This window comes from Cebidichthys violaceus, unplaced genomic scaffold, assembly GCF_023349555.1.
Source record: "Cebidichthys violaceus isolate CVI_PGR_0920_01 unplaced genomic scaffold, fCebVio1.0.p SCAF_17, whole genome shotgun sequence".
Lineage (NCBI taxonomy): Eukaryota > Metazoa > Chordata > Actinopteri > Perciformes > Stichaeidae > Cebidichthys > Cebidichthys violaceus.
The window spans coordinates 4,105,997-4,174,765 of record NW_027176340.1 but is presented as its reverse complement, the minus strand read 5'-3'; the positions used below and the strand labels follow the sequence as shown (position 1 = coordinate 4,174,765).

At 40.7% G+C, this 68,769-nt stretch overlaps 7 protein-coding genes across 15 annotated transcripts; 4 read left to right on the top strand and 3 right to left on the bottom strand.

The window, feature by feature from the left end:
• Window positions 1–1,956: 1,956 nt before the first annotated feature.
• Window positions 1,957–6,972, bottom strand: cunh3orf18 (chromosome unknown C3orf18 homolog). 2 transcript variants are annotated; one of them, XM_068712215.1, is made up of 6 exons: window positions 6,506–6,972; window positions 5,097–5,538; window positions 4,598–4,623; window positions 3,810–3,939; window positions 3,370–3,404; window positions 2,490–2,579 (listed from the first exon to the last, which is right to left on the bottom strand). In XM_068712215.1, exons 2-5 carry the CDS (start codon window positions 5,358–5,360, stop codon window positions 3,399–3,401), a joined length of 426 nt encoding a protein of 141 aa, XP_068568316.1. In that variant the 5' UTR covers window positions 5,361–5,538; window positions 6,506–6,972; the 3' UTR covers window positions 2,490–2,579; window positions 3,370–3,398. The 2 variants fall into 2 exon arrangements, with proteins under 2 accessions (XP_068568315.1, XP_068568316.1); XM_068712214.1 differs by lacking the exon at window positions 3,370–3,404 and having other exon boundaries at window positions 1,957–2,579; window positions 6,506–6,959.
• A 4,121-nt stretch (window positions 6,973–11,093) lies between these two features.
• gnb1b (guanine nucleotide binding protein (G protein), beta polypeptide 1b) lies at window positions 11,094–24,043 on the top strand. 2 transcript variants are annotated; one of them, XM_068712213.1, is made up of 11 exons: window positions 11,094–11,205; window positions 16,362–16,470; window positions 16,618–16,656; window positions 16,739–16,845; window positions 17,106–17,169; window positions 19,212–19,374; window positions 19,473–19,539; window positions 19,650–19,851; window positions 19,968–20,184; window positions 20,329–20,444; window positions 22,279–24,043. In XM_068712213.1, exons 2-10 carry the CDS (start codon window positions 16,414–16,416, stop codon window positions 20,433–20,435), a joined length of 1,023 nt encoding a protein of 340 aa, XP_068568314.1. In that variant the 5' UTR covers window positions 11,094–11,205; window positions 16,362–16,413; the 3' UTR covers window positions 20,436–20,444; window positions 22,279–24,043. The 2 variants fall into 2 exon arrangements, with proteins under 2 accessions (XP_068568314.1, XP_068568313.1); XM_068712212.1 differs by lacking the exon at window positions 11,094–11,205 and adding an exon at window positions 11,228–11,498.
• Window positions 24,044–26,929: 2,886 nt separating this feature from the next.
• On the top strand, window positions 26,930–32,487 carry tardbpb (TAR DNA binding protein b). 5 transcript variants are annotated; one of them, XR_011103254.1, is made up of 6 exons: window positions 26,930–27,697; window positions 28,637–28,800; window positions 28,897–29,046; window positions 29,145–29,315; window positions 29,424–30,496; window positions 31,187–32,487. XR_011103254.1 is itself a non-coding variant. In XM_068712208.1 (5 exons), exons 1-5 carry the CDS (start codon window positions 27,457–27,459, stop codon window positions 29,916–29,918), a joined length of 1,209 nt encoding a protein of 402 aa, XP_068568309.1. In that variant the 5' UTR covers window positions 26,930–27,456; the 3' UTR covers window positions 29,919–31,116. The 5 variants fall into 5 exon arrangements, 4 of the variants coding, with proteins under 4 accessions (XP_068568309.1, XP_068568307.1, XP_068568306.1 ...); XM_068712208.1 differs by lacking the exon at window positions 31,187–32,487 and having other exon boundaries at window positions 28,897–29,037; window positions 29,148–29,315; window positions 29,424–31,116; XM_068712206.1 differs by lacking the exon at window positions 31,187–32,487 and having other exon boundaries at window positions 28,897–29,037; window positions 29,424–31,116.
• LOC137873800 (retinoid-binding protein 7-like) lies at window positions 31,862–37,143 on the bottom strand. Of its 2 annotated transcripts, XM_068712209.1 has the most exons (7): window positions 36,000–37,143; window positions 35,483–35,661; window positions 35,230–35,331; window positions 34,289–34,412; window positions 32,814–32,847; window positions 32,585–32,651; window positions 31,862–32,456 (listed from the first exon to the last, which is right to left on the bottom strand). In XM_068712209.1, the coding sequence occupies exons 1-7, from the start codon at window positions 36,106–36,108 to the stop codon at window positions 32,352–32,354; spliced, it is 720 nt and encodes a 239-aa protein (XP_068568310.1). In that variant the 5' UTR covers window positions 36,109–37,143; the 3' UTR covers window positions 31,862–32,351. The 2 variants fall into 2 exon arrangements, with proteins under 2 accessions (XP_068568310.1, XP_068568311.1); XM_068712210.1 differs by lacking the exons at window positions 31,862–32,456; window positions 32,585–32,651; window positions 32,814–32,847; window positions 34,289–34,412 and adding an exon at window positions 34,574–34,974.
• On the top strand, window positions 36,527–37,254 carry LOC137873801 (inner membrane-spanning protein YciB). The gene is made up of 4 exons (XM_068712211.1): window positions 36,527–36,600; window positions 36,709–36,771; window positions 36,878–36,957; window positions 37,048–37,254. Exons 1-4 carry the CDS (start codon window positions 36,527–36,529, stop codon window positions 37,206–37,208), a joined length of 378 nt encoding a protein of 125 aa, XP_068568312.1. The 3' UTR covers window positions 37,209–37,254.
• A 590-nt stretch (window positions 37,255–37,844) lies between these two features.
• On the bottom strand, window positions 37,845–46,158 carry h6pd (hexose-6-phosphate dehydrogenase (glucose 1-dehydrogenase)). Of its 2 annotated transcripts, none has more exons than XM_068712203.1 (5): window positions 46,141–46,158; window positions 41,021–41,687; window positions 40,812–40,929; window positions 40,450–40,719; window positions 37,845–40,333 (listed from the first exon to the last, which is right to left on the bottom strand). In XM_068712203.1, exons 2-5 carry the CDS (start codon window positions 41,660–41,662, stop codon window positions 38,988–38,990), a joined length of 2,376 nt encoding a protein of 791 aa, XP_068568304.1. In that variant the 5' UTR covers window positions 41,663–41,687; window positions 46,141–46,158; the 3' UTR covers window positions 37,845–38,987. The 2 variants fall into 2 exon arrangements, with proteins under 2 accessions (XP_068568304.1, XP_068568303.1); XM_068712202.1 differs by lacking the exon at window positions 46,141–46,158 and adding an exon at window positions 42,329–42,666.
• A 6,666-nt stretch (window positions 46,159–52,824) lies between these two features.
• LOC137873796 (ephrin type-A receptor 2-like) lies at window positions 52,825–66,305 on the top strand. Its single transcript, XM_068712201.1, is given in 19 exon segments — window positions 52,825–52,926; window positions 52,929–52,968; window positions 52,971–53,063; window positions 53,891–53,958; window positions 55,432–56,068; window positions 60,148–60,303; window positions 60,414–60,746; window positions 61,329–61,456; window positions 61,564–61,741; window positions 61,848–61,950; window positions 62,224–62,276; window positions 62,375–62,500; window positions 62,593–62,778; window positions 62,892–62,953; window positions 63,382–63,591; window positions 63,790–63,939; window positions 64,194–64,387; window positions 64,805–64,960; window positions 65,476–66,305. Coding segments are annotated over 19 exon segments (3,084 nt in total). The 3' UTR covers window positions 65,585–66,305.
• Window positions 66,306–68,769: the final 2,464 nt, after the last annotated feature.

Sequence of the window (68,769 nt, the reverse complement as noted above, 5' to 3'; positions counted from 1 at the left end):
CAGTTGCCCTCAATTTCTTAATCTCTCATACTACCTCAGTACACAAAAGATCTCCAGCAAACTAACTCTCCACTCCCTCAGCAGTAAGACATACACACTTACTATTCACACACACACACACACACACACACACCCACGGTTCATGTGCAGGTATACAACACAGACAGGCAAGTTTTCAGGCCTACATACCAACACTCAGAAGCACACTCCCGCAGAGGATTTTACCATCTGAGAGCAAATAAATCTCATTTCTTTTTCAAAAAAAACAACTGTATTTGTTAAGAGCTGAATTAAGACTTGGTTTGTTCTCCTGGGAAATAAAATGCAGCCAATAGTTTACAACAACTTAAGCTTTTTAGGGTGTAGTTCCTTATGAACTATTATGGGGAGGGGGGGGGGGGTTGTCTGTTAGTCCTTTCTCATTTTTACTACATCATGTATTTTCTCATTCTTACACTGTAACTTGTTTGTGTGACACTCTTAATACGTGTGATGATTTGAAAGGGGCAGCAAATAACCACACTGTGCTGAAATACATGACAGTTATGGGAAACAACAGCACCACAGTTACCTTGTATGAAAATTGACAAATGAATTGTGGGAAAGTTGTTAATACTTTGTTTTTAGCAATTTATGAGAGGTAAAAAAAAAAAAGACTGAAGTTGCTCCTGGTAAATGGAAAAATAGTGTCATAGAGGTATTAATAAATGAGTTATAAAGTGAGCAAACTGACTTACACTGTTTATTAGTAACATCTGTCAAGTGACCAAGTGAGACTGTGACAAAAGAAACCCCAGATGTTGAGTTGAGGGTGTGTTTTATTGCTTATTACTTCAACTATTCAGTTGAAGTAATAAGCAGTTACCTAGTCCTGCTTTAAAGGAGTTCAGTTCACCCAAATTACCGCAAAAATGAGATACTACAAGTGTGAAAACCCACACTTCTAAAGTTATCTCATGAAACAAACTAGTTCATTTTATCTGTAATGACTCATCACCGCTCTGTACTCATTTACCGACAGAATAAAGGTTTTTAAGAGTAATAATAAGAGCTATTGCAAAGACTTTCTCAGATTCTGTCCCCATGTCATCACGAGTGGAAGACATTTATCCAACATGAACTGCATATTAATTACTAATTGTTTATTACGTGACCTGAATATCACCCATGATTTGCTGTATATATCAAGTCTTTCCTTCCCCCCAAAAACCTGCTTGTTTTATCACTGACGATGAGTTGTATCCCGGTACTTTCATGTATTTCAGCTTGTTGACTAAATTGCTGCCAGAGGAGTTTAATTCATTTACAGGCAGACATGTTTTCATGTTCAACTGCATTGACTCTACTTGTTTTGCCCTCTGGACTACCTCTGAAAACTTAACAAGCCTGGGACTCATCTGAGGAAACGTTTGGGTTTTATCTGATCTTTTCCATCGGACCTGCAGGCGATGCGGATCATGAAATCTTGAAATAACTGTCAAACCTTTACTGTTGTAGTCCACTCATCTCATCTCACTCCATTCATGTCACCATAATGAATGGAAGTCAGCCTGAAGGGTGCCTCTTAATTTAACTACAGCTGGGACAATGTTTGTTATTTTACACGCGCTGTGTCTGGATATTTACTCTCTATACTGGGACAACGTTGGTCTGTGATCTTACTGATAGTGATATAGTAACATACAGTACTTGATCCATGTTCAACTATTGAAAAGTTGAAGTGTAACTTGAGAAATCATCTTCTATGCCTTACTTTTAACACCATTTTGTAGTTATGTTATTGATCCTCATCCACTTCATTAATACAACTCACGAACCTGTGATATATATATTTTGTTATGATTCTTTACCATGTGATTTGTGTTATTTTGCTTCTTTATCGCTTATCAATAAAATATCACACCCATCGACTCTTTTCCTACAGATTTGTACAACAAAACCCTTTTTTTTATCAAATTGGTTTAAATAGTTTTAATGTATACAGACGGAAACAATCCTTCATTGCTCAATAAAGAAGAAACAAGATGGAGAGGGACAGTTCACTTAAGGATGATAACACATCCAGAGTTCAAGCTTGTCAGAGACGAAAGACCACAAAATCAGTATAACACAAGTTTACACTTCTCTTTTATCAAACATGGAAGTAGATATTGAAGCTCAGAAGAACTTCACTGACAAGCTACCAACAATTTTAACACTAATGACACAACATGATTCAAGGAAAGTGCATCACACTCCATTTGTGCTCCAAATGATAACAGTGCAAGATCATACGTGATGCTTCCCGTTACGCTCCCTCATCGTACATGCAACCTACATTTTTGTTTTTTTTTCTTCTTTTCTTTTGAAAACCACGGGCATTTCACGTACTGTGTCGTCGTGATGAAAACTTTCACCAAAGCTGCAGTTGTTGCCAGAACCAGTCCGGTTTTCCCTTTTGTTTCCCCTCCCTCAGAGACAGTCTGTTTCTGGCTGATTTAGCTAATGGAAGAGAGCTGTTAAGCATTGAGAGCTTTGGCTACATCTGTGAAGACCAGACGACTGGGCCTCTGCGTGGTCCCCTGGGAGGTTGTGAGAGTCTGCAGAGGAGATGGGCAGCAGGGCAGATGGGAGATAAAACTGTTAGTGACATTGAGATCAAACGGGGTCTCCAGCCTTGGATCGTAACAAACAGTATTGACTGCTATTTGTCCCATTTTTATTCGTTTTTTGCACCATCAAAACAGCTGAATCGACTTAATATTTGAGGATGTAAAGTGCGACTGATAACTAAAACCAGAGAAAATGTGTTAGGGTCAGAGGCCACATAAAACTAAAGAGTATGACATTCGCTCAGTTTGGTTTAGTTGCCATGTGTGAGATTTAGTTGAAAGATAGAGAAAAGGCTAAAAACTGGGCCTTGAGATTGTGAGCGAAGCTTTGGCTACTGAGCAAAAAAACAACAAATAAAACGGCACTTATCAGTACTTCTCAACATATCACTCTGATTCTACCACTAGAAGTCTTCAATGTGTGTATTTAACTCATGAATGGATTGATTTGATTATGTGAAAAATATAACAAAAAGTGCTGCTTTGCATACTTTTTGAGTGCATGTGGCCCCTGGAATATTTGACGATCAAAGTGTTAAGTTGAGGGAGCACAAAGGAAAGGATGAAATATGATATGGATGTATGTTTAAAGGTTAAGATTGAATGTGTTGGTGTGTGTCCTCTATATACTTTAATATAGATTAGGTCATATACAATTAGAAACAATAAACGTTACACAACATTTGTTTGAGAAACTGAAATAATGATAGAATGAGGATTGAGGGAAAAACTTGAGTTTTAGAGAGATGGTTGAGAAGACACACAGGTGATACTTTACCATGTTTGCCTTTTACCATTACGCCATTGTTAAAACTTAAAAGAAATCAAAGGAAATAAAGATAAATTATGACAAAAAAACAAACAAAAATTGAAGAGTTTAAGATTCACAGCTATACATTGTACAAAATAAACTGATCATCAGTGAACGGCAAAAATTAAGAATTTAAAAAACAATAATAACAAATGTAAAATACACAGTGGACATTATTAAATCTACAGCTAACACGTGCCAGAATAATTGCTTTGATGCAGCACACATTTTAATAAAAAAAATTCTGTGTTTTGTTATTGATAATGGTGAAAATTGTCTATGCCATAAGAATACAGTTATCATGGCTTTAGTGGTCATCAATCCATTCGCCGCGTCTGAATGGGAGTGCTTTCACTCTAGTTAAGGCAGTTGTGAAATAGCTTCAGTGGTTCCTGTGAGAACTTTACCTTGGCATTGGGACCTGTGAGGCTGCCTTCCCGGCCGTGGTCCAGTAGTTCCTGTTCCAGCAGGTCATCTTGTTCTTCAGCCGGGTCGAAGTTGTACATGGGCATGAGCTGGTGCCTCAGCTTCTCCAACCTGTATGACAAGAGACCAGTCAGCATTTAAATCTAGTGTTGGTAATCTGCTAATGAGATTTCCCGTTGGATATCTCCATTTCGATTTCTCACTAGATTTAGTTACTTTTGGAGCTAGTGCTGTGGGCTACTTTCATTAAAAAACATTTTGCAACACTGGACTGGGTTTTTAGGTTGGATCCTTTTTTTAAATCTATCATACTCTTACAAGTTTCTCAAGATTATCTACCCTAAGTTTAAGTGAGGAGAAAATATACCTCATTGCAAAAGGTGCTGACCCCTACAAAGCCTCCACCAATGTGTGTGTGTGTGTGTATATATATATATATATATATATATATATATATATATATATATATATACTGACGTCTCCAAGTTCCAACTAGTGCAACTAGTTCTCCTATGATGGAATAATACACAAATTGTGTTTTGTTTCTGTGGCAACATGTATAAACTCAAATAATAAAGCTTATTAAATTAGATTTTGACACAGGGCCCCTCTACAAGACAGCCACACAATAACCTATAATACTGCAGGACTTAGTTAATACAATGTTTTAGAGGTGCAAATTTAGCAAATAATCAAAATGACTAAAAGCAATTGGCATGGCGTAAACTAAGGCTGTGGGATCAGCAAAAAAAAGTCTTTGTAGACGTACCGCTTCCGTTTCCGAATATACAGCATCTATGGAGAAAGACAGACATAATGACAAACGAGCAGTGTTGTTGATAGAAGCAACGTGCACAAATGAAATGACTCAATGCAAGTATATAGTACATATGACATGTGTCAAGACAATTATACACAAATGTGGGCGACTGTGGCTCAGAAGGTAGAGCGGGTCGTCCCTCAATCATCGCCCCGGCTCCTCTAGTTGCATGTCGATGTGCCCTTGGGCAAGACACTTAACCCCAAATTGCTTCCAAAGGCTGTGCCATCAGTGTATGAATGGGTGTGAATGGGTAAATTGCATGTAGTGTTAAAGCTCTTTGAGTGGTCGGAAGACTAGAAAAGCGCTATACAAGTACAAGTCCGTTTACTATAAACATGGTATTGGGAGAAGAATCCAATCGGTCAAGACAGTTCATTAAGAAAAAAAAATGAATTTCTATTTAATCAAATGTTATTTTAGAGACAATATTTAAACTATTCCTCACAATTGCCACGGCCAAGCCAATGACAGTGATGATGCCAAACGGTACGAGCACCATTCCCATTCCCGAGCCCTCGATCACCGCCTCCGGAAACGCCGTGGCGTTGAAGCTGGTGTCGTTGGTCGTTATAGTAACAGTCATTAATGTCGTTCTTGAGGTGACATTGTCTCTGGCGCTCCTGCTGCTCGTCGAGAGGAAGGGGATTGCGGTGGTCGTGGCAGTTGTAGAGAGAAAACTTGTAGTTGTCTTGGCTGCAGTTACAGCCATGGTCAGGTGTAACAGTTTCAACGGAAGGATGTATTTGTGATCACTGTTTGTGGATGTCGTCGTGTCACTCAGCCTCTAGTGCGTCTCATGGTCGACGCAGGTGTCTTCCCTTTGGGTTGAGGTCTGCTGGGGCATTGACGATACGCTGGTCGTATGATGGGCGGAATAAAACCTAAAACTGAAACAAAAAGGTGAAACAGTATGCGATAAGTAAATGGTTACTGTAGGGAGCATGAATACAAATGAAGTGATCCTTTAAGTGCAGCCAAACTGCTTCAATATCATTTCCAATTTGCTTCTGTGCACTGATTATTCACTGAAATCTTTCAATTAAAAAAAAAAAAAAAAAGACAAACATTTTAGTTTTGGCACACTTCACGCTCGATTTCAGTCAAACCACGGCTGACTGTGCCAGCAGGCGTGTGGCGGGTGCTTTGGGGGCAGGATGTGGGTAGCAAAGGCACAGAAGGAAAGTGGCATAACAAACTTGATCAAATGCAGAGGAATAATAACCACTCAAACTGTAACGTGCACCGTGAGGAAATGTTTTGGCAACACGTTAAAAACATCAAAATCTAACTTACACCCACCCACACACACACACACGCGCGCTACCATACACACAGCTTCCATAAATATCCACTGCATCCTAACCCTCGGTGCACGTACCTCCAACCCACACACACACACACACACACACATACACACACACACACACACACACACACACACACACACTGTACACATCCCATGAGCGAGAGGAGCATCGTATGCCGACGATTTGCATATATTATGAGATATAAAACGTTTCCTTTAAAAGCAGAAAATAGACACATGATCCATTTCTCCTTAGTGCATCCTGTCTGCTGAGCCCTTAATGAGGAACATGTGCAGCTGAAGCAAACAAACAATGAAACCCAAAGGCTGGATCCAGTCATCACTGTTGCCTAGTTAAACAACCCCTGCACTGCAACAAGACAGACATCTTTGTTTGGATCATGTTTTAGTCTTATTACTGTGTGCTGCTGACACATATCATGTATCTCATCTCAGCTGTCCCGTCCAAAACAGCTGAGCTGCTAATCCCGGCAACGTGACCAGGTCCTACTACCATGTGTCCTCTCAGATTAGAGATGCAGACGTACCTTAACATGCAACATGCATGATTTCAGAGGTGATCTGCGGCAGACCGGGGTTAGCTAGAGAGACGAAAATTGCACTGGAAGAGGCAGCATTTCCTCCAGCGGCTGCTCCTCCTCCTCCTCCTCCTCCCTCCTCCCTCCTCCTCCTCTTCTTCTGCTTCCCCCTTCAGCAATGCAGGTACTTGTTTACACTGACAAAACAGCCATTTCTTTGTGAGGATGGACTCCACACACCAGATTAACCCTATCCCGGCAGCCTCCAAGGGATCACCTTCCCGTTCTCCGGTTGCCTCCTCGGATCTCCTCCCCCCCCACGTCTTGCTCTTTCTTGTATTTTACACAACAGAGCAACAGAGGCTGCTCCAGGGATGCTGCAAACAGAGATCAGTGCAGGCAAGCTCCCTCCCCCGCCACCCTGTTATTGGTCTAATGGCTTCAAGATGACAGATGCGGTTGGCTCCCTCAACTGTCCATTTGGCTTTGCGGGATGAGGATGGGATTTAATGGCTCTGCACACCAGATGCTGTCAAACCCATGTGAATGACTGCATCCGGGTGGCGGCTCTGAGGAAATTAACCCTATGATGTCTTTTCTTTAAGTCTCCAGGATCTGAATTTACTCTTTGACAAAACAGACAAGGAAAGGAGGGGAACAAATCAGTGACAACCCGCCCCCATAGATTCCTTTTACTTTATTAGGATTTGTGCAGTTATTCACAACTCACTCAGAAATGTGATTGCACACATTTCCATTTGTACAAATAAAAATATGTTGAAAACAAAACTTTGTGTGTAATTGTAACAGATGTTCACAACAGCTGCAGAATATCCACACGGTCTTCAGCTCAGTTTGAACGAGCCCCCAGTCATCATGGCCACAGATTCTGAAAGAGTTAAAATAAGCAAAGCCATTATAATTATGTCATCTATCTGAAATCTGAAACACAACTTTTCACATGAAGGCTGTTTTGTTTAAATTTGCACACTCATGCATACATACATTTGTAAAAATATAATGGATAAATCTTGATTACTTTTTGAGCTGATGTTTTTTTTTGAGTGGTTATGGCGTGTAAGTGAAATATACATTCAAACCTTCGTAATTAATGGTTCCATATCCATCTTTATCTGCCTTCATCATCTGCTCTGCCTGGTATGTGATATTTTAGCATTAAAGAACATCTTCTGTTTTTATTTTTTATGAGAACCCAAACATTTGAGCTAGATTCTTCAATTGAGATAAAAACGATTTGGTGTGTAGGGCTGATATTTAAAAATGTATGTTTTAAATCTATAAGTTATAATACATTTCTGTAATACTTCTTGGACATCAAAATGCCAACATAAAAGTGGTAGCATTAAATATGTTCTTTCCCATCTTCAGTTCAGAGAGAGATGGGAGACATGAAGAGAGAAACAGGAAAGGAAATGGTAAATTCTAAAATATGTTAGTTAAGGTTATAGCCTAATGTTTGGGTAACTTAATTTGACATAACAGTTATACCAGAAAAAAGTCAACTCAAAAGATGCCTCCTCCTTAAATTAGCAGAAGGCAGAACATCATGGTGCAGTTTTTTAATGCTTTGATGAGCTTAAAATGAAGCCCTCAAGTCACATGACAATGATTTGAAATTATATATTTTTATAACGTTTCTGTGTAATTCAATTTCACAGTGAATGCAGTAAACTGTTTGTCTATGCGAGGGAACTAATTAACTCTAAATTGTAGGTAAAACGTGTGAATTTTTAATTGGAAAGTAACTGACATCAATAACATCTTAATTAAACAAACCTTTTTCCAACCACCCTATTGCAGAGTGTTAACTTTAACTCCAATACGACTGATCATATCTTAAGGTAATTGCTTCTGTGTGTGTGTGTGTGTGTGTGTGTGTGTGTGTGTGTGTGTGTGTGGTGCACTATGGCATGCACTAACAGTCTTTATATAAACCCATTTTACCCAAATCACACAGTGAAACACTGACCCCTAGTGATGACTTTTGTAACCTGCACTAAAAACAGAAAACTACTGTATCAGATAATGTTGTTCTAATGCATTTTGGAAGATGTTTCTCTCTTAAAAAGTTGCGCTATGAACCCTGAATCTATCTAGAGTAATTCCAAAATATGTCTTCAGATTACTTAATCTTGACCTTATCAGAACAAGTGGCAAACATATACATTTGATCTACTTTCCTCCAGTGATGCTTGGGTTAATGGCCAGGTTATTAGTAAAGAGCCACATTTAGCCCTTTAATTACTCACTTGGTTTGGGCTGACCTTTAGATAAAGCTTCTAATGCCTCACATAGGAGAACAGATCAGGACAGCATAGCGTCTACAGTTCCTTCATGTTGAATTCAACGATGTTAATTACATATAGTAGAATAAACAATTTTCTCTGTGGAGATAGTTCCTTTGTTATGAGGTTCTCGCCATTTCTCTGGTAGTCCAACCAAAAGCTGAGGACAAGCGCCGTGGCAACAGTTTTCGTAGAGTGAGAAGGTGTCTTGGCCTCATCATAACTACTTCTAATGCTCTTTCCCCAGAGTTTAGAGGAGCACGCTTCATGGCCTTTTATGGATGGACTTGCTAATCACCCATGAGGAATATTTCATGGGTGATTAGGGTAACCCAAACAACAAATGGTAAACAGCATTACTGGAATATAACATATTGGAAGATAACTTGGTTTGATAAACTTGTATTAGTTAAAAAGATTATGCTGTTTTCAAAATACCCAAGACAGGAACAAGATAAGACAAGAAAACAAAATGTGAAAACTATCAGATGCATTTTCCGACCTCAACGTCACATGGTCCACTTATGGGAACTGCAATTAGCTTGTTAGCCATTAGCAGGTGCTTTGTGCAGCCCCCAGTGACTCTCATGAACGCAGACAACCAAATAAGGAGGCACTTAACTGCAAGAAGTTATTTTCATCATTGCAATGGGAACATTAAGATTTCACATTCGTTAGTCAAGGGGAAGGGCTTTGAATCTCTGTCTTCCACCTGCATACAGTAAGATGCAGTAAAAAATGACAACTGTGACAGACTTGTTTGGGGATTGAGACTTAATATTTACATTATTTGAAAAGTACCATTGAAATGTATATTGTTCTAGTTTTATACACTCATGATGCACATTTTCACAGTTGAGCCGTAATTTGAACCACAAAGGAAGTCGTGTTAGACAGAGCAGCCATATCAGAAGATTGTTCATTTTAGACACTGAAGTTTGGATCAATCTTGTGGAGGAAACAATGAATAAATGAATGAAAATTCTGGTCAATTTAACTGTATGAAATGACCAGAATACACTCATTGGGCTCCTTCTGACTTACACAACTCACTGGAAAAATTGTTGACAGTGTTGTTATAATATGCTTGTATTATATTGTGTATGACCTGGCAAAGCAATGTGGAAATCCGGTCTTCTTCCTGCTTTCGCATCTTTGCACCACAATTGATTTGCATGCAGTGATCAATGTCTCAGGCATTGGATTTCACCCAAGCCTTCCTCGAGCTCTAGAGATTTGGCTATAAAGAATGGAGAAAAGGAAAAGGTAAGGACTAAAAGAAAGAGGGAGGATGAGGGATATGGAGGATAGGGAAGGTGATTAGAAGATGGAAGGGAATGATGGGTGGCTCGAGAAAACTGAGACAGACATGGGATGCCTATAAAGGCATTGGGCTTGACAGCTGATTACTCACTTAATTTACTCAACACAAATTGTAATTTAAAAGAAAATGCATCAATTCAACACTTCACTCAATTGAAAGCAATTATTGATGTGAGTTCCAACCATAGTTTATGTATGCAGTCTATGATTCCAACCCTTATGCTTCATATACAAAGTGTTTGGTATGTTGTAAACTGTGCACTAATGTACCTTTTTGTATTGGTTTCTGGTACAATGTGCACCGACATGCCAATTTAAATTGGAGTTAGATACACGTATTCCTCTGACTTTAACATTAATATCTTAATAATAGGACCACTTCTTCTGCAATGTTTACAGGTCTCTCCTGTAAAAGATATTTTAATCTCAATGAAATTTCCAGCACAAAACTTAACTACTATTTGTTTGAGGTATTGAGGTGAAAGGATACGTTTAACTTTGACAGCTTCCCCGAATGACACCACAAAAGGACCAGTAACTCGTACGTGTGGCGTTTACGTGGATATTATTTGTAGCCTATTCTGAATATATCTAATGTACCTGGGCACCACAGCAATAGAGCACACTATTTCCTAATTAACTATGGCCAGATCATGTTGTTGACAGTGCTATTATTAGCTATAGAGCCCTGTTGAAATCATTACTACCACTTCCTACTTCAGGAGTTAAGTTGGGGCCCGACTAACTGACTCAGCCTATCAGTTGGAGGGGGGCTGAAAGAAAACAAACGAACACTATGTTCCCTCTGCTTTCAGACCCCTCTAATGAAAAATGCTCTGGTAAATGAGAAGTGCTCAACATTGTTCAAAGTGATTGATAGTATCCAACTGTAGATAAAACACCAATCGAACGTTCTCTACCCATCGCTGCTGCAGCGTGGGGTTTCCCAGCGCTGACTGCAGGGTTACCGCGCCCATCTCCCCATCTCGTCGTTCGATGGCCGGACGAGAGTGTAACTACGGAAAGGGCAGATGTTAAGCTTGGCCAAAAGGGAGACAGTAGGCTGTCTTGTTGAATGAGGTATAGTGACTTTAAAGATTAGCCTTTTTTTCTTGTCTGCCTGGGCAGTGTCTTCGGTGCAAGGCTGGTGGGTGTGATTTCTCCCTCCCTCCCCTCCCCTCTCCGGTTGGTTGACTGAGGTTGTCGAGCTCCCTAGCCGTAGCCTTGCGTTCGGGAAGGGCTGCTCCTCGGAAAAACTAACGCTAGCTGGCTAGCTAGTTCGTGAGCTAGCGCTTGTTCGTTGATGCGTGGATCGGAGGTATACGCCGTCTTGCTCTCCAGTCAATGCCAAAACCAAACGCAAATTGAATCAGGTAAGGTGAAATGAAGCCACGACAATGCTGCTTCCACAACTCGCAGTAACTTAAATGTTAATACCCGTTGCTGATTTATTGTGGCAGAGAGCTGTCCGGGGGTGGGGTAGCGTTAGCGATAGATAGCTTCCTAGCCATTAGCTAACGTTCAGGTGGCTGTTATATCATGAGCAAATACTGGCTGATAAGGTTCAAAAGTGTCTGCAGCGGTGGAGCCTGACGCTCAGTATTATCGGTGGATAAACGGATTGCTACAAAACGTATCTCCACACAAATGCCTTCTGCATCCAGCCAATTGAGTTCGGTTAACTAACGCTACTGTTAATGTTAGGAAAGCTCCCGGCTGGCGTTTCAGTAACGTACATGTTGGCCAGTGAGGCTCGATGTCGGTTATGGCCCTGCAGAGGTGCTTCTTGGCCTAAAACACAGTACTTTAAAGTGCTGTGTAGTTAATGCCCAAAAGGTAGTGAACACAACTGAAGTGACACTGTAGGCGCCTTAAGTTACATAGTTGGTTGTGGGTTTTGCTTTGTAACGTTACGCGAAATGTTGACGTTAATTTTAAGGATGTTTCTGTCAGTGGATGATGACACATTGGGTTGGGCTGGAACAATAAACGTCCCGTAAACAAATTAACAACTAATGTTGGTTATGGGCAATAACAGCGCAGCCAGCATCACTAATCGGCGTTAAAATGTCACACTATACATAACTTTGCATCAGCTACATGTTATTAAAGTGAGTTATTGTAGCCGCGTTAACACCCTTTTTTTTTTTTTTTTTTTTTTTTTTTTTTACCTCAAGTAATAAGTTAGCATATTGCTGCTTTTCCTGCAACTGGCGGCCGGTGCAACGCCTTTAACTTAGGTCAGTAACGTTATTTATTTATTCATCATCAGTTGGCTAATTTGCAGTTATGCAGGAGGTGAAATAGATGGTCATCTTAGTACTTTATGATAAATCACCCGCATCTGGTGTAGCATTTGTTGCTGACTGAAGTCAAGCAGGCCACAGCCGCCCGACCTTGCAGTTTTTACAGGCTGATTAGAGAACCAAATAAATATACGGATGCGTCGTAATCAAATCAACTTTGCCCTGTCGCGTTTAACGAGATTGTTAGTGTGTAAGTAAGTGGATTTCTGGAGGCCACGCAACCGCCGAGTTTTTCGGTTAGCCCACTATATTGGCTTAGAAGCTAACCACATAGCACTCCGTGCAATTGCGGAAGAGCAGCCGAGTCCACCCTGAAGTAGCGGTGGTTATGCTTTTTTTTGCATTAGATGGTATAAACTTTAATGTATCTGTCATACAATGCAGCTTATGTTATATCGACTTCGCTTGTATAGCGGACATTGTTAAACTACAAGCGATGTTGTTGCGAATACAAAGACCGTACATGTATGTCTTCTAAACTAGCTCTTCCCTGCCTGCAGGCCTACACTGTCAGCTAACTAGCAGGCTAACTAGCGGACGGCCGTCTGCAAGATGGCGTTTAGCTGCATCTTCTCAGATTTCCATCAGTGCAATTCATATTATCATTGCACTGAGCAGCGTTTAGTGAATATAGAAATCCGATTAGACGTAGTCAGATACTAATAGTCGTATCCTGTCTATTCGGCCACACTATGGTGCTGAATTGCAACTCATTTTCTCTTGAAATATGTGTAGAGCCTCAGTAGCCCAACCCTCTCGACATACTAGAGTAACAAACTGACTAAAGCGGCTCTCCAGCAGCCATTCAAAAGCAATGCAAACGAGCTTACTGTTGTAGGCAAATCACAGAACTCCACACAGTGACTAAGTCAACTGTCAGCACAGAACACACATTATTTGGTAAACCTGCGCACAGACTTCCTACGACAATACGAATGTTAGGTATGTTGATCAATTGTGCCTGCTGGTATGTAATTTGCAGATTACTTTGATATATATATATATATATATATATATATATATATATATATATATATATATATATATATACACACACACACACACAGCTTCCTTGACAATGCAACTTCATCTTAGTTTATTAAAGCAGCAGCGGTACTAATTACACAGTAGCTGGTCTCACTGGACAACTGAAAGAGGGGGACTGTACTAGGTTTATGGTTATCTTGGCTGTGTTAAAATCCAGCCACTTGCTTTAAGCATGTTGTGTGTAAAAGAATTAAGATTAAACTCATCCTTTTATGATTGGGAAAACATATTTCTAATGCCTGTAGTGGCCTCGCCGGCTGTTTATGTGAGTGGACATGGATAGGATTAGAGACTCATTGACGGAGGATTTTAGCTTTTAGGATTATGTAGTTGCTCAGTGATATTGCTGGTTATGGCTTTTTCTATGATCCAGCTTTAGACCTGTGAAACATTGCATTATCATCGTTTAACAGTACAGATAAGCTGACAGGTCCTTTTTGAGAACAGATGTAAACTACTGCAGAGAGATCATTTTTATTATTTTAACTGGAAATGTAGGAGACAACGTAGCAGGCACAGACTGCCCTTAAGGGACCTGAGAACAGCTAGTGAGCTGCAAGTCCAAGCTGTTTGCCTCTGCTCATTGTTTATCATGCAGTCAGCTGACTGTGATCAGGCGCTTGGAAAAGAGAAGTGATGAGGGAGAGGAACTCCTTAACTGTAAGCATCCACAGAGGTCAATGGGAAATAATTCAGATATTTAAAACTTGGGGCGTATACCATCACTCCAGGCTGTCCCACTTTTAGATTTAACATATCTGTTTTACGATTTGGTATACAAACATTAAATAATTAAAGTTAACTGTATCTTGTAGTTATTAGATTGAGAACATGTGAATTTAATGTATACCTAATGTTAATAAATCAAAAGAAAAGCCATTTGAGGAAATTAGTCGTGACCGGAGCTTGTCAGGTTTACATCAATAGCCTGTAATTTGATTATTCAAAACTGCATTTGAAAGCTAAATAATGACTTAAAGATATTGTAGATGTCGTCTTTTCTTTGTCTGTTCTTGGTTAAATACACGGTAATACAACAATTATACTGTATGGACAGAAAAATACAAAATCTGCAAAACTAAATGAACTTTAATTTTCTCACTGAATTAAAAAAAAAATGTAAATTTAGAATATTTTCTAAATAACTTCAGAGGTTTTCAAGGTGAGAATGTCATGCTGCTGTCCGCTGATGATACCGCATCATAATTACGTTCCATGACACATTTATTTATAGATTATTGAGTGTAAGAGGATAACTGTAAAAAGGTCAACCAATCAGAGGACCTAAAGGATCACAGCGAGGGAGAGAAGGTGTTCAGTCTGGTTCTGGAGCCTCCAGTGACTTAGGCCTACTGACTGACAGACACCAGGTGAGGGAACGGGGAAGGCAAGGTTGGTCCAACTTAATGCTGCGTAGCTGTTTGCAAACTGCCATGAATCTGAATTAGATCGTGGTTTTCTTTAGTTTTACAACAATGTAATATTGCACTTTGAGCTGCTTCCCCACACTATGCAGACATCTGCTTCCTTTTTTTTTTTTTTTTTTTTCCAAGATACAAGGGGGCGATACATTTCTCATAGAATACAGCTTGTTTTTTTTAAATAATGTGGTTTCTGGGTTGTAATCTCTCAATGTCATTTAAATGATCTCCAGAAAGAAGCCTTTTGGGAGTCCTTTTTATTATGAACTCAACCGTGTTCTTACTTGATCGCTAGGAAATCTTTACTGATGTTGCTTTTGGTCCAAATTGTATACATCGCCTTGTTAGCCAGTTTTCTAGATGTAGTCAGACATTAGGAGTCTGATATAGTACCATGACCAGCATATTTACCGCTTTAATCATACACAAACTCGCACACAGAGTATAATTCCAATAGTTTTCTTGATGAGCTTTTGTTGGATCTGTGTGGAAAGTTCTTCATTTCCCAGGAAAACTGGAGTCGATATGCAGTCAGTCACTTGTTCTATTACTCCAGCTGCTGGGATAGTTTACAGTAATGAGACCGTCTATTCAGCGAGCCGCTCTGTGGTTGCATTGTGCTTTATTTGCCAAAACTGCTTTTTTATTGCTTTAAATAGGTCGACTTGGACTTTGCATATCATCAAACAGATGGATAGCACAGTGTGCTCCAGAAAGTGATAACAGTCCCCTTGATAATGTAACTGAAATTAGTATAGTGGAGTAATTGTCTTATTCTTTATTTTGGTTATGGTTATCTGAACATCGGCTTTACATGGAGTGCTGTTTGGTTGTCTTTATCGCAGTCCATGTTTAAATGAAGTCAGTGTGTTGTTGGGGCCGATCATTGTGGCTGGAGGGTTTCTTGTGATTTTTTTTCTTTGGCTTCCTTAAAATATTTCTCAATGAATGGACTTGAAATAAGGTATTTCTTTGCTTTAGTAAGTGAGGCTGGATATTATCATATTTGGAACATGCCTGTAGTCTTTCAAATGCATTGTTTTAGAGACAGCCTCCAGGCTCTGTCTGTATTAATATAAGTGGCTTATTGATCACTTGGTTCAAATTCTATCCAAGGGATTGAGGTCAACAGGATGATGACTGCTTTTCGGATCATTGGAAAGTCATGCCTTCACTAGATCTGTCTGGCAATCTAAATTGTGTGTCGGGATTATGTTGGTGACATTGAGGTAGTAAAGTAAGGTTGAACAAATATTATGTACTAGTACTTTAACCCATTTAGTCGATTGAAAAGTCAACTCATGTTTTAGGGAACTGGCTGAAAGTCCTTTTCTACCATTTACCTTTTGTTAGTTGTTTTTTTTTCAGGCAAATCGTAAATATATATTGCCGAAGATTTGGAGCGAATGGTGAAGATGTATGCAAATGATTAAAGTGCTTCTCTTTCTTGTTTTTTTTTTAGATCAACAAGAGCCCCGGTAACTGGAGTAAGGTAATTGAAAAAGCAGAATAAAATGAGTGAACTGGACCAGTTACGCCAAGAGGCAGAGCAGCTCAAAAATCAGATCAGAGTGAGTAGCAGCTTTTTAAAAACACTTTTCAATAACATCACTTATTGTTAAAATCTCATTTACAAGTTGAGTTAGAGTTAAGCCTATACAAGAACGACTAATGTTGAGGAATCCTACCCTAAAGATTTGAGTTTTTCTTTTATTCAGGATGCCAGGAAAGCATGCGCAGATGCCACATTATCACAGGTAACAATTCACATCATGATCTGTGTCTTGGGTTGAAAAGCATTCGGTCTGGAAGTAACCAAAGTACTTCATGTTTTTGCAGATCACAGGTAATATTGACCCCGTTGGCCGAATCCAGATGCGTACAAGACGAACGCTGCGGGGTCATTTGGCTAAAATCTATGCCATGCATTGGGGAACAGATTCCAGGTAAAGTATCTGCCGGAGTTTATGACTTGAAGGGAAATGTTGTTTGCATTCTGTTGTTGCTGGTCAAATGTTGAGCAAAGTGCAAAAGTTAAACGACATCTAAATGTAGGAGTTGTTAAACTGATGCATCTTTTTCCTGCAGTCTTTTTTTTTTTTTTTTTCCTCAGTTTTTTGGCTTATGATTCCAGATAAAAATATATTGTGTGCGATGACTCCGATTGTTGTTGCGGTGTTGATATTGCTGTTTTCATCTTTTGTAGGCTCTTGGTCAGTGCCTCTCAAGATGGCAAACTCATTATTTGGGACAGCTATACCACAAATAAGGTAAGTCGTGTTTTATTTTCTTTTGACAGGGATTCATTAAGTAATGGTTGAATCTGCAAATGGCAATCTGTGTCATCTACAGTCATACCTGCAAACTTGTCGCTTTTCGGCGAAATTCGCCGGTTTGAATCAAAATATAATCGTCCACGTGAGTCGTGTAGATCCGTAGAGTTTGGGTTACAGACAGCCAGCGTTTCTCAGATTGGAGGGAGAAAAGGTGATGTCGTGATCTTCGCAATAAAACATCTTTGATGTGACGGGTCGAGTCTTGGCCAATCAGCGTTGAGATGTCTACACCGTTTAAGTTCCGTTGGTTGCAGGTTGTTGTCTTTTAACTCAAAGTAAAATGAGGCGATTTTGTGGTCATAACGTTTTATGACCACAAAACATGAGGCCCAGATACTGATGAGATGATGAAGAGGAGGCTGTTAGTGTAGCGCAGCTCGACGCAGGGCAGAGATGTAGCGTTGAGAGGAGCTGGGCCTGGATAAAGGCGTTCACTGTAATGACCATTCATATTAAGCCATACAGTAACAGGGTTCAAGAGCTTAAATACTGATTCATAACTGAATAAATACATTAGTTTTTTTTGCTTAAATCACTTAATGTTCTTAGAGTACACCAGAATGCTACATTTTTAACCCCGACAGGGTTTCGGTGCTTGTCGCCTTTTTCACCTCTTATGAGTTTGCAGGTATGTACAGTCATTGGAAAGTAAACCCATAACGGCGGTTGTTTAGGCATGCCAATCTACATGCAAATACAGTAATAGCTGCTGCATTAAACTTGAGGCGGATGAATGATATGGGCCTGGTTTCTGGTGCTTCACATCAATGACGCTATTCGTCCGTTAAGCCTCTTCATATTGTTCCCGCTCCACTATATTTGAAAACATGCACCTATTATTATGGAGCTCATGAGGTTCCACTAGAAAAGTAGGAGGAGGGTCACTAACTGCCCATGCTGCATTCACTTTGAATACATTTGAAAGGGTTGCAGAGAGAGAGAGAGAGAGAGAGAGAGAGAGAGAGAGAGAGAGAGAGAGAGAGAGAGAGAGAGAGAGAGAGAGAGAGAGAGAGAGAGAGAGAGGCGTTTGTGGCCTCTGCCCTGGGGCTTGTGTGTGTGTGTGTGTGCGCTGCGCAGTGAAGTGGGCGGGGTGGATGTGGGGCACAGTTTGTGTACCTAATAGGCAATCTGGCCCTCCCCACCACAGACGGCTAATTGTAAAATACAGAATTATGCGATGTAGTATATTGAAGAAGCTTTTTCTTTTTTTTTTGTCGCACTGAAGAAACATTGCTGTTGAGTTTCATGCAGTGACCAATATATCCAACTAGGAATCAAAAGATTAAAAAGTAATTCTTCCAATGAATCTCAAGACGTAGAGAGAAGCTTGCAGGTCAGACTGAGGTCAGTACTGAATTTGGGAGACCTTCATGTGTGTGTAGGGCTTCACAAATAGAAACACTGCTAGTTTCAGCCTTTGGTTGAATTAAGCTGTCTGTGATTGTCACTCAGTAGCAGCTTATTGATTGATACATACAATCATGTTTCCATCTAAATGGAAATGATATGGGCATGATAATAAAAGCTGCTGTCTATTGTCTAAACGGGGCATTGTGTGCTCATTCCACTCGCTCTGGTTGCTTGGGTCGTGGGTGCTTCACTGGGTGACCTGCCCTGGATGTTGCTCTGATTTTTGGGCTGGGCCTGTGTCCAAACAACAAGTCTAGCACTAGAATGAGTTTGACTTTAAAATATATATCAGATAAGTACAGACAGGCAATGATGCTTGTTATGGATATTATACGTAAACGGATTATAATGGCATTCTGGTACTTACATAGTGCTTAAATAGTGTCAAAGGTTATCTTAATGAAAAAAAATTCAGATAATATTGCTCTCCAAAAAGTATGAAAATAACTTTTTTTAATTTGCCCGGTGAGTAAATGTAGCCACTGTAAAAAATACTGACTGTAAAATGGACGTTTAAGGAAATTAACGTGTGTGTGTGTGTGTGTTCGTCGTCACATTTGTTGTAGGTTCATGCCATCCCACTTCGATCTTCCTGGGTCATGACCTGTGCATATGCACCGTCAGGAAATTATGTGGCCTGTGGCGGCTTAGACAACATCTGCTCCATTTACAACCTGAAAACCCGCGAGGGAAATGTGCGCGTGAGCCGCGAGCTCGCCGGACACACAGGTAACACGACCCGCCTCGTTAGTTTTCTGCCGCTAGTTATGTATCCGGCGTGAAATTGCAATATTAACGACCCCTCTGTCGATCCTTTTGAATATCAGGATACCTGTCCTGTTGTCGCTTCCTTGATGACAACCAGATTGTTACAAGCTCTGGAGATACCACTTGGTAAGTGAATGCGTTGCCTGTGTTCAGTTGCTGTACGGACGTTGCAATAAATAAATAAATAAATAAAATAAAATCCGTACTTGATCTTGACTGTGTATTTCATATTCTAGTGCACTTTGGGACATTGAGACCGGCCAGCAGACGACCACGTTTGCCGGACACACAGGCGACGTCATGAGCCTGTCATTGGCTCCTGACTCGCGGCTATTCGTCTCCGGTGCTTGTGATGCCTCTGCTAAACTCTGGGATGTCCGAGAGGGCATGTGCAGACAGACCTTCACTGGCCACGAGTCCGACATCAATGCCATCTGTGTAAGTTCTTTTTAAAAGTCTGCACCGCATGGGGGTGTTCTTCTGTCTTTTTCTTTGTGAGTATAGGTGTACTTTCTGTGTTTGTGCATTAATGATCTCTCTTTTGGAATCTCCAGTTCTTCCCTAATGGCAATGCCTTTGCCACGGGCTCCGATGACGCCACCTGCAGGCTTTTCGATCTGCGCGCCGATCAGGAATTAATGATCTACTCTCATGACAATATCATATGTGGAATCACCTCCGTTGCGTTCTCAAAGAGCGGCCGTCTTCTTCTGGCGGGATACGATGACTTCAACTGTAATGTGTGGGACACACTAAAAGCTGACCGTGCTGGTAAGCCATCGAAGCGCGAGCTCAAAAAGCAGCCTTGTTTCTGCTACGCGGAGGAACATGTTACAAATATGCGCTCGGAATAATAATAATTACTTCTGATGAAATGTACTTGCTTACTAAATTCCATTTGCTGTACTTGTCCAGGTGTGTTGGCTGGACATGATAACCGCGTTAGCTGCCTGGGAGTTACTGATGATGGCATGGCAGTCGCAACGGGATCCTGGGACAGTTTTCTGAAGATCTGGAATTGAAGCCTGAAGGTTCTTCTTTTTTTTTTTTTTTTTTTTTTCTTTTCTATTTTTTCTTTTTTTTTTTTTATTTGTGTTATACGTTTCATCCATTTGTACTTAAGGCTTTTCTATTCCTAGTAAAGTACTAGTCCAAAAGCTGTATGCGTACATTTGTTGAAGCGTCATCTTTTGCTTGGCTGGAGTGGAAGCTGATGTGCTTTTGCACTACTCTTGTCCCCTTACAGGGTTAAGTGCGTTGTTGGGTCAATGAAATATCTTTCTGTTTCTTAGTCTTTTGCTGGGACACCTGTAGGCTTGAATGAATCCTGGATTCTTTTTTGACTAATAGTGGCCGATAAGCGCACCTCAAATAGACATTTCAGTCACTTATAATAATATTAAACACAGCTAATGGGTTCCAAAACTATCGGTCTGACGACAACGGCACCAACGGCCAATATCTCCAGTGTATCCGAGCCATCGCTTCCTCTTCTCTGCGCAGATAGACGTCTAAGACTGGATTGTTTCACAAGTAACCAGTTTCCACTGAATCATTGGGTTATATTTCAGCCAGTGCTTGCAGCAGAGATGGGTAGTAGCAGGTTACATGTACTCGCGTAACGTTTTGGAGTAAAGTCAGAGTAGTGTTAATGCAGCATACTTTTTACTCTTACGTGAGTCGATTTTTAGAGACAAATCATTACTTTTTACTCCGTTACATTTGGGTACATCATAATAATTCACGCTACTTTCATTTCCATGCGTTCATGGTCCTTTAAGGGGAAGCTGGACCCAGGTCTGATGCCACTGTTGCCGAAGTTACAGCAGGAGCAAAGTTTAACGTTATGACTTTCAAATAGTGCTAGCAGCTAATATTTACAGACGCTATAACAGCGGGCAGTGAAGTCACGACATCAGAGAACTGTGCCGACACTGAGTCTGTTGTGTTAATGCTAATAAGTGTAATAACATATTCACACGATATCATCTACCACTACTACCCCTGCTTTCAGTCGTAATGTAAATGATGAAAAGTATCTCCTAATTCGCCTAAATGAATCGTACAATTTTCAAAAAGTTTAAGGACACTGAAACATGTTGAAACTCTATATTTAGGTTTTGACATAAGAGACACAGTATCTAATAAACATGCACACTATTTGCTCATTATATTTGCCAAATTATAATATAATAGGAGCCAAAAAGCAAACGTAATTTTGAAGTATTTTTGTGATCAGAGTTGAGAGATAGACTGTGAATATTGTCTGGTGTGTCTGTGGCAGGTTATCTAATCCAGAGATGATGATGATGATGATGATGATGATGATATTTCTCTTTCATCACAAATAAATAAGGTTACTGTAACAAGCTGAATGGCTCAAATTTCAGATTTGTGTTGGCGTTGTCATAAAGAATTAACATTCTGTGTCACGGGGCTAAGGGGGAAAAAATGATATCTAGTATTTTGTTTTTTGCAAAGCAACAGTACTTTAACTTGAGTACAGTTTCTGGGTGCTCTACCCACCTCTTTTGCTCTCAACTCTGTTTACGACCTGCATGCAAACAAAGTCTTGGTCAATACATCTGGGAGTACAAACGTAAACCAGAACACTTCCAATACCAACATCTCCAAACAGGCCAAAAAAAAATAAAAATAAAGTAAGCTTGTTCTGCAGCTGGTTGCAGATGTGTCTATAAATGAACACAAGCTGCCTCCTGTATTCTTACGTCGGTCTGTGTTATTAGAAAGCTCTTTGGTTTAGATCTTTGCCCATTTAGCTCCTAAATTGACAGAAGGTGGCTACGACTGTAGGTCAAATGAGACGAGCTAAATTCTCAATTTCGTTTTGTCTTTGTTTCCCAGATGTTCTTTTAACTCCAAAGTTGACTGGAAGACCATTACAACTTCAGAATGTTCACAGCATCTTCTTCAACACTGTTTAAACTGACTTGGACACCACAAAAAAACGAAGGGAAACCAATGCCTTTCCTACACAAAGAAGAGCACAAATGTTTATCACCTAGTTAAGAAAGGATCTCCTGTGGTATCAAATCAGAAACTTGTGCATTCCTTCTTGGACCATTTTATGTTACCTTGAAAGAGAAAACAACACTATCATCCCATGCAAATGTGTGCGTCTTGAAAGCAAATGTTGGAGTGTAATTGTACAAATTATTTAACTTTTTTTTTTTTTTTTTTTTTTTTTTTTTTTTTTAAGAATTCTATTCTGATGGTTTGTTATTCTTGATGGCTTTCTTTTTGTCATATTTCTTTAGTGGTTTTAGATATGTTTGAATTACAGCTTGTCTTTCTAATCCAGTTAAATCATATAAGACAGATGACATGAAAACATGCAGCAAGTAAAAGCTTGGATCATATTACACGAGCAGCTTTCAAAATGTCCATTATGTATTTATATACTAGCTGTTTTTGTTTCATCACAGCCTTTTGCACATGAAGAAGCTTTGCCTCTCAACTAATACTATGTTAACTAACCAAGCACATGCTATAAGTTATGAATGCTCATTCCAGTACAAAAGGAGTTATTACGAGTAACTTATCCAGTTAACCCCCTTAATTCTTGTACATGCCTTTTGACTTTGGGTGGGAAGGGGTGGGGTAGCAAGGTAGGTGCTGAGATAATTGGGGCATGGCTGGATTTTATTATACGGATGGGGGGGGGGATTGTGTTTAGTATCCACTTTGAGTGAAACACCTCACCTGACTAAATAGACACTTCCTTTGCTTGGGACTGCAGTTGCAACTCTGTGAATGAAATGTACAAATCAATGTCTGAAAATAATGGTCTGATGTTTTAAGTTAAGACATTTAATTTTGTCTGCCATGGGTTAATTTAGATGTGCATGCTGTAGACTTGCTTTCAATGGTGCAAAATCCTAGATTTTTTTTGTTTCTTTTTTCTTTTTTTCTTTTTTTTTTCTGAAAAGGAGAGTAACCTATTGATTGAACTTAACAGAAGCCAATTTCTTTTTGGCTCAAATTCTGCATACATAATGTACTAATACTGGTAACGCTATGCACCAGAGTGAGCAAGAATGGAGACCGACTTAATATTGACTGCATACTTAGTGTAAATTATGCTTACCAGTTCTATTGATGCCAATTTTTTTAATAATTATAACAATCATTGTAAGAATTCTATCCTTGACAAGTCCTTTTTCTCTCCTCCAAATCTTCACTCTCAATGGAACAAAAACGTCCTCGCATACTGTCCATACTTAAACTTTTGTACATTTGTTTTTTCTTTTTTTTCTTTTTTTTCTTGGTCTTAAATTGAAAATCAGAGCATCTGAATGACAACATTTCACTGTATACAGAAGCACTTTTGTTAAAGTTGTGACATATTTTCACTTTTCTTTTTTCTGCGATGATGTACAATAAATGTGATGTATTCGTGTGTGGCCACAAGTGAAAATGCAATTCAACTGAGATGGATTCCCTTTTCTCTTTTCATTAATATTATAGAGCTCTGCACCCTTATGTACCTTTTCACTTTTTGTATTTCATTTCAGTCTGTTGGTGTTACACGGTGAGCTGGATGCAAGATAGATACTGTACTAAATTGTACTGTTATTGATTGAAAAATGTAATAAAAAGCTGTTTGAGATCTCTTTGTTGAGTCGAATCTATGGACTACATTACATTATTATTGTGTGTGTGTGTGTGTGTGTGTGTGTGTGTGTGTGTGTGTGTGTGTGTGTGTGTGTGTGTGTGTGTGTGTGTGTGTATGTATGTATATGTGTATATATATGTGTATATATATATATTATAGTTTTTAAGACCAGAACATTTTTACTTTTTTTTTTCTGCTCATTCAATTTTGTCCTGGTCTATTTAGAACAAAACCTAACAAACCGTAACACTGAATACAGTAGATAGATTTTTTTGAGTTAATGGATTGTAGTTTTTGGATGCTGCGCTCTACTTTTACCTTGCAGCAGTTCTCATATTTTTACTACAATATACTTTCACAAGGTGTCTTTCATTGTCAGACAAACCAGCACTTTTATGACTTGTCATAACCAAAAGTCATGTTGTTGTGGGTTGACTATGTTGTATTTCCTGTATTATACTGTCTTATATTTTGATATACTTATTGGATTTTGCATATTTCTGTGTAAAAACTAAAAAAAGTAGGTCTTGTTGGATGGTATTGGAACAAGTTTCCAGATTTATAGACAGCCACTTGAATTGATATCCTCTTTATAAACTTGTGTATTAAGGTCTAGTCGGCTACTTCACACAGACTTGCAATTTATTTTATAATCTTAGAACGAATGCCATTCTCTACAGATCACAGAAACGCTTTGATAGCAACAAAACGCATCGTCATGCCGTGGTCATCGTTGTTGAAAATGAGGCAATATAACAGAATTGAGAATTGAAGGTAAATCTTTCTGATCAAAAATTATAATTGAGACATTTTGCATCAATGTGGAAGACTCAACTTTATTTGTCATTGTATAGCATGTCATAAAAATGTGATTAAAATACAGTATAGAATGTGATCAAAATGTCATACAGTATACAATAAAAATGCCACAGTACAGTATGTCATAAAATTAAAAAGGTGATAGTAGCATGTTATAAAACTGTAAAAACAACAATGCACAGCCTGTTATTGGGGGAGTAGGTCAAACTTATAGTCCATCTTCATGCAATTAAAAGCCGCGTATGTCATAAAAAGTCACAATATAGTAAGTAATGTATAGTATTTCATGAAAGTGTCATAGTATAGTATGTTTAAAAAAGTAATTGAACATAAAAATGTCACAAACGTATGGTGTTCTATGCCATAAAAATGTCAGCGTATAATTTGTCATAAATATGTAAAATAAAGTAATAGTTTAGCATGTCATACAAATGTCAAAACAATATTAGTATAATACATAAAAATGTGATTGTTTATGTCATAAAAATTTAAATAAAATATAGTATAGCATGCCAAGAAAATATCATAGTATAGTGTCATAAAAATATAAAAGAAATTACACTATTTTTAAGTGAAAATATAGTATAGTATGTCATAAAAATGTATATTATCTTATACATTTTTTATTGTATAGTATGTCAGAAAATGGATTCATAAAAAATAATAGTATAGCATGTCATAAAAATGTTTTTTTAATTAATATTATAGTACTACAGCAAAATGTTATAGTATAGTATGTCATGAAAATGTAAACAAATATAGTATAGTATGTCATGAAAAGATCACAGTATAGCATGTCATGAAAATATATATAAATGTAATATTATAGTATGTCATAAAAATATCATAGTATTGTTTGTCATACAAATGTACAAAAAAAGTCATAGTATGTCAAGTCATGAATATGTCATACAAATCACAGTATAGCAGGTCATAAAAATGTCATACTATATTATGACATTTTTAAGGTATATAAAACAATGAGATTTTATATGACACTTATTTCAGCATGACATACTATGATGTTTTTAAATTACATTTTTATGTCATTTTTTCATGGCATACTATAATGGGATGGTTTTATGAAAGATTTTTATGGGATATTATACTATGACATGTTTTGTATATTTTTGTGGCATACTTTACTATAACTATTCTATGTGACAATTTTCAGAACTTTTTTTATGACATACTATATTGGTATGTTTTTTATATAATATATTTATGGAATACTATACTAGGAAATTACAATACAATGACATTTTTATTGCAATTTTATGCCTTTTTATGGCTCTTATGACTTGCTATACTATGACATTTTACATGACACTTTTTAAAACATACTATACGATGACTTTTTAAATTAAATTATGACATTTGTATGGCATACTCCAACACATTTTATATGACACTTTTTTCAGTATACAATGCTTTGACTTGTTTAATGACATTTTATATGACATTATATTATGCCATTTTTACAGTATACTATACTTTCTATACTATTATACTATATTTTAATGGCACTTTTATAGCATACTATATTATGACATTTTAAGGTATACAATACAAATCAATGTTATATTATATATATATATATATATAATATATATATATATATATATATATATTATTTATATATATATATATATATATATATATATATATATATATATATATATATATATATATATATTATATATTATGACCTGTGTCTCCAACGAAATTACGCACTTGCGTCTCATTGCAACCGCCATCTTCCCATCTCTGCAACAACATAAAACACGGAAGCTAGTGGAAATCTGGCCTACCATGCTCCCTTACGGGGAGGGGGAAGCAAAATATAGCTACATATCAACAAAACAATTAATTGAGTTGTATAATATTCCATTCAAACAATAAGCATATTATTTATCTGGAGTGTTGGTTTTACAACTTCATACAGACCAATGATGTAAACTTTCTTATATCAACGACACACTCTAGACACAAACACCACCATGAAATGAAACCGTCCAGCCTCATGACGTAGCTCCTTTTTCGATTGGATTAAGCCATTTTGGTAGGCCGTACATGGTGGTTTCATATTTCCCCTCGTGGAAGAAAATATCCCCCGCCGCATTTCTAACAGTGCATTTGAGACGAGACAAGCGTTTTATTGCAGCTGGATAACTTCATCAGCCACACTAGCAGTTCGAGGACATCGCTTTATTGGATCAGTTAGCGTGGGGCTGTGCGCAGTTGTTATCACGCGGCACAGTTGCACGGTAGTTGTCCAGTGTAACGACACACAGTTCTCTGTGGTCCCGTCGAACAAAGGAACAGCAAGGCCGATGCACGCTCGTGAGCAGTGCGAATATTATTCATGATATAGCTTGAGGTTTAACCCCCTCCGAAAGCCTTTTTTGTTACATTTTAATTTGACACATCTTTTCCTAAATTATAACTAACCACTTAGCGTGACTACTACAGTCCTGTTAGCAACATCGGCTACCGTTAGCCGTTATTGTGGACAACCAGCCGAGCTGCTGATTGCTAACCGTTAGCATTATTTTGATTCAAGCGAGGAGTTTTCTGTTTGGGGCAAAATGGCGGAAGTATATATTCGGGTGGCAGAGGAGGAAAACGAGGAACCCATGGAGATACCGTCCGAGGACGACGGCACGGTTCTGCTCTCCACTGTTGCCGCTCAGTTTCCAGGGGCGTGCGGCCTACGCTTCAGGAGCCCCGTGTCTCAGTGCATGCGAGGAGTGCGTCTCGTGGAAGGGGTCCTCCACGCGCCAGAGAACGGCTGGGGGAATGTGGTGTACGTGGTGAACTATCCAAAAGGTAGATATGACCGCGTTGCATTCGTTTTATCTTTTAACACTTTATCCGAATGGGTCTGTGAGGGTATTTATAATTCATGATGTAGCTTCAGCGCACTGAAAATAGATGACAATGACGTGACCTGTAGTTTGTCCACGCCCACAAACGTGCGCTTTGAGACGCTGAATGTGTTCACAAAAATAAACAAAACAAGATGTTTTGTACTTTTCGAAGTTGGTAATTTAGTTAGGCACACCGTGCAAAAGTTAAGACAGCAGCCCTGCAACACATGCTGTCTTCTTGGCGGTTAACGTTGCATGTTTTATTGAAGCTGGTGTCCAGTTAACATTCCGGTCATTCTAGAGACTGCAGTTGTTGGTGTCCATGACATATATTGAATTATACAGATACTTTTGTAATGTTAAGTCTACTACTGTCATAGATATGGATGTGACCAAAACACCTCGAATATTATGCCTTAATCGGGACATAACACTGCATTGTCTAGAATCACCTTAAAGTTGAAATTACGTTTTTAAAACGTTATTTTTTTTATTTCCATGAACATGGGATTAGTTTGAAATTAGTCTTTTATCGGAGAGGTATTATAGTTTGTTATATTTGCACCCAATAAACTAAGTGCAGCTGTATGTTCTAGCAACTGCATAATCATTAATAATTGATTTACATGAAAGACATGGATGTTAACACCCATTTGTTCATATTTGGTTTAAAATGCTTCTACTTGCAGATATGGTAAAGATTATGCTCTTGTGTAACAGTTATACAAAATAAGTCCGAACATTAGCAGAACAGTGGAAACAATAAATAGAAAACATTGATCGCATATTTTGCTCATTGAGCTAGAATCTATTTTTGCTCTTGTCGATTATTAACAATGTCAGGGTTGTGATGTTAGCTTGTGTTTTAATGGATTCCTCTGTGTTGATCACATTTTAGACAACAAAAGGAAAATGGAAGAGATCGACGCCTCCTCTGCTGTGAAAATGAAGAGGGGCGACATGAAGACGTCCGATCTGATCGTCCTGGGTCTTCCTTGGAAAACGAGTGAGCAGGACCTGAAAGACTACTTTAGCACATTTGGAGAAGTCATCATGGTCCAGGTATAACGTTACGAATAGTAATATGAATACACATTGCTTTGGGTTGTACGTGGTGACGGCTGATGTTCATCGCTCCGTGTTTTGTTCTTCTCTCAGGTAAAACGAGACGCCAAGACTGGAAACTCCAAAGGATTTGGCTTTGTGAGATTCACAGAGTACGAGTCGCAAGAAAAGGTGGTCTCCCAGCGCCACATGATCGACGGGAGATGGTGTGACTGCAAGCTTCCTAACTCGAAGGTGAATCTGGTAATGTCCACGTGTTTCCCTACACTTTATGGGAATACAAAAACGGTGTTATTACTCTATACGCTGTAGTATTTATTTCTGTCCCTTTTTGGGTACAGCAGGGTCCCGATGAGCCTATGAGGAGCCGGAAAGTGTTTGTAGGCCGTTGCACAGAAGACATGACCACCGACGACCTACGGCAGTTCTTCATGCAGTATGGGGAAGTCACAGATGTGTTCATCCCAAAGCCATTCCGGGCTTTTGCCTTTGTCACATTTGCAGATGATCAGGTATACTGTTCAATTTTTAGAAAGTACCTCCTGTTGTAGTTGTACTATTGCCCCGGATGACCTGATTCATGTCTTCTCCCCCCCCCCCCCCCTCCCCCCCTCTCATAGGTTGCCCAAGGTCTTTGTGGAGAGGACCTGATAATCAAAGGTGTCAGTGTTCACATCTCAAATGCTGAGCCCAAACACGGCAATAGGCAGTTTGATCGTACGACGCGGTTTGGGAACGGTTTCGGAGCTCAAGCATTTGGTAGCAGCCGTAGTGGGTTAGGGGGGAGCAGCACTAACAGTAGTCTGGCTAATTTCAGTAACTTCAATCTGAACCCTGCTATGATGGCTGCCGCTCAGGCGGCCTTGCAGAGTAGTTGGGGGATGATGGGTATGTTGGCTAGCCAGCAGCAGACTTCCACCTCAGGCAGCACCTCCAGTGGAACAAGTTCTAGTCGGGACCAGAGTCAGTCTTTCAGCACAGGCAACAGCAACTACGGCACCAGCTCAGCCAGCCTCGGGTGGGGAACAGGGTCAAACTCTGCAACCAGCGGTAGTGGGTTTAGTTCAGGTTTTGGGTCCAGTATGGAGTCAAAGTCATCTGGGTGGGGTATGTAAGTTAATTATTTGTATGGTAAGTATTGTGACAGAGATGAGTCTTTTCAAACATTTATTTCTGGTGTTGATGCCTATCTGAAAACTTAACACTTTTGTGGAAGCTGTTTTGTACATTTGGAAAAAAAAAATGCTAAAGATTTAATTTAGAAAGTGTTGAAGTGAATCGTTTACCAGGATGTTTGACTAAAGTGCTATTTTTTTTTGACGTCTCATTTGTTTGTATCCATTTCAACTGGATTCTCTAATGCATGTATTGTGAAATGTGATAACCATTTTGAAAATGCATGAATGTTTGTGTTTCACCATTATCCGGCTTCGTCATCGACTTAAAAAGCAATCTTGCATTGGGAAGAATCTGGTTGAAACCTAAATGTTTTAAGTGCAACTTTATTTACAGTCAAGTTCTGTGGAAAAAGCCTTCATTGAAATCTCTTCTGCAGTTCACCTCTCTTCCATTTTCCTGTGAGGAAGCTCCTCTTTGGCAGCATTCTTGGGGTGATATCGGTATCATTCTCCCTCTTCCCACCCGTAATGTATGCCATCAAAGAACGGCTTCACTCCGCATGTTCTGAGAGACGGTGGGTGTTTTCACTTTTATCCACTTTTTTTAAAAATGGAAAGAACTGCGCAACTGACATTTTAAGAACTGATGAGTGCGATTGAGGATGGCTTGTGGCGAAGAGTGAAGCGATGAGTGAGCGAACGGAGACACGCGTGAAACGGGACTGGCTGTGCAGTGAAAGAGCCCAATTTGACTGCTTTCTGAATGTGTGAGTGGAAGCTGCAGGCGCTGCGAGCGCCTCCCCTAACATGGACATTCTTTAAGTAGTACTTCAAGATTTTTCCTTTTTTCCTTTTAAAAAAAGTCTTTGCAAGTTTTTCCCTTACTTTTTATTAAGTATGTCGATCAAGTGCAGAAATATCAAAATGTAGTGGAATGTTGTGATGAATATTTGTACTGCTTCTATTATCTGATTTGAATGGTGTGTGCTTTCCTGTTATTGAACTGATCTGTAAGCGTGTACTTGATGTGGATGACACCTGCTGAAGACTCTGGGGGACGCGAGTGATAGTGTGAGAACGTGGAGTGGTGTGTCCAATAGCTCCCAGTAGCTCTTGTGTTGTTTGTGAGGTGTTTAAAAAAAAAAAAAAACATGTCAAATGAAGGGAGTTCTATAATAAAGTTCGTTTGAATAGATGCTTAGTTGATAATTAATTGGGTCAGTTTGTCAAATGAAAAAACCATCTAATTCGATTCACATATCTAGGGACCTTGGGCTCCGCTGGTCGAGGTCTCCGTTTGAACCCTGACTGAAGTCTGTTCTGAAGGATGAAGACGGAAGTTGCAACACTTTCAGTGTGTGTGGCGCCTTCTCAGACACGGGGTAGTACCTGTCTTCTTGCTGCTTTTGATAGCTTGTCCACGTTCATGATCCCCTTTTTTTTTTTTTTTTGATTCTCCACAGCTACTTGTAAGTTAGGAGGGAAGTTCTCTGTGTGTAGATGAGCTCAACAATGTGTCATCGCCTCAAAGTCATTCTTTTGTCTTCAATTTGGTTTAAGTAGTAGAACTAATGGCACATTGCTGAGCTTTGTAATTGGTGATTTTTTTTTAGACGGCCTTAGTTTCTTAGTGCTGCTTTTCTAGCTACACCTGTACAACCAGTAGTCGTGTCATGTCTACATTTAGGGAGTTTAACATGTTGCATTTTTTTAATTTTTTTTAGACATTGTTGTAAATGTGTAAATTCAATTATGTTTAACGCTGAGGTCACAGGTGGTGTTGTACTGTACTACATTATGTTGGGATGTTTCTAGTGTTTGGTCCTCATTTACATATTCATGAGGGGGGCGGAATGTTAGAGACTCCTGAATATACTGCAGACCAGTAGAGCAGCACTGACTATGGAATAGTCATAGTTTAACAAACAAAAGTAAAGAGATCTGAGACGTAGATTTTATTGGATTGCATTTGATTATACAGGTGTACCTAATAAAGTGGTCACTGAGTGAACATAATGGATAGTTTGCCTGACAGTAGTAGTTCTTGTTTGAGGTTTCCCGATGTGTAAAATACATATTCAGCTCATTTGTCGGTTTGGAAAAACAAGGCAGGTAAATCATATAGCAGAGTTCTTGTAGTCTGTCAATTTGACAAAGCTTTATTTATACTTCATAATCTGATCATATGTCATATTAGTGCCAATGCACTACGATATGACGATGCGTCAACAGGACCCACGACTTATAAGTCAAAAGTTATTTTCCAAATCTTCAGAAAGTACATAAAACATATACAAAGTAAGATTTTAATTCTGTGGAATGCTTGAAAGTTGAAATGCTAATTACCATAACAATGACACTTAATTTATTGTCCTGTATTAGTCGGCTTTCATGTTTCTTTGAATGTTGGGCTGCCGGTCTGTCTTGTCCTTATTCTCTGCTCTCCTCCTCAGTGTCTCTGCTTCTCCTCTTCTTCTTTTTCAAATCCCTCTGCTCCTGGTTCAGTTCTTCACTCTTATTTTGTATGTAGATGGACTGAAATAAATAAAGGCAAATTAAACATGAAGTTTGCTGTCTGCTGTAGAATATATATATATTTACCCTTACATAGTTTCAGTATTCTGCATTATGAGGATGAAATGTGTTGAGTAGAAATAACTCACCAGCGCAGTACTACGCCGAGCCACGAGCTTCACGTCTTCTGAAGACACCGTGCTTCTTTTAGCGTGTCTGAAATCAAGCATGAAATTGTAAATTAGATGCATTATAGAAAATGGAGATTATGCTAACTCTACTAGCTTAGATTGAGACAAAGGATTATAAATTAAAAGGCAGCACATGGTTAACTCATCAGCTGGTATGGTTTAAAAAAAAAAAAAAAAAGATTCTCACCTTGCAAAGGCTTCCAGGTCTTTAGCAAATATATCTGAAAACAGTGAGAGGATGTTGAGTTTAGATTGACCTGTGGTAATTATGACATATAGTCATATTGACTTATTAATGGTATGTTGTCCAGCTTTATACTTTTACATATATATATATATATATATATATATATATATATATACACACTGTATGTTCTTTACAGTTAGTTACACATATGTCTCTGTACTCTTCAGACAGTCAACACAGCAGTTTATGTGGAGCTGGAAGCTAGATAAATTCATTTAAAGATTTGTGTTTTTTTGTATAGAAGCAAAACTGTTTTTAAAGCTTTGTTTCCACATTTTAAATACCATCTTTGCATAAAATAACAAATACAAGTAGACACCAAAAGAGCAAACTTCCTGAAACGTTTCAATGTTCTCACACACACACACACACACACACACACACACACACACACACACACACACACACACACACACACACACACACACACACACACACACACACACACACACACACACACACACAATGTGGATAGTAAGCTATATGTGTGTGCTGTACACACTACACTTTCATTTTGGAATAACTGCAAAAAAAAGTCAATTATTGAATCATTGAATCATTCTGCAGGATTTCAGATGTATTTAGGGAACATATTGTGAAGGATTAAGTGATATAAATGTAATGCCACCATGTTAGTCCTTCAGCTCATTTTTTCAGAATGATTATGTTTTTTAAAAAGGACAGAAATACTTTAGAGAGCTGACAGGAAATGAGGTGAGACGCATCAAAAGGTGCTGGCTGGGCTCAACCCGCTACAGCACCAAGATACCTCTAAGAGTGACGGTAGAATGAGTTGATGCTGAGACGTCTGTGGAGTGCTTTGGTTGCATTAGAGCCTTCTGGATATGATATTTAACTATTATACTGGGCTCTGGTTGAGAACTGTGTGGAGGTTTTGGAAAACTCAGTATTGATAAAGGCATATAAACAATGAGTAAAAAAAAAAACAGTAAAATATAATCGTATATATTATATTATTTATAAACCTATAAACGCAGGTACTCAACTCAAGTACATTTACTCAAGTACTGTTCAAAATTACAATATTGAGGTACTTTTTTGAAGTATTTCCATTGTGATTTAATTTAGTTACTTTGCAGATTCTGATGAATACACAATATAATAAATAAATCATGGTTATAGATGGATGTAAACAACCCAGAAATCAGTTGAAATCAGCCCCACCTTTGCCAGCTGCAGCATTAAACTAATGCTGACACATAAACACATCACTACATATAATAACAATTGGATATCTATTGCAAATGTTGTGCTTCGTAATGATGTGTTTTGATATTTCGGCACATGGTACACCGATGGAGATCATACTCTGTTGGACAGATAACACACAATACAGTTCGTTGTGTGTCTCTGATGGTGTCTGCCGGACCAGCGCCTTGTTGACATAAACCCACCGCATTGTCTGAAGGTTGTCTCGGCTATCGCTGCTACGACTTGTCGGCTGAAGTCTCTCCGGTGGTCCTCGCTCATCCTCTGACACATGCGACCCACAGCATAATGGACGGCTGCCTTTAACCTCTGATTTCAAAACACTTCATTAGATTACAAGAGATATAATACACCAATATAGATGTGCTACCTGTCTGCTGCTGTACCAAACGGATATGTAGCTAGCTAACGTGAACGTTCAGTAACGTTCTTACCTGCTGAGTCTCGTCTTCATCAACGGACATTTTCTTTCAATCACAGCGGCTTCAACTGAGTAAGAATGTTGTGATAATTCTCACAGAATTAAGGTGTGACACAAGAAAAGCGACGCAGTGTTTGAACACATAGTTCAAGTGAGAAACAAAAACTCGCGGCACAAGTAGTTTACACAGACAACTTCCGGGTTTAATTCAATGTTTAATACACAGCGCCACCGTGTGGTCCGGAGGAGGTACTATAGCGCGGATACATTTAATCACACACATTAGCCCACACTCTAATTACAGGTTCTTTATGAAGTATATAAACTACATTGTGTGGCTTTTTATGCAATCTAATTGAAGTTCTCTGAAATCTGACATTGTTTTAAAAGACAAGTTCACAGAGTCCTTTTATAAATTTGCGTGCAGACTTGATCCTCACAAGTAAGTTCCTGAGGAGAGAAAATATGAACTTGTAACATTTTCCAACATACTTTAGGAAAAAAAAAGAAGCTAAAATTATCATATAGCAGGAATTGTATCAGTTTTCAGGGGGAGCAACATTTTCTTGTGCATAACCAATTAATATATACATTTTCTATGCGCACGAGTCCACAAAATACTATAAATAATGACTTTTAACGTGAATTTTACAAAGAGTTTATCAGTGTTTATTTAAGGGCCACCAGAATAAAGACTAGTCATACCAGATGAAGCTCATCTCCCTGAATCCAGTGAGTCCACCCTCGGTTCTTCTTTTCTCCTTTCTGAACACACACCAGCTTGTCATCTTTCCAGTTGACCACAGTCTGATAGAGAACAAACATGAAACACAACAAACTACACATGAATATGTTGGTTTTTTTTTTTTTTTACAGTAAAACAGAATGTAGAAACAGTAATTCATTGTCTTATATTGGGGTAGTGACTAAAATATTACATTTTATTTAAAGTTTTTACCTGGCATGACCTGTTGTCCATCCCTTTAGTCACCTCATTGACCTCTTCTCCAATTTTGAACGAAGTCTCGTAATTTCTAAAAGTGGTGAATGTCTTGATGGTGAAACAATCTCCGTCTTGCTTAATCACTTTCTGGGGCTTCAACATCGAGGCAATCTTGCGAGTTGCAAAATCAATGCCTGCGTGTCAAAGTGAGAGGAATTTGTTTTTTAAGAAGAAGTTTTCACTTTTGTTAATTCATTTTAACTTCATCGTGCCACCACGTCCACCGTGCTCTGATCAGAAGATAAATGAACATTTACTTTCACTGCATATGTTAACACTCTTCAGGACATCCACACAAACAATTGTTCCCCGATGATGAATCAAATACTTTCTCATTTAATCTACTACGATGGACAATTTTACGTTAACCTGCTCCATCCACTACACATACACGTTCCCCTCATATATATATATATATACTTAAACATTCATTGAAAGACAAGCGCTCATTCAAAGAACCGCTGACACCTACCAAGTGCAACCATGTAGCCCTCAAAGTTGACGTTGCTGACAATGTCCCACGTCCCGCTGTAGTCGACAGGCATCTTCACAGGTTTGACTCTCTGACTCTCCAAAAGCATGAGTATCAGGAGCAAACAGATTTAAGATGAATGGGAGGGATGTTTCATTGTGTGTCAATATGGGGTAAAGGGTGATGAAGGCTATTTTGGAGACATACAAAAGGAGGAGCACTGGAGGCGGAACAGGACCTTTTACCCATAATATGAGGAAACTATTCTTATCCTGTTAAGACAAAAGCCTCTACACCGGTCGTTATTTCTCACATCTTACATGTACCGAAGCAACCTGATGTTCAAGCTTAAGTTAATGTGCAGATGTTCGGCTTGCAGGGGAATACAATATGCAGCAGAGGTCTCTGTGCATGTGCGGCGTGAAATACAATCCTCACCCCTGCTCACATTTGGAGCGCTTAGTTCCTCAGCAGGACACATCCAGCCAGCAGCGTGACGGTAAAGTCAGCCCGAGTGTGAAACATCCATGTTTCTCTACATGCTGATATTCATGGCGTATCACGGCAGCAGATGGATACCAAGGAATCAGAGGTTAAAATTGTAAGTGCCGTTTTCATTAGTCACGTTTCTGTTTTGATCTGAAGGAATAAAATACCCCGTATGTCCTTACAACATTGTTTTACTGAGACGTTTTGTTGTGTTTCATAGTCAAATAGTGAATGCGGTGTTCGTGACGCTTGTCCTGGTCCCTCAGTTCTTCGTCATGGGAAGGTAACTGGGGCGCAGGTGATGTGGAATCGAGCCGTAGAGCTCATGGGTCATTGGTACAAGAGGGGGGGCGGGGCATTAATCACGCCGTCCTCTCTGTTTATTAAAGGCCAACATCCTCAAGGTACTGCAGGCAGCCTCTTCTGAACAACTTATCCGCCTCCATCGCCTTGTCCTTCGTAGCTTCAGGTAAAAGCGCCATCACATCAGAGACGTTTCACGTTTCACCACAAGCCAAAAAAAAAAAAAAAGGGATTAATACTTCAAATCTTCCAATAGGTTTTTCCGTGGTATTCACATTGGTAGACCCAGTTCCTCAGAGCTTGTGGGCCTCCTATCATGTGTTCGGGCTGCTGACATGTGGACAAGGACTATGCACCGCCATCCTGACTCTGACAGCAGCAGCATGTGTGAGAAAACGACTGAAGCGTCATCATTAGGTTACATGGAGAAACTGCTGCATCCAAACCTTTTCACACACGTTATGTTGACAGGACACAACCACCCCGGAGCTGTACTACATGTCCCTTATTCTGACTGCTGCTTCTATTTCCAGTACAGGTGAAGAACACTTGTTGTGAATTATAGAAGACCATTCGTACGCTGGGTTTTCAGTTCAAAAAAGGGAGTAACACCTGCCTGTGTCTATTCAGGTTTTTTCATGGTGAGAGGAGGACTCTGGTTGACTCGCAGGAAGCTCGCGACGGAGCCAAGCAGAAACAATGAGCAGCATAGCAGACCAGCTGTCGCACGTTGACATCGGATCCTCCACACATTAAGATTTCATGTGGTTTCCGTGCCACCGGCAGCTGGTAACGTCAGACCATGAGAAAGCGTCTTAATCCGTCTCACGTTTCAACGCTCACTTCAGAAAAACATCACAGAGCAGGCGTTCCTGTCGGGCGTCAGAAGCCGTTCGCTGTTTTGTTGGACAGTTGTTTCATGTAACAATCAGTCATCAGCTAATAAATATGTACTTTTTGTAGATTGAGTGTATACTAATTCTTACAGTACTGAATAAGGAGGTTTATCTCACTGCAAAAGTAAAGCTACATTAAACAGATTAAAGCAAGAAAATGCGTTCAAATTTTAATCAGTTTGGAACATTCACAAAATGGAAAATGATAGTAATGGAAAGAAAATCTAAAATTACAACATGTGATGCTCACATTACAATGCATGGGGGAAACATTGATTGAAGATGTAATTACTGTAAAACAGACTATTATCAAATTGTCCTTTACGGAAATGTACTGTTTTAGGAGAACAGGATGCAGGACAGCGTCTCCTCTCGTCAGCTGAACTAACAACAACGTGACAATCTAAAGAAGGTAGGTCAAATAAACATGTTGACTGAAATAAAGCTGCTCCTGTTTGGACTACAGGTATTAAAAGATTCTAGGTATTGTTTTACAGAAATGTGCCGTTTTATTAAAGAAGCACCCGATATTTTTGCATTACCTGAAGTATTTCAACAACGTATGTTAATAATAGATATATCAATACTATATTGTGAATGGGACCGGTCACACCAGTGTTTTCTAAAACGCACTAGTCTCACGTGGGTCACTGCCACGCAGCCATAGAAAACATACAATCGAGAAGTGTGGATTACAAAGTGAACAGCATATCTGTGAATTCACAAAATCACCTGAGATCATACAAACACCCTGGATTATGAGTAATACATCATCAAAAACAGTTTGTCGGTTAAAAAAAAATCAGTTTTTTTGGCACGAGACGTCTACGACATCAGATATGCATAAAGCGCTGCATACCCTGTAAACGACGACAGTGATGTATTGCTCTAGATTTTCACTCATCTCATACATAATTAGGCATAGATTAACTATTAAAAAAAGTCTACATATGCGTTTCACTCACACAGAGAAAGATTTGAAGTAACTTTCAGCAGAAGAGGCAGCTGTAACAGTTGTTTTTAACCCATTAACTACAGATTGTAAATACTCAACAATCCTGCCAGAAACCATGATTGCATAACGTAAAAATAGTCTCATTGCTTCCCGATAGACAGCGGGACTGTAATCAGTCTACCTGCACTCATTGCGCAAAACCAGAACTTTTCACAAGCTGGTTGACGGCCGTGAGTACTAACAATAGGTTGTTGTTTGCGTTCATTATGGTTATTTTGGGGGGGGAATAGCTTTGGAGGGAGGCTTGAAGGGAAACGATCTAATTGTAAGTCAGGATCGTAATTCCTATCCTAAAAGTGCGTCATAGTCTATGTACCAAACGAGTCTGCCATCAGCAGGCTTCACCCCGGTGACGGGCCACTTGTCCGGGTTGTCCTTCACGCGGCTCAGCTGGGTGATCAGTTCGTGCTTGCCTTTGCCCATCACTAAAAGAGCCACCGTACGAGCTCGGTTAATGGCACTGAAAGTGAGGCTCATGCGCTGGTGAGGCTTGACGGGGCTCTCGGTGAGGGCGACCAGACTCTCCCCAAGTTCGTCCGCTTTACTGCCGGGGAACAGGGAGGCCGTGTGGCTGTCGTAGCCGACTCCCAGCAGCACGAAGTGGAAGCTGGAGCCGTTCACCAGCTTGCTGATCTCCTTCTCGTACAGCGGCGCTCCTCCGTCCTCCTCCACGCATAGACGCTGGTTGAGCTGCACTGGCATGGGGTGGATGTTGAAATAGGGTATCCTCACGTGTTGCAGCAGATGGTCGTGCAGCCCGTGGAAGTTGGACTCCAGTTCAGTCAGCGGCACGCATCGCTCGTCCACCATCCACACGTGGGTGTAGCTCCAGGGGAAGGAGAAGTGGTGCAGGGCCAACCTGTGGAACAGAGCGAGGGGAGTGGACCCACCGGAGATGGCGAGATGGAAGACACCGCCCTCACGCACAGCTGCCTCCGCTGCTTCCTCAATGTCCGCGGCTAGCCTCTCCATCAGCTCCTCGGCCCAGGCCGACACCATGTCAGCGCTACGAAATTTCCCTTGCATTACTTGGAAGTTGTTTGCCGACGCGCCGCCCATCTGATCAGGGCTGATTATCACCACCTCGCTGTTGTAGGCGATGTCTTTACCATTCACGCGGATGTCCAGCATGTCTCGGTTGTCGGCTCCGCCGGGGTAAATGCGGGGGTGAGAGCCGGCCAGGCTATCGAGCAGTGGCGTCCACAAGGCCCAGGAAGCCAGCAGGTTTTCAGCACTAATGAAGCTATTTTTACGTCCAGCAAAAATGTGGGAAATAAGTTCTGAATAGGCTTCCTTCTGCTCTGTTGGAGTTTGCACATAATAGTCTGAAATAGGTAACCCTAGAATATCGACATCCGTATGCTCCGTCACTTCCTTCCAATCACCGTCCATCGAAACTGGCCTGAACAAATTCTTACTTACAAGAATAGCTGGATATCGAAGGCTGCCATGACCGAAGTAGAAAACGATTTGTTTGGGCTTGCAGTGGACGCCACTGGGGTTCTGAAGACAAAAGATGTCATTCTTGAAAAGTATGCGTGCATAACCCACCCGTTCATCCAACATCTTCCCGGAGAGCAGAAGCATTGGCACGCCTTCATACTGGGCCTCGTCGATGTGTGCCAATACAGCTGGAAGACACAAACGAGGATCGCTCATTAGAAGAACCGTAATCATTGTGCAGCAACTGTTTTAAAACAAGTAAAGAACACATAAACTCATGGCGATTAAAAAGTAAAGCTGTCACCTGCAAATGTCGGCGTGAGACTGACGTGATCCGCCGTCTTATTCGTCTCCTGCTGGACTGTCGTTTGGTATGCTTGGTACTGGCCGACCACAGCTTGATTCTTTCTCAAAGGCAGCATGGCGCTGAAGATCTGCAGCTTCTTTCGGAGGACTTCTTCACTGCTGCTCAGATTCATGGGAAGCCTCATCGTCAACAGGGTCATAACCTCAGTCAGGTGGTTCTGTAGGACGTCCCTGATCACCCCGTACCGGTCATAGAAGGATATACGACCTGGAGGACCAATGAGAGAACACGTGATTATCTTTATTGAATTCTTGCTACTTTTTCCCATTTCCATATCATTTCTACATATTTGAAATGACCTTTAACATCAAGGGTCTCTTTCATTACGATCTCCACCCTCTCGATGTGGTGCTTGTTCCAGATGGGATCCAGAAACTTCTTGTTCTCTGTTCTGAATGGAAGTATCTTTGCAACAACCTTTTCACAGAAAAAAAAAATAAAAAATACACACCATGAGTTCAAACATCTCAGACGACAGACTCACGGGTGACGTGTGAGGTTCTCTTACCTGCTTCCCCAGGTAATGGTCAATTCTGTACATTTCTTCATCCTTCAAGGAGCTCCCGAGCTCAGTCGCAAGTACCTGAGCGCTCCTGAAGTCGTGTCCGAAAGGTTTCTCTAGCACCACTCTCAGCCACGCCCCGCCGGTCGGCCTACAGCTCTTATTTATCTTATCAGCAACATCTACGTACGCGAAGGCCGGTAGCGAGAGGTAGAACAGCCGGCCCGCCTCTGTCATTCCCTCTTGTTGAAGCTCTCGCTCAATGTGCTCGGCCAGATCCCGGTAGTCCTCCAAGGTCTTCAGCTGCCGATACCGTGCGAGCCGCAGGAACTGCTCCTTCAGCAGAGCGCAGCGCTCCGGCGCTACATCCTTTGAGCAGGACACCGCCTTTAGGATCTCGAAGAGGACCGGTGTGGCCTTGTCGGCGGGCGACAGTCCTCCGCCGTAGAAGGAAAAGGTGTTTCCACTACTGACCTGGTTCGCGTACAGCTGGAAGAAGCCCTGCCACAGGTACTTCTTCGCCAGGTCACCGGTGCCTCCCACTACGACCACTGAGACGTGGCCGGTTCTCTGGGCCTCGGCTCTTTCCTCGCCATTTCCTCCCTGGGCACGCAGAGCGACCAGAAGCAGGAGCGCAGTCACAAACATGCTCCGGTCCTACCCGTCTACACTCCTGTATGAACACAGCCACAAGAGACGTTACATGGAGGCAGACCTGTAGACCGCTGAGACATCAGGACGTCATATCAAGGCTCAGTATTTGATTAACGCCAGGCATGAACATGCATGTCTGTCGGATTGCAAATAACAATTATTTCCCCCTTTTGATTAATCTGACGATTATTTTCTTGATTACATATCTTATCTATGAAATTATAATTTCTATTATAATTAAAAGCAGCAATCCATCACAATCAAGAAGCTAGAAAGCAAAACTTTTGTATTTGTGACTGAAACAATCAAAAAAAAATTGTTGAAATAAAATAGTCGCTCATCACTATTCTCTTGATTAACTCATTGAATGAACGGCAAATTTTTCCATCTCTAAAAATGTTTGAGATAAAAAGCAATTTGAACATGAAAGTTGCCCCCCCTTTTTTGTCTTAGTGAGATATAAATTCATTCACATTTTGAACAACGCACACATGCAATGGATACTGCTGAACTGCTTTTGTAATGTCAAATATTTCATAAACGTGTCACAATTAAACTTAAAAGTCACATCTACACATCTAAGAGTCAACAGATGCATAAATCGGAACACTATGAATGTAAAGCAATAGTTAATATAACCTGGAAAAAAATGGAACTTACACAATTCCCCACAGACAGAATAGATCAGCAATAATTTACTGAGCACCGTCTCTTTCTCCAGCTCTTTTGAAGTCGCTTGAGAGCTGCTGATGTGGTGCAGTTACGATTGTGTGAGCGTAGTGATCAGTGGATCCTAGCATACTGGTGGAGCTATGGGTGTCGACTTTGCACTTTGCTCAGGGGCATCGAGCGTTCTGTGCAACCTCTGTGCTGGTAAGGGACTGCTGGGAATGTCCAACCAGCTGTTGGAAAAGGAAATGTACTTATGACTTCTGGTGACGAGTAGTTCTTTTGATTACCAATGTTGAATGCACTTATTGTAAGTCGCTTTGGATAAAAGCGTCTGCTAAATGACTGTAATGATAATGATTCTGATGAACCGACTTCAAATAATAGTAATTTAGCGAGATGGGAAGGCTGACGCCAAAGACGATGCGCGCTCCGGTGGGCAGAATCAATATCAACACACGGTAACTGTGTCACTTCACAGCGACACAGTACAAATATTTCATGCCTTATGAATGATGCAGCTGTGATCAGTCCCTCAATTGTGGAAACAATGAGTTTAATTGTGGTGAAAATACTTTTATTTTGACCTATAATATATAACAATATTCTTTAACATGCCTCCCTTTTCAAATACAAGGAACGTAAGCATTATAGAGCTCTCTCTCTCTCTCTCTCTCTCTCTCTCTCTCTCTCTCTCTCTCTCTCTCTCTCTCTCTCTCTCTCTCTCTCTCTCTCTGGAAATTGTACCCGTTGAACAGGACACCCGCGGTATGACGCTCATTTTATGACTGAATGCAACATCTGGAATCCCAGTGTTCCACAATTGTGTTTACACAGCGCAGCCGCAATGCAAACAGCAAAGGCCACCTCACTGATTCAACAACAGCTGACATTAAGGTCTGATTTACTTTGTCAAGGATTACTGGAGTCAAAATATTTCTGTACAACTTGTTAAATCTTATACGGGGATTAACAAACATACACAAGGTCGACTTCTAGATGACAAACTTTTCTCACTAAATTGCTCTTTTAAAACCACATGCACTCTTGTCACTTTTTCTCTATTGGCTTTGAGGCTTTTACTTGTCTGCTTATCACCATGCAGGAATCAATTAAGAGGCAGATCATCTGAAAAGACACTATCTTCATTCAGCTTTGCATTTCTGTGCAGCTCTTCCAACAACACATGATTCCTCCACATATAGTTACAACTCGCTATACAGAAGGAGCAACAAAAAAAAAGCGCATCTTTCCATCTCCTGAAGTGATTATCGCACATGATCCTCAACTGACCGTCTCACATTCTGTTATTCTCTGAATTTCATTCTGGTGAAATTCTAAGGAAGTTTCCTTTAGAGGAAGGTGCCCACATGTACAATGAGGACTCGTCAGAGGAATATCTGTGGCCACATTTGTCACAACCAAGTGGTCTGCAGTAAATAACATGAGTCTTCTGCCAGGGATGAAGCTACCGACGATCTTTAGCCGACAGTCTGTTGAATTTGGAACATGGTTTGGTAAAAAAAAAAAAAAAAAAGGTGCGCAGTATTATCCTTGTGAATAACTTGCGAATGACAAAAGTTTCCAAAAAGAACTTTATTTGGCTGTAAATGGATCTGTCATCAGCACCTTGTTCACCTCAGTGTTTTCATGCAAATCAAGCAGAAATGACGTTCAACCTCAACACTCCGTTAAACCCGGAACATGAATAACAAGGTGAAGACATGCAAATGTGGCCAACGGTCAAAGTGATAACGCCGACAGACGAGGTGATCTCAACTGGTTCAGACATTCAGATTTTTCTGAAGCATAAATTACAATTAAAGATTTTTGTTTTAAAACATATTTCATAACTTTTTTTTATGTTTGGATTACATGTGAATATATCATTTTCTTTTGGCCAGCTGTTCCAGTTCAATATATTGATTCATTTTAAAAAGAGACAACTGGAATTTTTATGAGCCAAAAAAAAGTTTTGCTCCATTTCCCAGAAATCCTGTGCCTTTAAGGGAACATAGCAGCTTAAATAAACGTAAGCATGGCTTGTGAGACACACACACACACACACAATTCCAAGCCACCGCCCTACACCCCCTCCTACCTACTTCCACTCTGTTTGCACATACACATGGAGGGTCTGCCATATTATCCCAAACCAGCAGGGAGTGGGAGGGGGTTTTTAAACCCATCAACAACTAGTCTATGGCTCAATCCCAACGTCCACACTCACAGCTTAGGGCCGCCCCTGTGTCAAATCGTCCAGTGCTTGAGGGCTCTCTCGCAGTCATTTTAAGCCCTTTCTGCACACCGTCTGTAAGCCTGCATCTCTGCAGACTTTGCCTGACGGACTTACCGACAATTCATAGCGTTGTGACATTAAACACGGGGTAACCGGAGAGGAAGCCTGGCCGCGTGGGACAAATGAAGAGGATGGCATATTTCATTTACACAGAAACATTAACGTTAAGGATTCAGGATGGTGCATAAAAACACGCAAGCAGAGACTATATAACACGCCTGGTTTATTCATCAACCATTTCTTTTCATTTTGCTTACTGAAACTGTTTTGACAAATACGAGGAAATAGATTATTTGACATTCATCTGGTAAGGAAAGAGCCTGGAAGACGTTCAAATCAGACAGTATCAGTAAAAAAAATGTCAAATAAACACCCACAATTGTACATAACATGTTCTGGTGTCATCATGGTAACGTGAATATGGTATCTACGCCATTTCAAGCCCTCACAGTTTCTCTCACACTAAACCATTTACCAGGTGACGTCAGTAAGTCCCTGAGGGTTCAGGACTTAAGGCCTGAGGGGGGACAGGACAGGACATCAAGCTGACTTGCGCTTACTGACCAAGTGCAACGCCCACAAATGGTTGCGTGCAATAACTTGAACAAACATTTAGTCATGAACTATGACAGACATTTCATATTGTCACACAGACGATAACAAGTTAAAGATTACATTTTATTTAGGATCAAATATTCCCATGGCTCGTCTGAAAACGGTAGATGTGTTTCTTTTGATTGTTAAGTGTTGTGTATTTACATACAACATATATTTATTATTGTTTACACCTGTTAGCAGCTACAACCCTAATATCTTCAATTGTGCAATACTGACGTAACAGTGCAATCATTTAGTATAATAATTCAACTTTTTATTTAATATTTTATTAGAATTTCTCCAAGTTATACAATTATATTGAAGAACGGGAGCAACTGTAACGTAACCCAATTTCCTCCGGGGATCGAACAAATATTTACGAATCTGATATTAATTTACATTTTTCTTGCCGGAGAAAGGGAAGGCTTTACAAACGGTTGAAAAACAAGACATCAGGAATGAAAGTAACTAGTAACGTTCGAAACGTAACTAGTAACGTTTGAAACGTAACGTGACTCACGTTCCCAACCGCTCTGGTCTGGTGAACGTAGCGTTAGGTCAGCGTAATCGCGTTAGCGTAACGCTACGTGACTTTATCTTAAACACAGGAACTGCTCGTTTACAGCGAATTAATCAATGGACGTTACAAGGCATCCCACCGTTGTCGTTTACTTTACACACACCGACAGATGAACGGTTAGGTGGACATCTATCCAACGATTCCACCTGCTAGTTAGCTGTCAAACTTCACTTCCGCTAACGTTACAAACAAAGAATGCTCCGCAATCCTTTTTTCTTAAATCTAAAGCTACTGCAGTTTCACCACAACTGCTGATAAGACTCAAGTATAAAACCCCACATGTGACAGCGGCTGACAGGATGCGTAAGAAGCAAATTGGAAACGAACCTGCCCCGTGGTGGCATGGAAGATAGTACAACATCAATACACGCTTCCTGCAACAGTCACGTGACACGGTTCCGCCGCCTGTACCTTATACCGCAGGCTGCAGACAGCTATGAATTTGTGTTATAAGACTCGGTCCTACAATAGCATGTTTTGGATGGATACAGTTTAAAATCGAGGGACTAGGACTCGAGAGAGAAAAAGAGTGGTTTCCCTCTACTTCAGCTGCAGAAAATAGTGCTTCTGGTCCCTCATCAACAAGTATGCATCACCAGTGGGACGCGTAGGTGCCAGGTTCAGAGGAGGGAATCTCTCAAATCTATATTGTGCAATGGTCGTTCTTGAAATTGATTATACAAGGGGAAATATATAAGTAAAGGTATGATGTGGAGATAAGCCAATACAGCACTGTACAGGAGGTTATATGATAGAAGTCAAAACACTGACTCTAAACGTAATACAAGTCCTAACTAAGACAACTGACTTCAGCAAATGACTCCTATACCACATGTTATGTTGTAAAGCAACCCGAAAGTGCAATGTGCAAAATAAAATACACATACAACTGACACAGTCTGTTTCAATCGATAGTTGTTTGGTATTATATGCACTGTAGATATTAGATTAATTATGTATTGATATTCGTAACATTGGACATTGTATGGATTCAAAGTAATGGACCAACTTTCACCCTTTCATCTCGTCTTTCTCTGCAAAGTTTTAAAGTCTCTACTTGCAGCGAATATCAGAGTAATTTAAGTCAATAATAGAAAATACTTTGCAAATTTCTCAGTAAAAGAAACGTTTCTTTTAGTGATGGAGTCCAAATGCTCTTTTTAAATCTCAAAAAAAGGTTAAGAGTATTAGATTATTAGATATCTCTGCACTTATTTATATCAGCTGTACTGTAGTTAGTGTCCCTCAGCAGCTGCTGACCCGAGTGTTTTATCCACACAACAGGGACCTCTGTTGGTGTCTGTGTGGTATAGCTGCTTTCTTCTTGAATAATCGCTTCCAAAGTCTGAAGCTCATCAATCAATTGCTCCATCTCCAACTGAAAAATAACAGCTGACCTCAACAAGCTGCCACAGTCTACATTGAACGTCTCCAAATTTTAAAACAGGGATAAAAACAAAAAAATCAGAATAACACTCACTGCTGACTTTGAGTGGATAAACATTTAACTCCTGTTTGCTCTGCATTGTCCAGCTGTCTCATGACATCACACCCTGATTCCAGGCCTACCTCAAACAAAGCAAGTGCCCTTTTGGCCAAATAATGAACCAAATGTTGTTGACCACACTGCCAGTCGCCCTTTCTGCTCCTCCCCTTTCCTCTTCTGAACAGTTGTGGTCGTTACAGCACAGCTCCGTGATCTAACACACATAATGTAACTGAGATGCTGAAATTACACTTTACCTTTAAGTTTTGAAAAAGTTTGTATTCTTAAAATTGTACCGCCACAAATTGTGAGTTACTCTCGTTTTTCTATCCCATTTGTGTTCACATTTGATACGAAAAATATTGGAATTTAGCAGCACAGTAAGTTGTAAAAACAATTTGACCAGGTCCGTTTTGTAGCTATTCTTGAGCGTTTGATTGTATTTGTATTCTATCTTCCTCAACAGCTGTTTCCATAGACAAGAAGGAACGTTCAATAACCATTTTTAAGCAAAAAAAAAAGTCATTTTTCCATACAACAGGTTGGTTAGGAATAAACATTTCATCTCATCAACATGTTTTAGTTTAACTCCAAATTTTAACGTGAGCTACACACAAACACACCCACATGCACAGATCTACACTCACACACACACCACTACCTTACAAACAGCTGTAATGCCTGTGATCACGCTGTATAGCCCTCCCAAGTTGACCGGCCACTGTGAAATGTAAACAGTAAACAGGATGGAGCATCCCCTTTGTGTGTGGACAGGAGGGGTTGGCTGCTGCAGAGAGAATGAGCCCATGCAGAGCATGCTAGCCCAGCTGTCACTGCTATAACTTCAGACTTGAGAGACCACAGGACGCAAGCTGGAGGGCCACTGTGTGTGTGTGTGTGTGTGTGTGTGTGTGTGTGTGTGTGTGTGTGTGTGTGTGTGTGTGTGTGTGTGTGTGTGTGTTGATGGCCCACACCCCCAGGCATTCCCCTCAGCCCCTGGCTTCCTTCCTCCCCTTTGTTAAAGCCTGCGAGGCAGACTTCGTCAAGCTGAGCACACAAACGAATGCATATGAATGTGTGCTGTCATCTTTATTAAGCCCCTTTGCCAACACCCATTACATTTAACACGGGTCTTTACTGAAGGAGATTTCACTTTCAGTCATGCCCTCGTCCCCCCCACTCTTACTTGTCAGACGAGGAGGATTATAGTGACCTCAGTCTGGGATAAGTTCAATACACAACCTGTTCCACACTAATAAGAGTGCATAATAACGAGCAATGAACAAAGGCTGATTTTGTTATGGTTGTTTATGGGTGATTATTTGATACGTGACTTTATAGGCAAAGGTAATTAGTGGTGGTTTTATATTTCAAAAGGTGAGACAATCTTTATTTGGATTCCCACAAAAATATCTGTCTTTACCTGCAGCGTTCACGGCTCTTTGATGAGGTCAGGGCCAATGCAGGAAGCGATGACTGATCAGGGAAAAGCCACAAATAGACTCATCCCATGTGTGTATGACTAATGCTCCGTGTTTTAAACCACATTCCCACATTTCGTCTCCTCATAAGACCAAAAACTTGTCGGAGCGTGTTCCCTCTTTTGTTTCTGAACGCTACGCCGCACACAATGTAGCCCACATAGACAACAGACACCCACCCCCAAATTCCAGTGAAGAGAGGTAGTGTGTTTTTCAGAGGTGGCATGTGGAGCTTTTTAAAACGAGATGACTGAGGATATCGAAAGGGGGGAAAAAAACCAAAACAATGCACAGGCTTTTCAGTCCAGACAAAGGAGCACAGAATGGAGAAGCTTCCACAACATCCATCGTGTTTGTTAGGAACATAAAAGGGTGGTGGTTTGGGATGAGTGTAATTATTAGAGCGCACTATTGTTGCCAGATACTTTACAATGTTTTTTTCGTGGTTTTAAATGGTGGTGAGGGACGTTGTGTACCTGTATTAAAGTTGCAGAGTTTGGTGAACTTGTGTGTAGCTTATCAGTATGGTTTTATATTGTTCCAATACAGGTACAGCAGTGACTCGAACAATGCTGTGGTTGTTGGGCTAAGATATCTCGCGTTTATGTCGTCGCATCTGATTGTTTTTGCCTCGTGTTATCGTAAAGATCGCACACTCCTTTGTGGCTTGTCAAAGTCCTACCTCACATGCTCTTAAAAAAAAAACAACAGGATTATCTAAAAAATGTCTCCTTTCGCCTCGTTCCAGACATCTGGATCAGAGCACATTTCTTCTGTGATCCAGCCTGATCATCAGACTAAAGTTGTCAAGTATTGGAAAGCAGAAAGTCCTTCATTATTTGATAGCAAGCAGAATTTTAAATACTGTTATTTCTAAAGATAGAATAAAGAAATTACTTGATTGAAAATGTATCAAATTATGATACATCACATACTAAGACAAACAGGATTTTTAACACGACAATCTTCTCTATAATGAATACTTTTGGTAGGTATATTTTGTTGCAAATACTTCTATATGTCACTTAAATGTAGGAAATGTAATGTTTTTGTTTTTTTTTGCTATTGGTAATGGTGTGGCATTGCTATTTTACTTGAGTAAATAAGCTGAGTACTTCTTCCACTGCTGATAGTTATGCTGTCAAAAGGTGTAAACAAAGGTGTGAATTCATCATTTCTTAACAAGGGTTTTGGGGGGGCCCCTCACTGAGACGGTGGAATGGTGGAAAACAGCGGGCGTATTTTATGTTGGCAGTACACAATCGCTCCCATCGCTTTCAGTAGTGTTCCACCTCTCTGTTTGCTGATACCGCGAGGCGTGTAAGGAAAGCAGGGGGTGTGAGGGGAGCAGGGTCTGAATGACATGGCGCTGTTGCCTCGGCCTGCTATTCACTGACCCACAAAATGCCGACCCAGCCCCCAGTGTGAAGTACTTTTGTGTAGTCGTCACCCTCAGAAGCCGGGGACCATGGGGAGGGGAGGGGGGGGGGGGGGGGTTTAGGCACCCGGGGGGCTCAGCGCTGATGTGAGGCCGCAGTCTGCTGCTCTCCAGCAGCACGCATGCACTGTTAGGTGGATAAAAAGAAGGCTGTATTGTAAAGAAAGCATTTGCATACTTGTGTGTTAGAGAGGGTGTTAACCTTTGACACCGTCGAGAACTGGCTGACAACAGAAACCACTTCTCAGAGTCTGAGCGTTAACACACTCGAAAATAACACCTTAGCGTACATCAGTGTGTATCAATACTATTGAAGAAAGGGGAGAAAGGGCTGCTTGACTGCTTAAGATGGAAGCTTCCTTCAAGTGGCAGTTCACACTCAAAACAAAGTGTGTCGGATCACTTGCAGGTGAGGGACGTCTGTATCTCAGGTCTTTGTGGGATTGAAAAGCGGATCACATTTGTTTTGCTCAGGAAAGACAAGAAACTGAAATGTAGTTTCCAAAAAAAGAGTTGATATTTGAGAAACAAGTTCAACCTGAAGGAAAGCAAACACATTAAATCTTATCATAACAATAGTGGCGCGTCTGTACTTGCAGTGCATGACTTAATAAAAAGGCGTCGGGTTTCTTCTTCTTCTTCTTCTTCTTCTTCTTCTTCTGTTCTGTTGGATATACTTATCGCGTTAAACTACAATTTGTGTTTGAGAAATTGAAGTATTTGTCATTTGAAGGTCAGAAAGCCATAATTCAGCCCACACTTAACTTGTTAATCTATTATTTCACCAACATCTTTCACTCTGCCTGTTGTATGATTAATGTCCGTGTATGGTAACGTCAGACAAGACAATGTCCGCCTCTTCAGTTGTTTTTTTTTGGGGGGGGGGTCTTTGTCAGGGTGGTTGGCTGTGTTTGGCTCTCAAATCGAGGGGCTCTGCTCTCCAAGTACACGGCGCTTCACAGAGAAGACTTGACTCTGAAATTCCTCCAGATAAGAGTTGCTAGGCGACGCTATTGTCAGATCTTCTTTGTGGTCACATATTCATACCCAAATTGTAAGGTTCTTTATGAGGAGCGTCTCATTAGTAGTCATATATTCATACCAGACCACCCCCTCCCACTTGACCCCTCCTTTACCAGTCGTGGGAAAGACAAGTCCTGGACGAGACGTGGAGGATTCAGGCAATTACTTGGAAGACGGTCAAAAAAGATTGTCCAGCTTTAACACGCTTTCATTTTGAAAGGCTAGTAAAGCCCAAACATATTTGTACTGTATTACTGACACTTGTTGAAACATTTAGCCCGCTGCCACGGCGTAATATCCCAGCATAGATAAAACATCCAAGAAGGTTATTAAATGTACATTTAAACACCAAGTGCAAATGTGATCAAGCAGGACTAGAATGGATCTTTTACAGCCATGCTATGGTTACAGCTTGGTGCTCCATCTTTAATTAAAGTCCCACGTCATGTGCAATACGGTTCAAGCTAAGAAACTCAATGAAAGACTCAAATGAAAAGTGAAAAACTTTATGTTAAAAAAAAGGGTCTGCTTTGTTTCAAAATGCTTAAAGCGGAGCATTTAATAATGTAACTGAGGTCAGAGTATTGCCCCACAATCTCCTCTCCTATGATAAAAATACTAATAAACAAAAAAAGCAAAAAAAAACTATATTGATAAAATATCAATATATTTATTCACCTTGAGAAAATCATATTTGAAATGCTTAAAATGTTTTAAATATTTGAATAACTACCAAGTTTAGAACCATTGTCGTATTGGAAGTAACTATATTTATTCAAATACTGTACTTAAGTACAATTTGATGGTACTTTACTTGAATATTTACAGTACTTTATACTCGACGGAAATGCATATTTTGCTATTTGTTGTACATTTGTTATAGTTGTAGTAACTAGTTACTCTGAATAACTATATTTAATGTAGAACACAGACGATCACATGCTAAATAATGATGAATGGATAAAGATCAAACTACCCAGTATATGCAAAATACTCCACCTCACCAGCAATAACATTAATGTTGGACATGATGCATCTGTAATAAAAACCCATATTACAGACTATAATAGTATGACCCTCTAAAAGAGATGATTCTGCATAACAAGTACTTTAGGATACTTTAGGAATATTTCATATTTTAAAACCTTTACTCAAGTGAGGGTCTAAACACGGAAAACATATAATAATATACTCTGGAAGAGTTCATTTGCATGAATCAAACTCTTGATTCTTGGGGTGTTTCTTCTTCCTCCATCACTGCTTGACAAACTTGCAGAATGTTTAATCAACGACTTAATCTTTTGCATTTAGCTTTTGTTGTCGTAAACATAAGTTACCTAGTGCTGACTTTAATATACACGTGTGTTTGATATGCAAAATATACATGATATTATAGAGTTTGATTAAATATTGATTTATTCATTTAACAAGCACTGTGAAATCAATAAAATGACAGTTTATGAGGGCCTTCATCTTTCTCAATGAAACAGGTGCGGTTAAACCGTCTTGGCCCCGCCCCTACATTACCATATTTGGAGAACTTCAGCATTCCAAAGCACGGGGGGGGGGCGGGGGGCGGAGCGATGACGCCACCTGTTTCTCAATGGTCTGCGGGCTCGTGCTCGTGCTCACTGAGCCGGTAGAGTGAAGTATTTGGAGTAAGTGGAGCTAGTGGGACAGACGGAGAGGAGAGCAGCGGCGCTTTGGGATTTCAAACCACGGCTTGAATAAAAGTTGTGCGGAATCATGGAGCTCCATCGGGTCAACGTGTTCTTCTTTTTATTCATCAGTCAAGTATTTATCAGCCTCCAGTCCAAAGAACGTAAGTTTTTTTCACGCGTTGTGTAAAAGAATTAAGTAGAGCCGAGCTTTACCGGACATCGTGAGTCAGGAGGTTGGAATTTGATAGCCTCAAGTTTTACCTCCTGTTTTAAAATAAAGTAAATGTAGATTTAAAGTGCTAACGTATCGGACTTTATGTTCAATTTTTGTTTTTCATTAAGTGTATAAAACATAGTATAATGTGTTGAATGCCTCTTTTGAAAATATACATTTACCATTTGAACCTTGTTTTAATTAGTTTAAATAGTTTCGATCATAGTTTAAATGTTTGAAAAAATCGGATTATCTATTTGTAACAATAAAAAATACTTTCTTTCATATTTCTTTCTATTTTTTTTGTACTGGCCTTTTGTCAATTTAGGATTAAACGGCACCTGTGAGATGCCTTAACATGTCACACTTCATGTTTCACGTGTGGCGCATATTCATGCAGTTCTCTCGTCATGGTAAATAAACTGCCTCCGCCTTTCTCAGACATTATTAGTCCTGAATCCTGGACCTGGAGGACACGGTCAATGAAGTCCTGAATCAGACCGACATGCCAGATTAGACTGTCAAAGCGTGGCATGTGCCCCTCATAAAGATAATGCACCCCCCCCCCCCCCCCCCCTACGAGATCAAGGCAGAGAATTGTAGAGTCACGCAGTTCAGTCCAAACGTAGTCATTTTATAGTTTAACAGCATAGGACAACAAAATGTATGAGGCCTGCATATATATATATATATATATATCTCAGATGTTAAGATTAGTTGCTTCTGTGCTTGTTGTAACTACGTCATAATATGTTTTTCTGTCTGTCTCTGTAGAAGTATTGCTGGATATGAGAGCTTCGGGATCAGAGTTGGGGTGGTTGACGTTGCCATATGAGAACGGAGTGAGTATTTATACCTCAACAGGCATTTTTCTGAGACTTCAGGTTCAAGACTTGAAACCGTCTCTCTCTGAGTAAGACAACAAATGACTCAAAAGGGGGCAGCTGAAGACTGGTTGACGTGAGGATTTGAATGCTGTTTAGCAACAATAACCGAGGCCTCTTTCTGCTCATTCAGCCCACTAAATAAGCTCTTTCTGGGAGAGATGGAATGAGTGGCAGCTCGATGAGGTTTGGCAGAGCTCAGCTAGTCTTGTGTTAACGCTACCCTTTCATGAAGAACTTATGAATGCCATTAAAATGTCAAGGGTCAACCTACATTTAAATTTACTGTACCGTCGTGCATTTAACACAACCACAGGAGGTTGTTTTTAATTCCAGAAATGAACCGAGGAAGAACATTTTAAGATGTTCTTGTGATTCCTCTCCGAATTTAGAGATAACAGCGGTGAGATGCTATGTGCAGTTGTGGGAAGACATGTAAGTAAAAGAGAAAGGAAAGAATGGTTCATGTGTGGAGAACCATCCCTCTATCTATAGTTCTGTGGCTTTCCAGCTAAAAAAAGCAACAGGACATGGCCGCTTCCACTGTGTGGGCAAAGTTTCTTCTTACGTTCTCAAAAGATCTAAGGGCTCTCGTTTGATCAGATAGGATTTCCCCCTGTCCATCAAACTCCGCTTTGTTCTCTTCCGACTTTCTCACACTTGTAAAAATGTGTTTAAATTCGTACCACTGGTGACTATTTGCTAGGTGTGGTCTTGGCTTCAGAACATTTGAACAGTAGACAATAGCAGTTGGATAGTAATTACAAGTAATTGTCTGAAATGATGTATTAATGCCTCTTAGAGTGCTGCTCTGTTCTAATGGTAGCAATTTAGCTTTCTTGAAACAGTGTAAATCTATACGTATGCCTCTCTTCTCTAACACTTTAAGTTAAGCATTGATGTGCTTCTTGAAACACAGCAGTATAGCCCACCATAGTGCTAACATATGAGGCGTTAAGGTTTAAATGTCACATGGAGGCTTTTAATCTTTCTGCTCGTCAGTGCGTCCCTCTCTTAAAAAGTCTTTAATTGCTGCCAATTTTGCTGCCACTGTGCTTATAAAGCTCATTTAACTGCCGTAAATGTTGGTTGGTAGTCTCGGTAGCATTTGCTGGATCTCGCACACATGCACCCTCGTGTGTCAGTGGAAAACCACACACGTCGCGAGCAACGGCACATGTCCAGGCCAATAATCTTAATGTGTGGGAAAAAAAAAAAAGAGCTCACTTCTGCGCTTTAATGAGCCTCTCAGTCAGCATGAAAGAAGAGGTGTCTCATCAATAAAACTGGTTCTCAGCAAGAACAAAGCCCCCGATACCCTGTACTTATTCCCTGAAAAAAGAGTTTTTGTCCTTTCATTATTGTAGCTTTGTAACAGTGACTTTTGCCCCTAAAACTAATCCCTCTGCTTCATCTCTTTCTGTTCTACAGTGGGAGATAGTCCAGACGGTGGTGAACGGCTCACTTTTCTACACCTACAGCGTTTGTAGCATAGACTCTACTGAACAGGACAACTGGTTACGCACGACGTTCATCCAGCGGCGCCCGGGGTCTACCCGAGTCTCTGTGGAGCTCAGATTTATTGTGCGAGACTGCAACACTTTTGATGGCGCTTCTGTCGCCTGCAAAGAAACCTTCAACCTTTTCATCTCAGAGGCCGACGCCGACGTAGGAACCAACTTCCGCAAAGGTCAGTTCCGCAAAGTGGCCACCATCGCTCCCGACGAGGTGACGCGGGGTCGCGTGCTGAAGGTCAACACGGAGACGAGGGCCGTGGGGCCGCTGTCTCGAAAGGGCTTCTACCTGGCCTTTCAGGACATGGGCGCTTGTGTGGCTCTGCTGTCTGTCAGGGTGTACTACAAAACATGCCCGTCCACGGTGCAGAGCTTGGCGGCCTTCCCGGAGACGGTGGCGGACGCTCTCAGGGAGGTGGAGGGAGCCTGTGTGGAGAATGCCGTCAGTCAGGCCACCCCACGCATCTACTGCACCGCCGATGGTGAATGGGTGGTACCCGTGGGTCAGTGCCAGTGTCTCGCCGGCTACGAAACCACCGGGGAGTCCTGCCAAGGTAAGCACTAAAGTATGCCACGCACTCAGCTGAGGGGTGTATGCGTTGCCATGCGAGTTGTAGTAAATTAAACTCCTCCAACCACTACTTTGGTAGTGAGGAATGAGCACAGAGGAATGTTAATTGCGTAGTTTGTTTGGAAATCTATCACAAGAACACTCCGTCATATCAGTGTTAAAGTGGGTCCGAGAGCATAGGTGGAGCGTCGGGAAGGGAGGAAACAGACAAGATGTACTAAACCCGTTTGTTTTGTTTCGATTTCACGGCAACCACAGATTGCTTCATGTGATAGATGGATAAAAATTACTGGGGGAATTTCAACAGCTTCCAGGCGATGCCTCATCCCTCTACCTGTTGGCCAACAGCACATTCTTTCCACTGCCTTTTTTTTTTTTTCTGGAATGGGGCCGGGCTGAGGCACACTTTTATGGATAGGTCGATGGCTGCTGGTGATAATGTACAGCACAAGAAGCTGTGACCCGACGGCCACACTACATCGTTCTAAGTCCAAGTCTGTCGTGTATTTGCACTGGAGATTTGACAACATACACTTAAAGATGTCAGTTTGTGTCCTAAATTTCACTATTGACACTATTGTCCCACAAGTCACTGCTCAGTATGAAGAGCTAATTAAAGCTGGAAAAGAGCTAAAACTAAAACAATGAAGTAGTGAATACTTTGGAATAGATTTAGCTTTCTCTTTGGAAGAGATTCATTCACTTAAGTAGTAAAATACACTAATTTGTTGTATGCAAACTGCAAAAGCTGTGTACTACAGTGCATACTGTATAGTGTTGCTATGTGGTAGCCTTTGAAAAGGGAAAACTTTTAAGGGAAAAGTTTTTTAACTATTCAGATATTTATAAAAACAAAAAATCTAGAATTATAGCAGTTGGGGAACATACTTTTGAAGTTTTGTACTTTTGCCTATTTATATGAGTGACACCTAAAATAAGGTAGAATATGCAAAAACTTTGCAGTGTCTAAAAAAAGCCAAGTTGATTTTTACAGTAAAGGACATATCTGCGGTGTTCCTATTGAGTGGTCTCCTGTTTGTGTGGAATTTGTCTTCCCCGGGTGTGGTGTGTGTGTTGGGCTGTCTGGAGGAAACGTGGGAGGAGAGAGGCTACAGAAAGGAGAGGAAGGAGGGAGGGAGGAAGGGCACAGTGTGCTGCCTGCCGGGTCTTCTGAAAGGAATTCTTTCACCCTCGCGTCACCTTACAGCACTGATTGACGAAAAAGAAGGGACCGTGTGAATGTGTCAGAATAACTACCTGAGTGGTGTGTCTTCTCTTCCTCAAGTATTTGTTTTGCACCAGTTGCTAAGGCGACCGGAACCACAGATTACAGGGACGGGGCCGACACGCCTACAGGAGGTTAGACTGAGTCAGGCTGTGGTCTGTCCGAGGCACCTTGACTGGCTGGGCTTGGTCTCTTTTTAGACTCATTCCTGTAAGACGGCAGATCATTCTTACCAGCTTAAAGAAATAAGCCTTTAGTTAATAGACAGGAAATAGTAAGCGACTATTTTGATGGTTGATTCATCCTTTAAGTCCTTTTGTCAACTAAAAATACAAAGAAATAGTTTCCAACCTTTCAATAGTTTTTTTTCTCTGTGTTGTTTATCACTCTAAGCCGAATATCTTTGGCTTTGGCGCTGTTAGTCAGACTAAATACGCATTATTCACTATTTTGTGACATTTATAGACCGAATGAATAATCTATTAGTTGCAATATTAATAGTTATATTGTTAGTCACAGCCCTACATGCCTTTTGATAGATAAGTACAGTGGGTCATAGAGCAAATATTGTCCTGCGGTTGTAAAAATGGATAAAAAGAGGAATGCAGGGAGGAAGTCATGGCGGAAGATTGTTTCAGTCTTTGAGGTTTCTGACAACAGGCGGACTCTGAGCCAATCACCCGAAACGGAAGTTGGCAGAGGAAGACAGGAAATGTTTATGATTCGGGTAAAAAAACTGTGATTCCAAAGTCTGGAGGATGACCTGAGTATTAGGATGCAGGAAACACGTTTTATTACAGAAGTTAAAACACGGTGAATAAGTTGTAGTTTGTTCCAACGCCCTATTTCCACTTCACAAGAGAAAGTGGGGTCCTTAAAGGCTCGTGACCCGCATGTGCATTCCACTGAAGAGCACAACTGCTGTGGGAAAAGGAAGTAAAGCGACATGAGGAGGAATGCTGACTGACAGAAATAAGAAGGTTGTCCTCGCTCGGAGTCGGAGGGTGGGGAGTCAGTCGACAGTTGGTGCATGAGGGTGGTTAGCTTCGTGGCTGCTTAGTTAGGTGTGGAGTGTAATTTAGTCAAGAGGATTAGTAGAGCAACAGGACAGCTGTTAGCCAATGACATGCCCCGCTTTGCCTCTCTTTGCTCTTTCATCCGGTTGTTAACACACGCAACGAGCTCGCTAATCCATGTTCCCACTCATTAGAACAATGGGCCGACACAAAGAGCGAAAAAACAGATTCAATTAACAGATGCGCCGGAGTGGAACTTAAGTCCTTTTCACGTGTGTGTCGTAGCCATAGAGGAGCGTGGGACGATCAATTCACTCAAGAGGGGAAAATTCAAAGTTTGGGATCAAATGAAGGCAATATTTCAACCCTTTTTTCCTAGATTGTCAAAACAACGCAAAAAAACTTGAATTCAAAAATAAATATGAGAATCCATCGTTGCCAAAGTTTGCATGAACAATGTTTATAGTCATGCACTGCACACATGCCGCCATTTGGGAGCTGGATAAGGAGTAAGCCAACATATTTATGGCACCACTCTGTCCAATCTCAGAGACAATAGATGAATAGGGCTGGAGTTTCTTTGGTACGTGACAGAGGTCCTGCTGCTGCAGCTCAAGATGAAATGAGCTGGCCCCCTTTTCTTATGCGAAAAGACCTCAGCTACACCCCCACTGCTGCCGAGTGACTCCCCAGAGAGAACTTCTGTTGGTGCTCCAGACCTTTACCCCCATCCCCCATCCATCCATCTATTCATCTTCATCCCTCCGACTCAAACTCAACCTGCTCCTTCTCCTCCACTGCGGCACTACTTGGAGTGCAAAGGTCTTTCCGCCTGAATGGCGAAGTAACGTGACCGCGTCTTTAATCCAGGGTTCACTCGACCTCTTCTCACGGCCACCAGCACAGGGGCCAGATGAAAGCCTCCTCCAGTCAGAGACAGCAGAATGAAAGTGGAGAGAGGAGATCTTTCATAAGATCCATACTTTTATGTTTTTCTTTTTTTTTTTTTTTTTTACTGTGCTGGAGCCCTTTATCACCTCACAAAGTATGTCCGTTTCCATAAACACACTGAAAATCATGCTCGTCTCCAGCAGCTTTTCCTATTTCCTGATTCTCTTGTCCTCCTAGCTATTCAACCTTGGATGCTGTAATTTGCGATTGGTGTCGGGGGTTAGCGGAAGGAAGGAAGGAAGTAAGAAAGAGAGGAAACATCAGCCTCAGACTGAATTGCAGCTCCTGCGTCCTGGTTTCTGTCCACTCTGCACGTTCATTAACCTCCCGTGCCCTGGAAGACTGTTTATCCGTGCGCTGAAATGTCCATCACAACTCTCCAGCAGTGTCCAGGGTTTCCTTTGGCGAAAACACCAATATTATCTGCCAGAGAATATGAGCCGAAAGTTCACGGGGGGGAAAGGCAGATCGGATCACCTGATGGATTTAATGCTCTGCTGTCATCCGGTTGACACTGGCAGTGTGACCTGAGATTAGGCCTTTAGGCGAAAAAGGCGAGTAGAGGCAGATCGTCAGGGAAATCCCTTTTCATTCCTCTGGATACAAAGCCTCAGTGATTATAGGTTACTCGCAACAAAAGCTTCCTGTCGGGTGGAACGGACTGGTATTACAGAGACAGCTTCATTGTTTGCATTTAGATCAGTCATCCCTTCCTGTGTTTGTCTGTTTCAGTTATTCCTAATGTCAAACTTAAACACACACACACCTTCTCTCTCTCTCTCTCTCTCTCTCTCTCTCTCTCTCTCTCTCTCTCTCTCTCTCTCTCTCTCTCTCTTTCTTTCTCGCTCTCTCTCTCTCTCTCTCTTACAGAATGCAAACCAGGCTACTTCAAGACATCTGTATCGAGCGAGTTATGTCAGGTGTGTCCTGATAACAGCAAGCCCTCCGCAGCCGGCGCCACCGAATGTCAATGCGAGGAAGGTTTCTTCCGCTCCCCTTCAGACACTCCTACGTCACCCTGCTCTGGTAACAACCACACTCACTGTCGTAGTACTGACAAAGTCACATTTTGGCTCATTACAGGCGGGTGCAGAATATCAGGCTAACTGTTCTGTGTCCTGTACTTCCTCCCCAAGCTCCACCCAGTGCCCCTAGTGACCTGACCTCCACCACCCTGTCGGCACAGGGCAAGCTGCAGCTGGCCTGGAGCCCACCGCTGGTGACCGGGGGCCGCAGTGACCTCACCTACAGTGTGGTGTGCGAGCACTGCGACGAGGCCCTGTGCGTCCCCTGTGGCGAGAAGATCCGCTTCGAGCCAGGTCCCACAGAGCTGCGGGACACCACGGTCGTCGTCAGTGACCTGGATTCTCATCTGAACTACACGTTCACTGTCGAGGCTCACAGCGGCGTGTCCCAGTTTGGTACCGACAGGCCCATCGCAAGCATCACCACCGCTCTGGACTACACAGGTGAGCTCGATCACACCAAAAGCCTTTTCTCTGTGCTTTGATTTGATCCCAACTTTAAACTCAACTGCTATATGTGTGATAATAATAATAATAATAATAATAATAATAATAATTGCGAAATCAAGCAAAAAAACCTTGTTAAAACCCAATATGTAGAAAAGTATTGAAGTGGTAACCCTTTCCTTTGCAACAAACAGAACATGTACATTTGGCAAAGAAGTGACCATAAAATGTTATTATGCCAAATTGCGAGTTACTTAATTTTTCTTAAATAACTCTTATGAACCATAATTGGTAAAACATTTTTTTAGCGAGTAGTTATTTGAGCTATTTCAAAAAAATGATCTGTTGTCTCCAGAACCCTAAACGGACATGTTTAGACATTTAGATATTTAGACATTGTTTCATGTAAAATTGTATTTGCTACTGAAAGCCATTGTAGAAAAAGAAGGGCTTACTACACAAAGAGGAATTCAGTCTGACCCACTGAATCCCAAAGGCTTTTATTTCCAAATCTCCTTTCCAAAGACTATGATTAGTCACTAACCATTATTTTGCTTTCTGTCTCTCGCCGACCGTTAGATCCCCCAAAGGTGACGTTGATCCATCTGGACGATCGCAGCCCCACCAGCTTGTCTCTGTCCTGGACTCTGTCTCGCAGGCCTCCAGCCCACATCAATCACCGCTATGAACTTATGTACCGCAGAAAAGTAAGACAGAGTGCTTTGTGCTCCTTTGTCTCCCCTCCCCTCGTTCAAAGTTGAGGCTGTAAATTGTTCCAAAATTATTCTAATCCACCCACTTTCCTTTTTGGCAGGATGATGAGGGCGAGCGTGATGTGACCACCTACACGGTCCTGATTTTGGAGAAAAGTTCCGTCCAGATTAGTGATCTCACCCCAGACACTACTTACATGTTCAGGGTCCAGGCACTGAGTCCTGAAGGAAACCCCGGCAGCTACAGTGTGGAGCACGAGTTCCTTACCTCGCCATTAGGTACCAGCAGCCTTAAAATCTCCAGCAGATGAAACTAGTCTCTCCATATAAACTCTTATTTCACATATTGAGTTGCTAAATGTGTCTTTTTCGGTGATTTGCACAGCTGAGTCTCAGATCCAGAACAACTCCACCATGGTGATGGGAGCTGTTGTTGGAGTAGCGATCATTCTGCTCGTTGTGGTGGCCGTCCTGCTGCTGCGTAAACGGTTGGTAACAACACGCTTCATGTCCACATCCAACGCCTGCGTCATCCAGATAAATGTTATCTACAGACCTGCAAACTGTGTGATTATGTGCCACAAGCTCGAGTAAATTAAAGATTTTCCAGTAGGACGGCTCAGGGAGGGTTTATCAGTAATAGCTGGTGCTGCTATTGAACATAGCTTTGGTCTTTTTCAGCAGAGACTGACCTGCAATTACTAAAAAGCCGGTCTATAGTCTGTTTAGTCCTGTAGTGATTATTCGTGTTTTCCTCTCAGGAGACTGAACTCTCGCGGCAGGGGAGGACCTGAAGATCCCTACTTCTCATCAGGTTAGAAAACCATTCTGTACACGCAATAATACTAATAATACTAATAGTTAATTATGTTAATATTCAGCCTACTATTCTGGTCATCATTTCCTCCATAGATCAACTCAAGCCTCTGAAGACTTATGTTGATCCACACACGTATGAGGACCCTAACATCGCCATCCAGAAGTTTGTCACAGAAATTGACCCCACTGCCATTAGCAAACAGAAAGTCATCGGTGTTGGTAAGTGGTTTATTTTATCACCTGTCTTCCATTTAATCAAATCTCAGAGCGCAGTTTCTCACGTTTCCTCCTGCTGTCCGTCTGCCGATCAGGAGAGTTTGGCGAAGTGTTTTGGGGCGTGATGAAGACTCCCAAGCGAGAGGAGGTGGCCGTGGCGATCAAGACCCTGAAGCCGGGGTACTCTGAGAAACAGAGGCAGGACTTCTTGAGCGAGGCCAGCATCATGGGTCAGTTCTCGCACCCGAATATCATCCGCCTGGAGGGAGTCGTCACCAAATGTGAGTCGATAACCTCAGACAGAAGTCAAAACAATCATTCTCAACTCATTTGTATCAACTGCTTGTATACTTTGCTTTCACTGAGCATCCGTTTTTTTTGTTTGAATTTTCAGTCAAGCATGCCATGATAGTGACAGAATACATGGAGAACGGAGCTCTTGACACATATCTGAAGGTAGGTGCATGCATTTTGTTGCAAACAGGAAGGTCACATGACTTGAAACTTTATATTTTTTTGTCCTTAATATAACTTAAGGGTGCAAAATGTCTTGAGCTTAACGTTCCTTTTTGCGTCATTGTGCAAAGAACCTTGGAATTGTGTTTCTGCATATTTATTTACATTGGATCCTATTAAAGTGGTGGCATTGATTTTTTTTTTACATTGTACAACATGTTGAACTATTCCTTTTAACACATTACATAAAGTTTGTATTTAAGAGTATGTTCGACTGTAATTTATGACAGAACCAAAATCTTGTAACAATTGTTTAAAAGAAAGAGTTATTTAATAATAATACTTTAATTTTATACAGCGCTTTTCGAAATACTCAAAGACGCAGAGACAGACAGAACAAACATAATAGATGTATTGTTTTCCTTTAGGACCGTGATGGAGAGATTCCATCATATCAACTCGCGGGGATGCTGCGTGGAATAGCTGCTGGCATGAAATACCTCTCTGACATGAGCTACGTCCACCGGGACCTGGCAGCAAGAAACGTTTTGGTTAACAGCTGCCTGGAGTGTAAAGTGTCCGATTTTGGGCTGTCGCGTGTGCTGGAGGATGATGCCGAGGGCACCTACACAACGAGAGTGAGTCTAACAGCTGCATATTTAACAGCCTAAAAGCATAGAGAGAACAACCCTTTCTTTTTCTGGCAACGAATGCCAGACTGCTAATGGTATTTTCACTCTCAAGTGTCCAATCTAAAGTGTTGGTCTTTCAGCGCTTTGTTTTTTCCACTCCCTTCTCACATTTAACATGATTTGGTAATGTTTTTCTTCTGTCAGGGAGGTAAAATCCCCATCCGCTGGACGGCCCCCGAGGCCATCGCTTACAGGAAATTCACTTCAGCCAGCGACGTGTGGAGCTTCGGCATCGTCATGTGGGAAGTCATGGCATTTGGAGAACGGCCCTACTGGGACATGAGCAACCATGAGGTATGTCCACCTCTTGCTGGTTAAGATGAAGGATTGTTTTAGCCTGTGTAGGTCAGACTTTAATGTGTATAACCACTGAGAGTCTGCTGGGTAGGTGGTGGTAGAAAGTTGCCTGACGTCCAAAATAGTTTCCCACCGTCCTCTTTAAATTTACTGTTGATGTCAACAAACGAACACGGCGCTTTTTCCAGACTGTCCGTCAGCACACTCATAAATATACTTTAGATCTAAGAGCTGCCTTCCCTCTTCCTCAGGTCATGAAGGCTATCAACGAGGCCTTCAGGCTTCCTGCTCCGATGGACTGCCCATCCGCCATCTACCAGCTCATGCTCCAGTGTTGGCAGCAGGACCGCTCCAAACGACCTCGCTTCACAGACATCGTCAACATTTTGGACAAATTGCTCCGAAGCCCAGAGTCTTTGAAAACCATCGCTGACTTTGATCCACGGTATGAACTTTATTTTCATTGAAGTTTTATGATTTGGTAACAAAGTAAAAGAGACTAAAGAGACTACTATAAAAGACACTAATCCTCTCGGGTGAATAATGAATTGTGTGGAGAATTACACAACTTAAACTCGATATTTATAAACCCTTGTTGTGTGTTAATAAGTACATGAAACTGATATCCATCTTCTGTTTAAATTCCAAGATATGTCTCTAACTTTTTTCTTTAACTAGAGCTGTATTAGTCTTGGTATTTGCCATTAGAAAAATGACAAATTATTGAAACATCTCTGGAAACTGTCCGCATTGAGTTGACGGTAACATTGGTTCCCTCTCGCTCAAACATCCTCACATGCGCTCACTGAACATAATGTGGCAGCGAACGATGAGTAATCCAAACGTGCTCTGTTCCTCGCAGCGTGTCCATCCGCCTGCCCAGCACCAGCGGCTGTGACGGCACCACGTTCAGGTCGGTGCCCGAGTGGCTGGAGTCCATCAAAATGAACCAGTACAACGAAAGCTTCGCTCGCGCTGGGATCACCACCATGGAGCAGGTGCTCGCCTTGAGGCATGAGTAAGTGCACACATGGCACAGGTGCAGCTCGGGCCGTGCTGCGCTGATGTTATCTGGCACCAGGCCACGCTTTGTAGTAACACAGAGGAAGTATTGAGCTCTCAGCTTGAACATTTGTCAGCCAGTTTGTGAATGTTGAAATGCTTCACTCTGCCACGTCATTCCTGTCATTCTCTACTGCCATAGCTTCAACAGCAGTGGCCTTTTTTAATCTGATGCACCGTCACAGTCCTGCCCAACATTTTCTCAGTTAATTGTTAATTCAGTACTTTAATCAATCTATTTAAACCATTTATGCATTGCTTTCAGATGCAATATGTGCATATTGTTTTCCGACTAGAACGCAATTCATATTTTATTTAATTAGTTTAGATTCTCCCCAATTGGAATCAGTACTTTACAAGGACCTCTGTAGTCTCTTTATGCAAAAAAAAAAAAAAAAAGAGTCCATAATGTTTTTAGCGTTTTTTTTTTTTGTTTTTTTTTAAACGGTATCATTGATCTTGTCCTTTCAGAGACATCAGGAATATTGGAGTGCGGTTGCCCGGCCACATGAAAAGGATAGCGTACAGCATCCTGGGTCTGAAAGACGAGACCAGCTCCCTCAGCGTGTTTGCAGTGTGATCTAAGCATTCCTCCAAATCTGAGAGCACTGACCGGCCACGCCATTTCACTCACGGAACGAGGACGACTGAAGATGAAACTGAGCTACACTGCAGGGGGTTTGTTTTGTGGCGTGACTGAAGAGGATCCTCCAAGCCACTCAGAAAGGACTGAGACCAGAAACACTTTAGTACTTTGTGATAACAGAAGACAAATAATTTATCTTCATGTAAAAATGTTTTATATGTTGAACATAAACATAAGTTATGTGATGTAGTAAATAAAACAATTCTAAGAGTAAGTGCAAAATGTGAGACAACGTGAGAGTGCTTGGTTTGTATTTACTGAACGACTGAAAAATGTAATGCTCTTTACCATTTAAGGGCGTTTTCTTCCAAGCACTCACTTTATCCTGCCAGTGTTTCTGGATCTTTAAATCTCTTTATTTTTCTACATGTTTTATGATCAATCAGACTTGCTTTTAAATTTGGAATTATATTTCCACTCAGGGCAAAGAATCACACATTGTTATGATTTGTAGTTGGTCTCTGTATCACATGATGCATTTTTTTTCCTCAAGTCTTGTTTGTTTACATAATGTCTTAATACGGCTGTCCATTTTTTTATTTAATATTTATTTTATTTTGTATTTATGGCATTTGTTACATGATGAATAACTGATCTGGGGCATATTTGCCAGGCAGTGTATTTTTGTGTTTAAATAAAATCTGTTTCCACATTACTGGATCACTTTCTTCTTATGTAGTCAACAGGTATTTGTTTCAAACTTTTCCATAATGAAATATCTCAACAACTGTTGCATGGATCGCCATGAACTTTGGAACAGACGTCATTAACATTTTTATGGTGAACCCTACTGACTTTGGTGATTTCCCCCGACTTTTCATCAAGCATCACTAGCAGGTTGATATTTGTTGTTTTGTGGTGAAATGTCTCGTTGACTATTGAATGGACTGCCATTAAATTTGTTCCAGACATTCACAGTCTTTGTGAACTTTGGTGAGTCCACAAATTTACTTCTAGCACCACCATCAGGTCAAAAATGTAATTTGTCCAATTATTCGGTTTATGACCAAATCAAATGATCGGCATTTCCATCAGCCACAGCTGTACTTTGTAACTATTAGCATGCGATTGTGAAACTAGGATAGTAACAGTGATAAGAAACACCGATATTCTTTAAGATGTACAGAAATGACAGCCAGTAAAAAAAAAACCATTATAAATACTTAAAGCCTAAATGTTGAACAAAATAAAAACTGTATTCTGTACATCTTTCAAGATCACTTTTCATACACAGTATGTGCTCAGTCAACAGTAGAAGTGACCTAATTACACCACTCTCACACAAACAAACTTTGCAGTTCTGCAACACATAGCTCTTAACACCTTGTGCCAAAAACACGATAAACTTTCCTAATATAGGTTGCCAAAGGCCTTTCTTCTGACGCCACTCTCAAGCCAGTTGGCACGTTTACTTCACCAAGATGAAAATCCAAATCAAATTCCAGACCTCAACTGTATTGACCTTATTGAACAGTTTGGTTTTCTTTACAATTTAGCACTCCAGCCTCACAAAGCTTCTTTTAGGTGACGTCTGCCATCCAGACGGAGCTGATCAACCTCGGTGACTTTGCCAAGGTGGAGCAGAATGTCACACCTACACACAGCTGTGCTCCATCATATCACAGTCACTAAGACATGTTAAGTTCTGGAAGGTTTTCACTGGGATGCATTAGTACGGTGTCATTTCTGCGACAACCATGACTGATATAGCTGTAAAACAAAACGCTAAAAGCTACTTTATTGCGTCATGTCGACACTTTTATTATAAGTTGTGAATGATGGTTAATTTAACTTCCCACCTGATAATTATAGCTTATTTCTTCACAGTGACACAGCTCAACGCTCCTTTCTCACACAAACACAAAGACTCACAGGCTCCTAGTCTGGGGTGTGGCTAGACATTTCGAACCAGTTGACCAACAGTTGAACAACCGCTCTGACACATTGAATATCCACAATGCGTGTCATGTTCCGGTGCAGCTGAATCATTCAGGCACCCACCCAACCACACACACACACACACACACACACACACACACACAAACACACACCAAGTGGGACTAAGTAACACGTTCATCAGACACAAGGAAGATTAGAATGACCTATCTTGGATCCATGCTGTAGATACAGTCGGAAAGATAGACAATCCACTTCCTCAGCCTGTATGGAGAAAGGTCAAAGTCTTTTCTCTGAAGATTCAGGATCACCTCAGCAGACATGTAGAGACAGAGAATGTATAGGTCAGAAAAATAAAGACTGATTTATATATATATATATATATATATATTCATTTGTTTCCCTTATAATAAAAAGCATGTTTGGCCTGTTTTTTAAACAAAATCAGTAAATGTTAGAAACCCGATGACTGGCCTTTTCAGTGTGTGCCATGTAGTCATCAAGCCAGCAATGTAGTTTATAAGCTGTACATGTTTTTTTTTTGTTTCAGGCCACTCATATCCTGTGGGAACGATCCAGGTCACTGGAGACATTTTCCAGTTCACTGTCGATGTGAGTGAAGCTTCTCCGCAGTATGATATCCTCACATCTTCCAACAACCTCATAGAGGTGAATGCTGAGAAGGTGAGCCATGCAGTAAGCCTGGTTTAGAAAATCTATAGTGACCACAAAACCGTAAAGAGGCTTCAGAAGAATACTATATTAGATAATTTGAAATAAATAAGAAATTCAGCAGAATAGAAATTAATTATACTAAATTAGTAAAGTTATAATAATGGCTTGAATCAGATGGATTACTGGAGCTGGATTACAGAACATCTCATGTAACTTTGAGTTAGGCCAAAATCTTGAGTTTTTAAACTGTAATTTGACTGACGGGTTAGGCTATACTTCAAAATTTGAGAGAGATCTTTTGACTTTACATAGTTTAGTTAACCACCCCTGCAATTCACAGGAATATTATGAGCGTGTCAAAATATGATGTTAAAGAAAAGGTTTCGGAGAGATGAAGATGATTTTCACACTACCACTCTGATACATGTGAGAGGTCACAAGGTCATTAAAAAGAGTAAAAACTAGTTTCTGACTTATCTCCATGCAGAGGCTCAGTAAATGTGTCCGGTCCTGCAGCATATTTTCTGTACACCATCAACACACCTTGC

What these genes read in the sequence shown, in the direction of transcription:
- cunh3orf18 (XM_068712214.1), bottom strand. Translation starts at nt 5,360, where the DNA reads ATGGCTGTAACTGCAGCCAAGACAACTACAAGTTTTCTCTCTACAACT. An exon ending in TTGGCTTGGCCGTGGCAATT is followed by an intron (nt 4,624 to 5,096) that starts GTGAGGAATAGT and finishes CTTTCTCCATAG; the next exon opens with ATGCTGTATATTCGGAAACG. An exon ending in TCACAGGTCCCAATGCCAAG is followed by an intron (nt 2,580 to 3,809) that starts GTAAAGTTCTCA and finishes TCTCCTCTGCAG; the next exon opens with ACTCTCACAACCTCCCAGGG.
- gnb1b (XM_068712213.1), top strand. Translation starts at nt 16,414, where the DNA reads ATGAGTGAACTGGACCAGTTACGCCAAGAGGCAGAGCAGCTCAAAAAT. An exon ending in ACAGCTATACCACAAATAAG is followed by an intron (nt 17,170 to 19,211) that starts GTAAGTCGTGTT and finishes CATTTGTTGTAG; the next exon opens with GTTCATGCCATCCCACTTCG. An exon ending in ACTAAAAGCTGACCGTGCTG is followed by an intron (nt 20,185 to 20,328) that starts GTAAGCCATCGA and finishes GTACTTGTCCAG; the next exon opens with GTGTGTTGGCTGGACATGAT.
- tardbpb (XM_068712204.1), top strand. Translation starts at nt 27,457, where the DNA reads ATGGCGGAAGTATATATTCGGGTGGCAGAGGAGGAAAACGAGGAACCC. An exon ending in GAGAAGTCATCATGGTCCAG is followed by an intron (nt 28,801 to 28,896) that starts GTATAACGTTAC and finishes TTCTTCTCTCAG; the next exon opens with GTAAAACGAGACGCCAAGAC. An exon ending in CTAACTCGAAGGTGAATCTG is followed by an intron (nt 29,047 to 29,144) that starts GTAATGTCCACG and finishes TTTTGGGTACAG; the next exon opens with CAGGGTCCCGATGAGCCTAT.
- LOC137873800 (XM_068712209.1), bottom strand. Translation starts at nt 36,108, where the DNA reads ATGCTTTTGGAGAGTCAGAGAGTCAAACCTGTGAAGATGCCTGTCGAC. An exon ending in GACCTGGAAGCCTTTGCAAG is followed by an intron (nt 32,652 to 32,813) that starts GTGAGAATCTTT and finishes GCTTGATTTCAG; the next exon opens with ACACGCTAAAAGAAGCACGG. An exon ending in CTCGGCGTAGTACTGCGCTG is followed by an intron (nt 32,457 to 32,584) that starts GTGAGTTATTTC and finishes TATTTATTTCAG; the next exon opens with TCCATCTACATACAAAATAA.
- LOC137873801 (XM_068712211.1), top strand. Translation starts at nt 36,527, where the DNA reads ATGTTTCTCTACATGCTGATATTCATGGCGTATCACGGCAGCAGATGG. An exon ending in AGGAATCAGAGGTTAAAATT is followed by an intron (nt 36,601 to 36,708) that starts GTAAGTGCCGTT and finishes TGTGTTTCATAG; the next exon opens with TCAAATAGTGAATGCGGTGT. An exon ending in CAGTTCTTCGTCATGGGAAG is followed by an intron (nt 36,772 to 36,877) that starts GTAACTGGGGCG and finishes TGTTTATTAAAG; the next exon opens with GCCAACATCCTCAAGGTACT.
- h6pd (XM_068712203.1), bottom strand. Translation starts at nt 41,662, where the DNA reads ATGTTTGTGACTGCGCTCCTGCTTCTGGTCGCTCTGCGTGCCCAGGGA. An exon ending in ACCATTACCTGGGGAAGCAG is followed by an intron (nt 40,930 to 41,020) that starts GTAAGAGAACCT and finishes TTCTGTGAAAAG; the next exon opens with GTTGTTGCAAAGATACTTCC. An exon ending in TCTCACGCCGACATTTGCAG is followed by an intron (nt 40,334 to 40,449) that starts GTGACAGCTTTA and finishes TGTGTCTTCCAG; the next exon opens with CTGTATTGGCACACATCGAC.